The sequence below is a fragment of the Mustela lutreola genome, chromosome 12, assembly GCF_030435805.1.
Source record: "Mustela lutreola isolate mMusLut2 chromosome 12, mMusLut2.pri, whole genome shotgun sequence".
Classification (NCBI taxonomy): domain Eukaryota; kingdom Metazoa; phylum Chordata; class Mammalia; order Carnivora; family Mustelidae; genus Mustela; species Mustela lutreola.
The window spans coordinates 76806490-76878578 of record NC_081301.1 but is presented as its reverse complement, the minus strand read 5'-3'; the positions used below and the strand labels follow the sequence as shown (position 1 = coordinate 76878578).

General features: G+C 40.9%; 1 protein-coding gene and 1 long non-coding RNA gene across 3 annotated transcripts; one reads left to right on the top strand and one right to left on the bottom strand.

Annotated features, from left to right (window-relative positions):
- Nucleotides 1-20723: 20723 nt before the first annotated feature.
- Nucleotides 20724-42167, top strand: LOC131812759 (spermatogenesis-associated protein 31D3-like). 2 transcript variants are annotated; one of them, XR_009346470.1, is made up of 6 exons: nt 20724-21279; nt 22094-22172; nt 39362-39512; nt 40434-40479; nt 41019-41079; nt 41348-41540. XR_009346470.1 is itself a non-coding variant. In XM_059142628.1 (4 exons), the coding sequence occupies exons 1-4, from the start codon at nt 39321-39323 to the stop codon at nt 42165-42167; spliced, it is 1119 nt and encodes a 372-aa protein (XP_058998611.1). In that variant the 5' UTR covers nt 39167-39320. The 2 variants fall into 2 exon arrangements, 1 of the variants encoding a protein (XP_058998611.1); XM_059142628.1 differs by lacking the exons at nt 20724-21279; nt 22094-22172 and having other exon boundaries at nt 39167-39512; nt 41348-42167.
- LOC131812760 (uncharacterized) lies at nt 32830-41622 on the bottom strand. The gene is made up of 3 exons (XR_009346471.1): nt 41535-41622; nt 40162-40256; nt 32830-33266 (listed from the first exon to the last, which is right to left on the bottom strand). It is a non-coding gene; the product is annotated as an uncharacterized LOC131812760 (long non-coding RNA).
- Nucleotides 42168-72089: the final 29922 nt, after the last annotated feature.

Sequence of the window (72089 nt, the reverse complement as noted above, 5' to 3'; positions counted from 1 at the left end):
GGACCCAGGTAATATATGAATTATACATGGAATGACAGAGAATTTCATAATTTTCATAAGTGATGAAAAGGAGTAGGAAAATAGGATGGCAGACCTGAAGGACCAGGAGGATGGAGGGGTATTCTGAGCTAGTAGGTGGGGAGGGGCTCTGGACACACCTTGTTCAACTGTCCCCTCCCTCACCCTCAGAAACTCTTTGTGACCGTGCTCTGTGATGTAAGCCTGGGGACGATATATATTCAGCGTGTGCACAATATAGGCTGTCTTGTGATTTAGACGATGAAGTTCCAACACTGGAATGTTCTCTCATTTCTGAATAGCGATACTAAACCATGTCTGAGCTCTGGCTCAACATGCTTGGAGATTGATCCCAACTTCACCTTCCTGTGCGGTTTGAGATTGCTCCTTCTGTTCCTGTGCTACCTCGTGGGTATTCCATTTACAAATTGGAAAAGCAAAACTACCCAAAAGGTAAGATACCCTTGGGAAGGGGAGGAACTCAACATAGATTATTATGGTTTCCATTTATAATCCCAAATTTTATTCCTTTTTTTTTTTTTTTAGACTTTATTTAAGACAAAGGAAGAGAGCAGAAGTGGGGTAGAGGGGCAGAGGGAGAGAGAAACAGGGAGTGCAATGTGGAGCTAGATCCCAAGAACCTGGAACCCTGACCTGACCCCAAGGCAGACACTTAACCAACTGAGCCATCCAGGAGCCCTAATCCCAGGTTTTAAAAGGAGTTTGGTAGAGTGGGAGAAACACCTAAAATGGGAAGTCTTAAGAGAACAGACATTCACTCCTCTAGGAAAAGAGGCCTGGCAGGGGTAAGTGTTAAGAAAGAACTAAGGTTTCTACTGGAAACTACAGTCTATCTGGGTATGGTGGTGGTTCTTGGATAAAATCCCAAACTCAGGGATTCTGTAGTCCTGGATTGGGTTATTTTGAGAGGATGGGGTCTGTGTAAGAGAACAAAGTTTCCCAGCACTCGACCATATCAAGTCACAATCCCAAGTACAGCATCACTTGATCAAGCCTTCCTTCATGCTGAGATGATCAGAACACTGCTAAACCTCTAAGAAGACAGTGAGGTCGGAGCTATGACCTAGTTTATAGGGTCCTACCTGAGGCAGCACAGGTGTGACTGTTGGGCTTCCTTTTCTATGTCCTCATTGAACAAAGGACTTCTGATTGTGGACCTCCTAGACAAAGTCGTCCCCTGGATTTTCCAAAGAGTAAATATTGACAACATTTTATCACGTTTAAAACTGAAAAAAGCAAGGAACACATCATTCACTCCCACCCATCATCATTCACTCTCTCCACTGACCTCTCAGCAGTCCATCCAGGAGAGCTAATACCAGATTCGCTGTCTGAGTCTTCCCCACCACCTGCCTCCATCTTCTCACCTAACCCAGTGATCCCTGTGGCTGATTTCTTTCCACCCTCACCACCGGGTGATTCTGTGCCTCCAGAGCCCTTTCCTTCCTTGGATTCCAAATTCCCAATGGACCATTTCCCAGCCCAGCCCCCTGAATTTCCACCTCCTGTCCCACCCCATCATGCCCATTCAGTGGACCGTAGCATCCAAACAGAGACAGTGTCCCTAAATAGCCTTTCCCAAGATGTCAGCCCCTTTCCGGAGTTGTGGGAACAGTGTCCATATCCTACCACCTTGGAGGAGGGCCATTTACAGCAAACCCCCATCCAGTTTGGGGTCTCCAAACTCTGCATAGTGAGTCCTTCCCTGCTGCGGATGCCTCAGATAACATCTCGAATGCCTCCCCAGAGCAGGAATCCCCAGGAGTTCCCCATCCACTTTCTCCATCCATGCCTGAGAACCCGCCTCAACTCCTGCCTCAAACCCACCCCCTACCCATCCCTCATGTCCAGCCCCAGGCCCATCTGGTCCTCTAGCCTACATCAGCATCTGTGGAGTGTGTTTTCACAGACCTCACAATGAATCCAACCGTCTCACATCAAAAGAAATCCAACAACTGGAATGGAACGTGTTGTAGAAGTTACAGAAACGTGTGTGGGGTTTACCCACTATAGTCCAAGGATCTCAGGAGGACTACTGTTCTGCATCTAACCCTTGTTTCAGCCACAAGGCCACCAAGGCCCAAGTTGTAATCTCTGTCACTCCTGGGCAGTTTCCTCTGAATGAAGATCTTCGGAGAAAACTAGAGTCTCATCTTCAAAAGAGGCTCATCCTACACCAGAGGGGCATAACCCGCAGGATCTATGAGTCTCTAGCACTGACTCTTCCACAGCTACCTGAGTCTCAGCGCCATGGTGGACGCTCGGGGATCTCTAATAATAGTCTGATCAGGAGTAGGTCAAAAAGCGTGTATGTGGAGCTCTCAGAAATTCTGCTAGAGGACATTTCCTGCAAAGATGACCTGGAGAAGGATCAGGGACACTACCCAGAGAATGATATGGGATATGGTTCTGACCAAGAACATAGCCCATCCGTGAAAAACTCCATGGTGTCTGTAGAGACTACAGGACAGAGACAACTTGATAATCCCGTGAAGACTGTGCATATAATTCATGGCATTCCGTGGAGCAGACATCACTTGTTTCTAAGAAATCCCAGAATGAAATAAAACAGGGAAGTTTGCCACAATCACAGGTTGAGGAAGACTCCCTGAATAACTTCCAGGAGCTTCCCCTTGTTACACCTACGGCAGCACAGATGCTGTAAGACCGTATTAAAAGGCTTAATAAGAGGGTGACTTGGGGCCTTCCCCCTAGGGTCCTTGAATCCATAAGGCGCTTTAAATCAAAAGATTTAATGGATGCTTGACATCTCTCCGTGGACACAAAGCAGGAACAGCAAATTCAGCCCCCATCCCTGATCATCCTTTCCCTGCCACCTCAACTGCGGGCAAGGAGGAACAAAGAATTTTGAGGCCATTAGCCTCTAATATAACCCATCAGACTCCTACATCTGTCAAACGTGACTCCATAGGCAACAGATGGCCCCCAAGGCCGCCTAAAAGGCAATGTGCGCTCAGACGGCCTCTACGGCTGCCTACAAGGCAAGGTGTGCTCACATGGGAGCCAAAGGTCAAAAGTGCAAAGGCCGATACTGGAAGGGGACAGTAACCAGGCATAAAGGGGAAGAAGCCAGAACCTGGTGGTGTGCCCACAGAGTAAATATTTCTCTAGTAACATGTTGTCTGTTCTGTGTACTGTCTTGGGAGCAATGGTTTTGGGCTAATCAGTTCAGCCGTTACTGATTGCTTCCTTCATCTTCTAAAAGGTGACCAATCTCCTGGACCTCTTGGGAAATATGTATCATGTGCCCCCGAAAGCCCCCAAAGCCCATTCTCCCTCTGATGGGCTCTCTCTCCTGTCCCATGGCTTAGCCTTCCTGAAAATAACAGTAGGTCACACCTCTCCCCTCACTGAATGTTTTACACCCTTTACAGTAAGTCTTCTATATCAGAGGAGAATCAAAGACAGGTATAGTTTTCAGAAAATAATGATTAAGACACTGTTGTGTTAGCTTAATCATGACTTAGAAGTCAGTGATCAGAGGATCCCACAGGTGGATGAACTCTTAATGGGAGTGTTTTGGGGGGATGGGGTGTTGTTCTTGGGCTGGTTGGGGGTAGCGTCAAAGAATACCCTAGATGCTGCTGATAAATCTGTCCTTTAAGTCACGTTAAACTTGACATTGAGTTTTCCTACTGGAAGTGCTTCCCCTCCCTGGGTGTTTCTTCAGGCTGCTGGACTGAGGATGTTTTTTGCAGAACAAGAGCATCACTTAGCTGTTAGTCATAGGAATGTTGACAAGGCAGCTACCACCTTCCAGGATAAGACACCTTTGAAGAAATGAAAAAGTGAAAGAGGGACCTTGCTGGTAGAACAAAAGTTTATGTCTACTCATCCCCTTCTCAGGACCTGTCCCACTCCTCTCCTTCCTCAGTCTGATCCAGGCACCACCACTTTGAGGCAGACTGGAAACTGGCAGCCTACCGATGACTTATACCAAAAAGGAATGGCTCTGTTCCTTGAGTATGCAAGCAATACCTGCAGGCTGTCAGGCATGGCATCCCCTTTGGGGGAAGGTGATCTTGGTGCCTGCCTTCCATCCACACTCGATGACAATATATAAGATACGGCCTTTACAATGGCTAGGATGGTGGTTTGCCACCTTCAATATTCACGGCCTTAGTGGAGCCATGGTAGCTCTTCCCCAGAATACGTGGAACTTATGAACCAGAGGTGAGTTCTAGACTGTGTACCAGGATACAGATGTTTGGGGGCTTATCATGGAACTCCGTGGAATGCTTTTCTTTGGGGGGGGGCATGATGGCACATGTTCCCACACTTAAAACAGGGCTCTGGATGGAAGGCAACTCCATCTCAGACTGGGACTCAAAATGGGGTGAGTGTGCTAGAGAACACCTGAGGTAGTCTTCTGGACAGTCTCAGGATGCTCAGTGCTAAAACAAAAAACCAGATGTCCATGACCTCTCTCAATACCACACTTATAGCTTCCCATCCAGGTTATCATTGACCCTACACTATCTGAATGTTGGGGTCACAGAATGCAGATTTGATGTGGTGGAGGCCCCAAGGGGGACAATAGGTGGGATGGGGCCCCAGGCAGGGAACCTGAAGAGGTGGTGAGGGGGTACACGCTGATCTAATATCTATGCGGACAGACCAGCCAATAACCCATCCTTGTGGTTCCTACATAATCTCATTTTATAGTCCATTATGGTCAATCCAGTGTTCTTCCCACCACCCTGTAGAGCTTATTACTGGGAATACTTCTGGCATCAGAATACTATAGTCTGACATTCTGTTCTCTTGCCTCATGGCCCTGTCCTTCCAGCTTATATGTCTCTTAATTTTTCTACTCACATCATTCACCTTCCTCCTCTTGCCTATCCAGCAAGGCCTTGTTATTCCTTTCCTCACTGATCGCCACCAGTCCAGCATAGGAAATAGAGTCGATGGTACTGTAATAGTGTTATCTGGTGACATGTGGTAGCTGCAGTTGTGGTGAGCACAGCACAGCATAGAGTTGCATACCTGACACTAATGTGATACTGCATCAGCCATTCTTCAATTAAAAACAAAAGAAAACAGGATCCAGTACAAGTGGACCCCATCTAAACTCCTGCCCTCCATACTGTCTGGCAAAATCTTGTCTCTCTGCCTTTTTTTTTTTTTAAGACATGCCTTTCTATATGTAACTGATTACTGTTGGATTAAATCTCCCATGTCAAAACTGAGTCTACTGGTGCCACATGAAATTCAGCCCCAGCACTACCCGGAAATCATTATTCATTCCACAAATACTTATCTAAGACCTACTAATGTGAGCAAAATAAATGGAGTTAGGTCAATATTTCCTTAGTACATTCTTTCCCCAGTTTCTCAGACCTAATTTATTTTACCTTATTTTTAATTTCATTTGAGAGAGAGAGCAGAAGCACAATCAGGGGTACTGGCAGAAGTAGAGGGAGAAGCAGTTTTCTGCCAAGCAAGGAGCAGGACTCAATCCCAGGACACCATGGCCATCACCTGAACCGAAGGCAGATTCTAAACTGACCGAGACACCCAGGTGGCCCTCAGATCTATTTCAAATTTCCTTTACTTTCTTCAAACTTAGGCCATCTTCGCATCCAGCACATCCAGCACATCCAACACAGCTCACAGAGGAACAAGAAAGCAGTGATAGAGCTTCTCACAAAACAAAACAAAATGAAATCCTTCCAAAAAAATATCCCCATTCTTCTTTTCCTCTTCCTTCCTGTTATATGGAAAGAGGTTTCCTTCCCAGTCTCAAAGGAAATATATTTTCTGAAATGTCTTTATGGAGATAGAGCTAAGTTCTTGTCTTGATGGACTAATCTACCCTTGTCAGGTCTCCTTCTGACTCCTCCCTGTCCTTATGAGGCACCCAACATCTCTTTGAAAATGATTTTTACTACAGAAATGTTTAAACATGTCCAAGAGCACATAGAACAATATAACTTCCCACATATCCATTACCAAACTTGTTCTGTTATCATTGGGTGGGTGTGATACACTGTGATTAAAGTGCAAAATCCCCTTTAAAACACCTTGCCATCCATCTCTGAGACATATGCTATGTGTCCACGTCGAAGCTCTCACGTTTCTTTGGTATTTATCACCTGTGCTACACACTTATTCAAAACAGATGTATGCAGCATTTGTGATGAAAAGGCACTGGGCTTTGAGGCTTTGGCAATTAATTTTGCTCTGCCTTAAAGTCAACCCTGAGGAGCAATTGGAGTGAATTCCTCAACCACACAGAAGAAGTAATCTTAATTCAGGGCAGAATATCACTGTCCCTTAATCACTCGGTAACTGTAATATTCCAAAAGCATAGAAGAACACCGTCTATGTTTTTGAAGGCTTGACATTGTGTGTTTTCAAATATTTAGAAGAAAAATTTGTCATGTTACTTTTCAAATAAACTACTGTGTTTCCCCTATAATGGAGTAGATAAAATACTCCCCTCTTTCCCAAAATGCCATTAAAAATAAAAAATTAGATGAAAACTGCTCAATATCATTAACCATCAGGAAAATGCAAATCAAAATCAATATTTACTAAAACTTCACACCTACAATGATGGCTAAAATCAAAAAGAATACAAATGTTGGTGGGAATGAAAAATGGTACAGGTATTTTGGAAAACAGTGTGGCAGTTGATCAAAAAGTTAAACATAGGGCGCCTGGGTGGCTCAGTGGGTTAAGCCGCTGCCTTTGCCTCAGGTCATGATCTCAGGGTCCTGGGTTCGAGTCCTGTATCCGGCTCTCTGCTCTGCAGGGAGCCTGCTTCCTCCTCTCCCTCTCTCTGCCTGCCTCTCTGCCTACTTGCGATCTCTGTCTGTCAAATAAATAAAATCTTAAAAAAAAAATAAAAGTTAAACATAGAGTTAACATAAGATCCAGCAGTTCCACTTCTTGGTATATACTCCCCAGAAATGAAAACATAAGTCTACACGAAAATGTGTAAACAAATGTTTATAGCTATCTTATTAAAAGATCAAAAGATGAGAACAATTCAAATAACCATCAACTGATAAATGGCTGAATTAAATACACATATTCCTATGATATAGTATTTTTTGGAATAAAAAAGACCAATCCATGCCACAACAGGGATGAACCTTGAAAACACGTTAAATGAAAGAAGCCAGTCCCTAATGGCCACATATGACTCCATTCACATGAAATGTCCAGAATAAGAAAATCTAGAACCAGAAAGTAGTACATCTTAGAGGTGGAGGGAGGAGGGGGGAGGAGAATAATAGCAAAAGGTTGCAGATTTGTTTCTTTTAAGTCATGACAACATTTAAAATTGTAGTGATGTATATACTGAAAATCAAGGAATTATACATGTTAAATAGGTGAATTGTATGGTATGTGAGCTGTATTTCAATAAAGCTGTTAAAACAAGTAAAGGATTTAAAAATAAGTGCTTAAGGATGACAAGAAGGGGAGCATAAAGAACAAAAGCTGTCAACACATTTTTGGAAAATGGAAATCTGGTGGAGGAGTGGAAACTGACTCGCAGAGCAAACAAAGTGCTGGCAAATCGTTCACAGTGCAAAACCTAGAAGACACGCAACCTGGTGGCACTAGAGAAAAAAAGAGAATTTGGATTCCATGTTAGTAAAGATGTTGAATTATTGTTCTTTGTTGTTTGTTTTATATTGCATATAATTTCTAAAATCATTTTTTCTTGAGTGGGGGTGCCCTTTGCCAGTTTTGTAAAACCTTTTTGAAATGTTAGCATGTTTCAAATGTGTAGAGAGGATCCCAGGTTTCTAGCATTGGACAGAACTTGAGACAACTGTTTTAAAGTTAGCATTGCACACACCTGATGGTCTGAAAACATACTGTGTGTGATTTCTATTTTATATTTGTTAAGGTGTGTTTCGTGTCCTTGAATATGGTCCATCTTAGTGAACGTTCCATGTGAGCTTTAGAAGTATGTGTATTCTGTGGTTGGATAAGGTATTCTATAAATGTCAATTAGAGCAAGTTGATTGAGGATGTTGTTTGGGGCAACTATATCTTTACTGGTTTTTTGCCTTCTGAATCTGCCCATTTCTGATAAGGGCTGTTGAAATTTCCAAGAATAACAGTGGATTCATCCATTTTTTCTTGCAATTATAGTGGTTTTTGCCTCACAGATTTTGACCCTATGTTTTACATGTGTACCTGTTAAGGAGTGTTCTGTCTTCTTGGAGAATTGACCCCTTTGTTGTTATGTAATGCTCTTCTTTACCTATGATAATTTTCCTGTTGTGAAGTTTGCTTTGTCCAAAATAATAGAGTTACTTCTATTTTCTTTTCATTAGTGTTAGCATGGTACATTTTTCTCTATCTCTCTTTTTTTAATCTATCTGTATCTTTATATTTAAAGTGAGTATTTCATAGGTCTTCAATTGGGTCTTGTTTTTTTATGTGCTGTGACAGTCTCTTTTAATTGGTGAATTTAGACCACTTCCATTTAGTGATTTTTAAATATAGTTAGATTAATATCTCTACCTTGTCCGTTCTATTTGTTATTCATTATGCCTATCCTTCCCCTCTTTTTCTGTTTTCTTTTCTGGTTTTAAGAAAAGCATTATATATAATTCTATTTTCTTACTTTGTTAGTCTATCAATTATTCTGTTTAAAAATATTTTAGTGTTTGTTCTAGAGTTCATAATATATATTTACAAGTACTCTAAATTCCCTTTCATGTAACGTTATATCACTTCATAGATAGTGCAGGAGTGTCCAATTCCTCCTCCCTTGTACCACTGATGTCATTCATTTCACTTATCCATGTACTATAATCACTGAACACATTATCATTATTGTTATTATTAGGTCAACTGAGAATAAGATGAATGAATGTTTTATTTGACCCTCATTCATTCCTTCTCTTCCTTTACTTTATGTATATCTGAGTTATTTTCCTTCTCACCAAAGAACTACTTTTAACATTTACGTAGGGCAGGACTGTTGCTGATGAATTCCCTGTTTTTATTTGTCTAAGTTATTATTTCTATTTTACTTTTGCAGGATAATATCACTAGATATGAAATTTTGGATTGGTGGTTTTTTCTTTCAACAGTAAACATTCTAATCTCTTACTTTCATGGCTTATGATAATAGGTCATAATTCTTATTTTTTTCCTCTAAGGTAGGGTTTCTATTTCCCTCTGGATTCCTTCGAAATTTTACCTTTTGTTTTCCTATCACTTGAATATGATATGTCCAGGTATAGACTTTTAAAATATTTCCCTACTTGATGTACTCTGAACTTCCACAATGTATCGCTAACCTTTTATTAATTTTGGAAACTCCTTGGCCATTATTACTTCAAGCATTTTTTTCTGTTCTTTCTTCTTCTGGTATTCTAATTATATATCTGTTGTACATTTTGAAACACAGTTCTTGGATATTCTAGATTTTAGCACTAAGAAAATTCTTTTTCTCTTTGTATTTCAGTTTGGAATGTTTCTACTGACATATATGCAAACTCACATATTCTTTCCTTGCTTGTATGGACCTACCGATGAGTCAATCAAAGTCATTTTTAATTTGCCATACTGCTTTTGTTTTCTAACATTTCCTTTTGATTCTTTCATAGAATTCCCTTTCTTGGCTTCCTCTGTTTTTGTATGTTTTCTACCTTTTCCACTAGAGACCTTAACATAATAATCATGGTTATTTTAGATTCCATGTATGAGAACTGTGAAATTTGTCATATCTGAATGTGCGCCTGATGCTTGGTTTGTCTGACAAGTTTGCTTTTTCTTGCCTTTAGCATGCCTTGTAAGGTTTCTTTGAAAGCCAAACATGATGTATTGGGTAATCAGAACTGAAATAAAGAGACCTTTAATGTGAAGTCTTATGTTAGTCGGGTTAGGTGTTGGGGTATGTTTAATATTTACTGTAACTATGTATATCAGGGGCTGCAATTTCCTTTAGTGTCCTTGTTTTTGTCTGTCCTAGTGTCTTTAGGTTTCCCTAAATTTCCCTAAATAGAAACTATACCTTGCAGCTCTGTTTAGCTATGATCCTGTTCCTATACCAGAGCCATTAATACTGTAGCAAGGTGTCAAGGGAGGGGATATGATTAATCATTCATCTTTTAATGGGCTTATGTCCCTGGATTATGGTGTTCACTAGTGTTTAAAGGTTTTTGGTTTTTTTTTTTTTTTTTTTTTTTTGTTCCACTTTATCAATAAGAAAGGAAGCCTAGAGGGGGCTGCTATTGTTGGGTAATTTACCTTCTTCCATGGGGCATAACGCTCTGGTAGGATTTTCCCAGTGAGTAGGTTTGTGTTACGGAAAACCCTCTGGGAATATTTCACGATGTTTTCAAAATGGGTTACCTTTCTCTTTCTCTCCAACCCTACATTCCTCTGCCAGAAACTTGAGCTTTGCTTTTTTTTTTTTTTTTTTTTTTGTAGCTCTACTGTGAGAACTAGTTTGGGTTCCTGGTAATATCACCTATAAATAAATGGGGGTCCTCCAGTAGATTGTGACCCCAGGAGTTTCTCACTCTCATGCTAGCCCATATGCATCCTTCAGGAATTTGTCCAAGTGTCTGTTTAAGTGTTCATACCAGGAGAGCAGTGTTGAGCCTCCAGTGCTTCTGTTTCAGGTAAGTGAATCTTAGGTATGATTTTCTGCACTGACACTCTCAGAAGATTTGAGGTAATGGTTTGCCACTATGGTTCCAAGAAATGTCATTGATTTTTAGTCTGTTCAGCATTTTGCTTCTTTCACAGACTGAAGTGATGACTCACAGGCTTTTTAAAATGTTAGATTTGGAACCAGAAGTTGCCCTTCAGAGAATGACTCTTTATTTTCCTGTTCCTCTTCCCGCATTTCTAAATGAGTTTGGTAGGGTCAGAGAAACACCTAAAATGAGAAGTCTAAGGAAAGAACAGAAATAAACTCCTCTAGGAAAGGAGATCTGACAGGGTGAAGGATTAAGCACGCACTAAGGATTCCACTTGAAACACATGGTCTATTAGGGTATGGTTGTGGCTCTTGGGTAAAATCCCAAACACAATGATTCTGCAGTTCTGGATTGGGTTATTTGGAGAGTATGAGGTCTGTGTAAGAAAACAAATTTTCCCGGGTCTTGATCATAAGTCACATTCCCATGACAAGCAAGCCTGCCTTCACGTTGGGATGATCAGAACAGTGCTGAGCGTCTTAGAAGAGACTTGGGTCTGCGGTATAAGCCTACAATACAGGGTCTACCTCAGGGAGCACAGATGTGACTGTCAGGCTTCAGTTTGTATGTCCTCATTGAACAAAGAACTTCTGAGTGAGAATATCAAGTGTGGACCCCCCAGACAAAATCCTCCTTGTTTTTCAAAATAAAACCTTAAAAATTGAGAAAAGCAAGGAACACAAAGTTCTATAAATTAAAATACAGTCCTTGTGTTCTTGGATAAAGAATGTTTCCATTTCTGAGAGAAGAGTGAATGATGAGTCCCCACTCCTCATTCTTTTCTTTTCGTTCTAGTGTCAGGGCAGAGCCAAGAGGAGGAAAGGTGGGACTCTGAAAGGTAAGATTCTGCCTATTCCACCTGAGCTCTCCAAGGCTGACCCTTCCTGTCCTTTCCATGAGGGCTCAGTCCATGATCTCTGAGGATGCCAGCTCCTAGATACATTCCCTTTCAGAAAACAGAGGCCTCAGAGGAGAGGATCATGGAAACACAGTCAGAATGCAAAACCCTTCTCAGTTTCCATGCTCTGACCATTACTGAGCAAGAAGTAATGATGGATCTGGGCAATGGGTGCTGTCCAATATGTAGCCTTGTGAGACATTAAGAGTCAGAACTTCTGAGACTTTGTGAAAGACCTGTGATGTCATGGATACTTGAATTCTTCTTTGAGGTAATCATTGACCGATGTCCCACATAGGGCGGTCTTCAGTATCACATAGAATAGATAATACACACAAAAGCCCATTGTGAATGATAAAATAATGTAAGTCTTATGATCATTAATCATGTGACCTTATATCCTAATACATGGTACTCTCCAAGTCCAGTCTACCAAGGATATCTTTAAAGGACACTCTATTCAGCCTTCTATTAGATCTCTCTCTTCTATCTTCATTATTTTCCTGGTTTCCCCGGGTGGAGAACTTGCCAGAGAGAAGTTTGGGAGGCAAGAAAGGTGCTTCCTCTTCTGTAAAGGTGAGTAAACATTACCTTCTTTCCTGTACCGCTCTTTTAAGCAGAGTCTATGTATTTCTAGAGCCTTAGGGAAGCCTCAAATTGACATAGGATGAAAAATTCTAAGAGTTAGAATTTGAAGTCTTGGGGATGTTGGTGGGTGGGGGGCTACCTTTGCCAGACCAGCCATGGTCACCTATGTTTGTTCTGGTCCTGGCTGCAACTTTGTATGTCCTATCTCCCATAGCCCCCTAGGCTGGCATCATGATACCATCCACTTTCATCAACTATTATGTCCAGACCCCTTCTGTGAGGAGTCTAACAGCACAACTGCTAAGGTGAATCAGTTGCTGTTCCAGAGGCCCTGGAATATGCTACTCCCTCTGTGATCCCCTTGGTTTCTATAACTTCTGTGACTCACTCATCATTCACTTTGTCTCCTGACTTCTCTGCAGTTGCTCCAGGAGACCTAATACCAGCCTCATTGCCTGAGCCTTCCCCCCAATACCCTCTATCTTCTCACCTAACCCAGTGACCCCCTTAGCTGACTTTTTCTTACCCTCACCCTTAGGTACTCCCTGCCACTAGAGCCAAACGCCTAGGATTCTTAATTCCTAGGGAACCATTCCATACCTCTACCCCCTGCCTTTCCTCCTTTCCTACCATATGATGTTCAGACAACAAGAGGCCACTTTACCTCTGAATACCATCTCCACTCTTGACCCTACCATTTCACAAGATAACAACCTCTTACCACATCTGTCTCATATAAGGAAACCCACTGATTCATTTGCTTGTTATCAGGCATCTGTTTCACCACTGCCAGACTGCCCTTTAACTGTGACTCAATCTAAATCAATTTCCATCTCATTTAAACATATTCCTGAGAATTCATCTCCAGATGGTCCTCGTGGGATATCTCCTTGTGTCCCAACAATCAGAGGTAGTGAGTGTTCAAACCCATCGAGTTCCAAATTCACTTTTTGGCAGGCCTATGGCAAGAACATGTTCCTCCCCGCATTATCACAATCCGATGTTCACCAAGAGCAAGTCTACCTCCACCAACCAGAAACCTGTTTCAGGAGAGAGACTGCTACTAAACACAAGGAGGCCAGTGGAATTTCTTTCCCTGGTCTTAACTTCCAGGCCCTATTGGAGAGACAAATGGAGAAGAGGATGGCTTTCCAGATTTTAGAGAAGAAAGTAAAAGAGGAGGGGCCATTTTCCAAACAATTGTGGTCAGAGTACCAATGGACATCTTTAGGGAACGTTTTGCATCTGCTTGATGTACAGGTTACCATAGCCTCCAAAAATGGCTGGAACACTGAAGCAAAACCAGAGCAGCTCTCTATTTATCAACAGCTCCTCTATGTCAAGGCTTTGGCAGAAAACTTGCATCAGATTTATAGCCAGCTCTTCTGGCGTCTTCCTTCTTTGCACAGTGAGTCCTTAGTAGTCACTCTCCTGATTTCTAGTAGTATTTCCCCACTAGAGTCTCACTTTGTCTTATTCAAAGGAATTCATAATACCTCTGCTATCAAAATACAAGCATCTCCACCACTTCCTCATTCCCAACCATTTCCTCTCCCCATTGTACACCCCCAATCCTTGCGTCAAACCCTGTCCCCATCCCAACCTCTACCTTTCACTAAGGTGAACACCCATGCCCATTTTCAGTCCTACCTCCCGATCATACCACCTTCTTCATCCCTAATTAGAGACCGTGGAGTGTCTTTCCATAGATCCAAGAATGAATCAGACTCTCCTATCTTGACTGAAAATCAACACCTGGGATGGCATGTGTTGCAGAAGCAATAGGAAAGGTTGTGGGCTTTAGTTCCTGTGTTTCAGAAATCTGAAGAAACCATTTGTCCTCGAGCTCCCAACCTTCCACTGGTTAGCCGGACTTCCCATGCCTATGTACCCATCTCCATCCTTCCTGGCCATTTTCATATCTTCTGTGAACCCCAGGAGACACTGGAGTTACATAGCCCAAGGAAGGTAATCCCACGCTGGTGCCTCCATGACTGCAGAAATCTAGACTCCCTAGCAGTGATGGAGCCTCAGCATACATTATTAGAACTCTCCTAGCAAAAAGGCAGGCATGTTCACTTATAATTCTCTGAGTTTCAGGGCCATAGTAACCAGGATCTAGCAAAGACTGAATTGAGTCTCCCCGGAAGTTTCCACGAGAGGGTCCAAACAGTGTTCTAGCTAAGAAAAGATATGAGGAGGAATCTTGGGTATATCCTAGAGAAGAGTCTAGAAGACAGCCCACAGAGGATCTTAGAATGCCACCTAGTGAAGGGTCTGAGGGCTGCCTTGGAGACAACAAGGAACTGTGTGTGTCATTCAAGGAATCACTCGGGGAATGAAATATTGAATGTCTCAAGGAAGGACACAGACCAGAATCAAATGAAAAGTATTCTTAGTTTACATATGAGCAAGAAGTTTTGGCAGATCACTGCGGGTAGGATTCCTATAGGTGTGTGTTATTCATGGCTTGCTGATGACAATACATTGCCTTTCTCTGGGAGTTCCCATACTGCTCCAGAAAACACAGATGCTAAAGACAATGGTGGGTAGGGTTTACTGCCAGAGCACCACTCTAGAGCATTCTTTTCTTGGTCCCAGTACTCGACAGGTGCTAGAGGCCCATATTATTAGATTTCGCATGAGTGAGAGGTGGGGTCTACCCCTCAGGGTTCTTGAATCCATAAAATTCTATAAGTTGAGAGAATCCAAAACATGGCCTCTTCCCCAATTTGACTTTCCCTCCTCAGCCATGCATATTTCTGGGGTGGATTCCAAAGCTGAGATTTTTAAACACCTTGAGGGAAGCTCTAAACCTATTTTCAGAAACAGGGTGAGAACAACAAGTCAGTCCCCACTGCGGATCATCCTCTCCTCACTATGTCATCTGTGGGCAATGATGGACGGGGGACCTGAAGGCATCACACTCTGACACTGACCATAAGACTGCAGAGGGTATCCAGATAGCTGAGTCGGGCAGCCAGACTTTTCAGCCCTTTACACACAGCATCAGAGCTCAAGTGCGACCCAGTGAGACTGTACCAGACAACACATGTGGCCCAGAGGTACCTGCAAGTCAAGCTGGTGCTGGACTTGAGCCAACCCATGAGAATGTGAGTTCCAGTAACAGAGTAGAAATGGAACAGGGCAAAGATATGGAGGAGAAGAATTTACAACATTTTTCCATGCCCATCCTGTCCAGGGATATATTCGACACCAAGGGGCTCTATACCCTTCAATCCCAATCTTGGGAAATCTTGATGACCAATGAGTTGGAAAGCTCCAAAATGATAAATGTCAACATGAATGAAGTAGAAACTGCCATGACCATGGAGCACCCCTCACCCAAAATACTGGTTCCCTAAGATTCTAAACTATCAGACCTGAAAAGACAGATCCTGAGTGAGTTAAAGTTTAAACTGGAGATTGAGGAGCATAACCATGCTCAAGGATTTCCCACTGACATGCGCCTTCCCTCAGATAGCTTGAATTCCAAGGCTTCACTGACTTGGTCCCAGAGTGTGTGCAGCGGGGACATGGAAGCATCCCAGATGCTGCACATCCAACTGAATGTTAGCACAGAGGAGCAGCAGGAATCCTGGGACTCAAAACTGGCCTTCTGTAAGGGCCAACCTACAAATTTCTCACAAAGAAGAAGTGCAAAGAAAGTGAGACCTTAGGATCCCAAAGCAAGAAAATGCAAAAGTGAGAACTCAGGAGTAGGGACATCTGTAGGCAGAGAGGAGAGTCTCCATGCTGAGGACAGAAAATGAGAGAGTGCTTCCCCAACTCTGTCACAGAATGAACAGTTTCCTCTTGAAAGTTACTTCAGAAAAAAGATGAGACAATTTTCTCAGTGGATCAATTCCAAGAAAAAAATCATAGGGCATCAGGAAAGTCCCCAGCAATAAGCCAAGCTCATGTCCACCTTACTGCAGCACCAAGAACCATTTGAAAATGTGGCTACTTTTGGGAGTGATCGGCCTCCTGAAGATCACAAGCTCACTTGGGAAGGTCCTAGAAGAGAAGCTGGAACATATACGTATCTGAGGCCCCAGAGTTAAGCCAGCAGCAGGAGGAACTACAGGCCCAGGTAGGGCACGACAAGAGACCTCCCTCCAACTATTGGGCTCTTTCTGACCCACAACAAGAGAAATGGGCAAGTATCAAGTCCTGCAGCCAAGAATCTGTCTGTGCTGACCAGAACTGTCCTACAAAAATTAGGCAGAACAGAAAGAGGGTCAGACAGCCCCAGAAACCTGAGGCTTTTGAGAATCAGCTATTAGGCCAGAGTCAATGTCCTTCTGGAGTCTCTGCCTTCTGGAAAGTCTGTGCCTCATCCAATCCCCACCTTTATGCATCAAGTTTGCCAGGTCCTTTGGGCCACCAGGGGTGACCCTGACAAAAAATACTGTGTTTAGCAATTTGACTCTTCTACTCAGGCAGAAAATGCTTCTCCAGCACTTCTTGGGAGAAAAATTTCTCTAAAGAAATCATTCAGTCCTTGTTGAGAAAACTTCACAATGTTCATGACAATATATCCTCTGATGAGAACAACCTTGAGCACAACCAAGAATATTAATCCTCCTCAATAAATGTTTTTTTCTAATAGAGAGTGGTGTTCTCTGAGTACTGCACTGGCTGGGGCTTGCAATCAGGGAAAGGAAGCAGTGCGTTCAACTCTTAGTAGTTAATGCTTTTGGCTTCTACAAGTACACCAGTCCCTTGTAGAAAGCCAGACAGTGGCCTTCTCAGTTTTATCCTGGAGTCCCTTATTTGATCCTGCTTTGATATCCTGTATTTAAAACCTGTACTTTTTTTTTTTTTTTTAAATAAGAAATATAACGTGCTTACTCTGAAACCTTCAGGCCTTTACAAATAATGAGAAAAACCCTTAAAGATTAGAACTTGATTTAAACTCTCTTTCACCTTCTCCCAAACTATTTGTCAGGTAGGATACTATGTCAGCTAGGCCTCACCTCCTGGAGGTTACTCAGGCCCAATGATACGATTTCAACAGATGAATATACGGGATAATCTTTGAGCATGAAGACAGTGCCCTCAGGGATGTTGCCAGGGACATTGTCCTCCTATATGATGCACCTTCCCAGACATGCAACATTTTACCCCAAGGTTACAGTAATTGAGGTGTACATTAATTATCTATTGCTGTTTAATGGATATTCCAAAATTTAGTGGGTTAAAAAAATACATACTTATTATCTTATGGCTATTGTGGGTCAGAAATTTGGGTGAGGCCTACCTGGATCCTGGATTCTCTGCTTCAAGGCTGCAATTAAGGTGTCAGCTGAGGCTACTACATTCTCATCTGGAGGCTTGACTGGGGAAGGACCAACTCCTGTACTCATTCACATAGTTGCTGGCAGGATACAGTTCCTGAAAGTCTATTGGAATGAGATCTTTAGTACCTTGCGGGCTCTTGGCTGGGGCTGGCTGGTTCCTTATCAAGTGGGCTTCTCCAGCATGGCAGCTTACTTCATCAAAGCAAGGAGAGAGTTTGCAAACAAGATAGAAGTTACAATGTTTTGGAAACCAGTAATGGAAATGATATCCTATAACCTTTCCTTTGTTCTATCACTCAGAGGCAAATCACTAAGTCCAGCCTATGCTTAAGGGGGAGGTGTAATTACACAAGTGTGTGAACATCAGAAGTAGGGATGATTGGAGTCTTCTCAGAAGTCTTCCTAATGCAAGGGTTTCTTTTTGGACACTTTCCTCAGTTTGCTGGTGCAAAAGTCTCCAAACATGCCAAGTTGGATCTTTGTCCTCATTCATGTCCAAGTCATCAAGGTCAAAATTGCTTAATGGCTAAATGAAGTGGCACCTGGGAAGTAACCATCAAAGAGACTGGAGCATCCAAAGAAGGAAGGAAAGATGACATAGAGAGGTAAAGGTAGTTTGGGTTTATCCTGAATGGTTAAGTAAAATAAACCCTGAGAACCACCTGACTTACCAGTATTCAAACTGGGGGCAGGGGCAGGCAGGGAAGCTGGTGTAATATGACTCATCCAGCTCTACCGCAGTCTCTCTATTTTGACCTAGCTCCAGACCACAGGTGTGTAGAAGTAACCTTCAGCTTCTGTAGACCTGGCTAACGTTATACAGGAAGGAACCTATAGGTCGCAAGGTTTAATTTCTGTTCTTGTTAATATATTTAATATAGTGCTATCATTTCAAATTTAATTCTCATAGTTTGAACATCAGAGAGAATGTGTCACTCAACTGTTGGAAACGGCAGTACTAGGGATCTTAGAGCACATACTCCCATTTTGGGATATTTCCCACATACCTATGCCTTGAAGGCTCCGATGCCTGGGAAGTCTGCCACACTCAGGCACCCCTGTTCTTTCTGTGATCCCGGGAATCCTGAGACCCACTGCCCCAGCGAGGATTCTGCCTGCTTTGGCACCTAGGAGTCCCTCAGGCAAGGGCATCCCTCACAGGAGCTGCCTTCTAAAAGTTCTGATTCTGTGCTCTGCTACTCTATCACTAGCCTGTAGCCAGCTGATGGAGGCTCCCTCCCCTCCCCCCATGGCTTATCTTCCCATATATCGCCTCGGATTCCCTCCTTTCCATCTCCTACCTGGCAGAACACGGTCACTTTTCTATCTGATGAGTTGCAGGTATTCTTTTCTTTGAACTCCCCTTGATTTCACAGGTGTTCAGAATGATTTTATAGCTATCTAGCTGAATTCCTGCCACCAGACAAAATTAAGGTCTCTCACTGCTCTGCTTTCTTGGGCTGCAATCTCAATGCAGATTTCTTAATCCCCTCTCATAGAAGGGCAACCTGAAGGACAGAGAACATAATATATATTTAGAGGGCTAGCATGAAAGAGGGAGACAGTGATGGAGAGCCCCCTTATACTGTGAGGAATTATTTAGATGTAAAAGACAGGAAATATAACTTACCTGACTTAAAAAGGAGAATCTATTGACTTAGGTACTTGAAAAAGTCTGGGAATAAAGCTGGCCTAAAGTACAAGGTTTCATGCTGGGGCTCAATTGATGCCTTCAAGATTCACTTTCTATCTATTTCTTGGCATTCTGGACTGACTTTCTGTCCATATTTTGTAGCTTTAAGTGTATCTTCCAAACTTTAAGTGTAGCTACAAGTGGTTGTGTCTCTCAGTAGTCCCTTCAGAAAATCCCACTGTGCCTTACTGGCTCCAGTTTTGTCACATGCCTATCCCTGACCAATCACTGTTGTCAAAAGCATAATATCATCTTTTGGCCAATACTGATTTATAGATGCATTCTCAAAAGAGGAGTGTTAGGGAAAGACAACTCTACCTGCCCATAGACTAAGACTGAGAATGGGGTTAGTTCCCTAGAGATCAATAAAGGGACTGTTTCCAGAAGGTGAGTGAATGCTAGGTATCAAAAATAAAACAGATGTCTACTCCAGACCTCTTTCTCTGCCCCATTTATGCTTTCTTGTCCAGAGTTATGCCATGACTAAAGCTTGGGTTTGCAGGAAATGCTGATTCCGGAAGGTGGGATGGGCTGGGGTCAAGGAGAAGAACCTGAAGGAGGAGGAATCAGTCAGAGTCCCCAACACCCATGTGGATAGACCGTCCAATAATCTGGTCTCTCACTGTTCACCCCTTCTCATCCTTGAACCCTTTACTTCCATTCCAGTTTAGTTATGGCCATGTCCTAGAACTTATCACCAGGAACACTTCTGCCATCTGAAAAGACAGTCTGACATTCCACCAAGTTCATCCTTTCAGCTTATGCCCTCAGTACGCCAATTCTTCAACTTAGGAACTACAAGGCACTGTACACATCTCCCTATCCATCTAGACTGGTTTGTCTCATTTCCTCACTCTCCAAGGAAAACTTCATTGTTCGTCACTTAATTCCAAACCTAAAGAGCTCTATTTTTTCTTTAAATTTTTATTCATTTTAAAAAATTTTCAGTGTTACAAAATTCTTTGTTTATGCACCACACCCAGTGCTCCATGCAATACGTGCCCTCCATAATACCCACCACCAGCCTCACCCAACCTCCCACCGCCTTCCCCTCCAAAACCCTCTGTTAGTTCCTCAGAGTCCACAGTGTCTCATGGTTTGTCTCCCCCTCCAATTCCCCCAGCTCCCTGCTCCTCTCCATCTAAGAGCTCTACTTTTGACAGCTTTTCATTCGCCTTTCATCTGTCATGCCAGGCAAAAGGCAGTTGTGTCTTTTTTAGACCTGTATTCTAATAAAGGGGTGATTCATGTAGGATAAAATCAACACAAGTAATTGTGTTGATGCCACCATAAATGTTGTATAGTATTAGCTTCAACAATCCGTGAAAACAACCCATTAGTTCCTTCAGTGTTTAATGTGCACTAGGCATTCTTCGAAGCATTAGGGGCACACCAGTGAAGGAAACAAAGCTCCCTGTCCTGGCCGACCTCATATGATTGTTCTTTAGTCAATTCTCTTACCTAAGCGTTCAAAATGATTTCACTTTTCTAGAATTTCTCGTCACCTCATTCGTTGAGCGGATGTGCAGGACCACGGCAGGGAAATAAAAGGTCACCAGAACTTTTCATCATCAAAAGACTTCAAAAGAGTAACAATATCAACACGTGAACATCTATCCTTCTTTTCTCTTTCCTTCCTATTATACTGAAAGGTTTTCCTCGGGGATCTGTCCTTGCTTCCCAACTTACAGCACTTTTTTTTCACTGCTTGAATATTTGGCTTTATCGTCTACTTTTCTCAAAAACTGAGAACATATTTACCTCAATACAGTCTGGCACGCCAGCAGAGTTCAGAAACTCCCAGACAGAAGAGCCAGTAACAGAAGGGATTTCTAAGGAGAGGTTCAGACCAGCCTGCTCTGGGGGCGGAGCCACGCACAGGGCAAGTCGCACCCGGGGGTGTGGCTACGTACAGGCTACATACGCCACACCCTGCGGCGGTTTGCGTCCTGAAGGGGACTGCATCCAGGGGCGGGCTTCGTCTCGGGAAAGCCACACCCAGAGGCGGTATTACCCCAGGGTGAGCCACGCTCAGGGGCGGAACACGTCCAGGTAGGCTCAGGGCAATGTGGAGGTCCAGCCACACTTGGGGTGGTGACTATATCCAGGGCAAACCGTGCCAAGCGCGGGATAACGTTCAGGGCAAAGCATACGCGGGGGCGGACCATGTCCAGAGTGAGCCCATCTAGGTGCGGGGTTGAGGAGGCTGTGGTGTTTGGCTTTTTCATGGCGGCGGTGCTGTACCGTCTGACTGTTAAGCATTTCACCTCAGTCTTCTGGATCCTGTCTCCATCACTTCTGAAAATCGAGTTTTGATTTGCCCCAAAGTCAGATTTTGACGGAGAACTTCTGGGTGTCCGAACGACCTACCCTTCTGCCCAGAAGGACCCTTCCCACAGTTGGCCTTTTCCATCCTGGCTGTTGGCTCTAGAGGCCGCTCAATGCCTAACGGTCTCCGAGAACGTGCCTCAGCGAGCCACGCAAGCGCCCTTTGCGGAGGTCACTGGATGGAACTTCCTGAGGTGATCCTAGTAATGAATAGAGCGGCCATATGGACCCCTGTTAAGACTTCACCATGTACCAGCTGCCTGCCCTTGTACAAGAAGCCTGGCTCAGATCTCATCTATTATTTGCAGAGATAATATCTGACAGGGGTGGCCCTGGGACGTGGAATGAAGTGAAACATTTAGAGTCGTGTTAAGGGTTGATGTTACTGAAGGGTTTGGGGCGCCTGTGGTGACCTCGTGGACTTCCGGCCCCCGGAGAGCCTAGTGCCTTGCAAGTGCCTGCACTGGTCGGGACAGTGAGACGTCAAGATGTGAGTTCAGACACTCAATTAACAGTCATCATTTCTGATTCGCGGCAGAACCCGGAACTGGAAGGATGTTCGCAGTTCGCCAGTTTTCAAACAAGCCAACAAGAGCTTCAACCACGGGGACCTAGCGGTGAATTCAGTAGGTATGGTTTGTGGGAACCTCAGGTATAGGTCATCGAGGCATTATGGACAGGCTAGAGGCAGAGCCATTTGTCACGCCTTGCCTGAACCAGGATAGCAGGACGCGCACCTCTCCAGCAGGCGGGACTACGTGTCTTTGATTAGAAACACTCAGGTAATTGCCTTACATTGCGGGCATTGATGCATTCATGCCACTTTGTGTCCTGGTTCTGTGTTAGGAAGTGTCACCATGATTATCATTGTAAGAGGTGGAAGAGAATCCCAATTGTGACTAATTCTACTATTAGAAAGTATTAAATGTGAATTTGAAAGATAGGTGAAGCTAAAATAAACCTCGTAGATTCCCACCTTCAAAACAATTACTGTTAACTTTCTGGTGCATCTTCTTTGAGATTTTATTATGTCTACTTTAAAAAAAAATTAATATATTTATTTGACAGAGATCACAAGCAGGCAGAGAGAGAGAGGAATGGAAGCAGGCTCCCCGCCAAGCAGAGAGCTGGATGTGGGGCTCCGTCCCAGGACCCTGGGATCATGACCCAAGGGGAAGGCAGAAGCGTTAACCCACTGAGCCATCCAGGTGCCCCACTATGTCTACTTTTAATACTGCTTAAATAATATATATTTTAACTGAAAAACACTATCATAAGCATTTTTAAGTCATTATAAACTTTCATAACGTTTTTATGATAACATTCTTTTAAGTGGTAGAATATTCAACTGCTTTTTGTTGACATTTTGTTAGTTTCTAACTTCTGAAATTTTACTATTTTGGCTTCCCATGTTTGGTCATAATTGTACTTATTTATAAACCTTCCTGTTCCAAACAGCGTCAAGCTTTTCCTATGTCCGAGTAACCCTGGATTCTGCCCTAGGCCAAATGCTTTTTTCTTTCTCCTGCTTCCTTAGATGAGTTGTGTCCTCATGTGGTTAGCTGATTCAGCAGTAGACTGTCCTCTGAGTGTCAAGCCAGTGAAACCAAATGCTTGCTGAACCTCCTTTATCAGATCTTACAGACTGAACCTGTTGTCTTCCTTTATCTCTAACCTTCCCTTCCCCATACAGTTCCAGTTTCAGTAGCACCTGAAAATCCAAGCAAGAAACACAAGAGCCACTTTATATTCTTCTCTATTGTAGCTAGGCAGTTACTTCGTGGAGAAGCTGGAAAAATATGTTGCGCAGAGAAATCCTAGAACTCTCACAGTATAGTACGTTCCCCAAAGAGATTATAAGATCCTTCAGGTCATGAGCTATATTTTGGTAATTAATTTTAGTTATATTAGTAATAGATGTTCACATTCTCCTGAGTCAAAACTCTCCTTAAATACCCCATTAAATACCCCATTCCAAAACAAAGTGTCTCATTCCACATCAATCAATTAATTAATTTCTGTGCTACTTATATCAATACAGACTATTGGTTTCTAGTTGATTCAATTCAGTCTGCTACTGTTCACTTATTTTGGTGCCCAAATTGTCAGTTTTAGCTGATTACCTCAGTCTGAGTGTTGTATTCTTTTGATTTATCTCAAGCATTTTTTACTTTCTGACACAAAAGATGTTTCAAGCTGATTGTATACTTTTCCTTGCATAATCCTTCAGTTCTTGATTTCTTTAATGGAAAATGGTATTCAGAAGCCAACGTCAGTTTGCTAGATGTGTTCATTATTATTAGGATGTTGCTGTTTGTTGACTGTCTCAATAAATAGAGTTAAGGAATATGTATATATATGCAGACACACACACTTTCACACATTTAAATACTAATTTATTTTTCTCATCTCTACATGTGTTGAAAGTTGTGAGTTCACACCAATACTTCTAGTTATAATCTAACACCACAGGGTTCATCCTAGTTTTCTCCCTTTCCAGTTTTGCAACTTCTTTCTCCAGCTATATTGGCTGGAGCTTTATTAAATTTTAAAAAATCTTTTCAGAGAACTATTATTTGGTTTAGTTGATTTTTCTCCACTGTTTTTGTTATGTGTTTTCTATTTCGTGGATTTCTTCTCTGGCTTTTATTATTTCTTTCTTTTTCTTTTTTTTAACCTACTTTGGGTTTAATTTGCACTTCTTTTTTGTAGTTGCTTAAGATAGAACCGAAGGTCACTGGTTTGAGACTTCTCTTATAAAGACATCTAGTGCTATGAATTTTTCTCTTAATACTGCTTTAAGTACATCTTGGAAATTTCAGTGTGTTATGTTTTGTTTTCATTCTGTTCAAAGTATTTTTAATTTCCCTTTTGATTTATTCTTTGGTCCATGGGTTATTTAGAAGTTTTTATTTAATTTCCAAATATTTGGTGGATTTTTCACAGATTTTTCTGATACTGATTTAAAAAAATTCCCTGTGGTAGAAGTACATACTTTTTCCAATTTGAAGAGTTTAAATTTATTTGGTAATGTGTGTGTGTGTGTGTGTGTGTGTGTGTGTGTGTGATTTATTTATGTCTCAATACAGAACGTGTTTTGTCTTGGTTAATCTTGTACATTTTTCTCTTGTGTGGAGTATTGTATGAACGTTAATTATGTCAAATTGATTGACAGTGTGTTCAAGTATTCTATGTCCAAACTGATTTTTTGTTTGTCTTTTCAGTCACTTACTTAGAGAAGGCTATTGAAATCTTTGACTGTAATTGTGGATTTATCTATTTCTCCTTGAAGTGGTGTTTCTTTCTTTATATATTTTGAAACCTTGTTATTAAGTATGTCAGTTTTCAGACTATTCTTTGTTGTGTGTGGGTGAAGTCTGTTTTTTAGCTTAGTGCTCAGGTAGTGGTTTGTCAGAGATTTTCTTAAATGACTGGGGAGAAAAGAAAAAAAGAGGAAAGAAAAGACTCTAGATCTTTGCAGATTGGCTGTGTGCTGGAGCACTCCCTTCTTGTTTTTGCTGAGCCTAAAGATTAGCTACTGGTGAAAGAGTAGTGTTCTCTCAGGTCTTTTCAGTACATTGTCCTATCGTGTACATGTCTGTGGCTTCTAGATTCTCTGGTATATGGGAGAACTTTTCAAAGCCTCCTGGAGTCCTAGTCTACTGTTTTGCATCACTCTTCTCTTCCCAGCTTTGTTTTGATTAGGATCATTTATCTTTTTGTTTTTTTTTTTAAACAAATTTAGAGTGTTTCTTAATATTTGAAGTGTGTTAGTTTTGATTTTTTTTTTTTTTAAAGAGAGGTGGAAGAAGGGGCAGAGGGAGAGGGAGAGAGAGAATCTTAAGCAGGCTCCCAGCCCAGTGCAGAGCCTGATGCAGGGTTTGATCCTGCAGTCCTGAGACCATGACCCTATCTGAAATTAAGAGTTGGACACCCAACTGACTGAGCCCCAGGCACCCCAAGTTTCTGTCTTTTAGTGAATGTTTAAACTGGTGGTAGGTGGAATAGTGGCCCCCAAGAGATGATCATGTCCTAATCCCTGGAACCTATGAATATGTTACCTTATATGATATAAGGTAATTAAGTTTTCAGATGGAATTAAGATTGTTTATCAGCTGTCTTAAAATGGGTATATCTTGGAATGCCATGTGGGTCCAGTGTGAGTCCTTAATATCTGAGAACTTTTCCCAGCAGAAATCAGGTTGATTTGAAGACAGGAGGAGAGGCAAGAGAAATTCAAAATTTGAGAGTCTTTGATCCTCTATTGCCTGCTTTGGAAATGGGGGAAGGCAACCATGAGCTAAAGCTTTCAAGTAATTATTAGAAGCAATAGCAGCCCTCAGCTGATAGAAAAGAAATAGTCTTTTTTTTTTGTTTGTTTTTTTCTGCAATTGTAGGAGTCTTAATTCTTCAAACAACTTGAATTAGCAAGGAAACAGTTTCAGAGAGTCTCCAGGAAGGAATACATCTTGCAGATCTCGGTTTTAGCCTGATGAGACTTGTACCAGACTTCTGTTGTTCATAACTGTAAGAGAATTAATTTGTATTGTTTCAAGACACTAAGTTTGTGGTAATTTGTTATGGCAGCAATAGAAAACTAATGTAGGCTGTTTATGTATAATGTGATTATTGATTTAGTTGGGTTTGAATCTTTTTTTTTTTTTTTTGCTATTCATTTGTTCTTTGTTCTTTGTGTCATTTGTAACTCTTTCATATATTTCATTCCTTATTTGTATTGAATATATTGTTTATCATTTATTATTCGATCTTATTAGCTCTGTGTTTTTTTGTGGTAAATTTATGGTTCATCGTACGTATCTTTAACATATAATAGTCTATCTTAAATAATATGCCACTTCATATAGTGTCTGTCTTTTTTTTTATTGTTTCTCTTTTACTTGTTTTATTCTGTTGACTATATTTGTTTAAATGTATGTCTCTCTATATTTGCCAGAAATACTTGGATACAAGTGGGTAGAAATCTAACCCAAAGTAGCTTAAATTAAAAAAAAATTAATACTGATATGAATATTTGCTAATTCCTGAACCAAAAATGTGGTCATAGGGATAGAGGTATTGATGGGCCAGACGAGGTTGTGGACCCACCTCTATGATCAGAATGGCATTGGGTTGATTGCTCCATGAGATAACATGAAGTGAGAATATAGTATTTGAAAGATCAAGTGAATTGGATGAAAAAGTATGCTTGACAGAAGAGAAGCACTAGGCTTATCATTTTTCAATATATTCCCAAAATAGAATGCAAGCTACTTTAGGTCAGTTTTATTTTAAATTATTTCTTTTAATTATTTTTAAAAATGTAAGTAATGTGTGATTAAATTATCTAAATTAAAAAATTAAAACAGTATTTAAAAAAAATAAAAAAAAATTAAAACAGTATCCATAAGCTTAAAGACTCCTACAGATCACCCATTCCTAGGAGGTAAGCACTATCACTGTCATTAGGCTGGTATACATTCTGTGCTATGCATAGACCTAAAATATGAATAGTTGTTTATTTCACTTAAAAAGGTGTCATATTATGGACATTGCTCAGGAGCATTTTTTTTTAATTCAACAGATATCTTGTCAATCTACATATAATAGTGCATGTAGATTTACCTCATTCCTTTTAACTGCTGCATAGTATTTCTTTAAATGGATATTCAACGGTTTATTTTTTTTGTATTGCTGCACATTTGTTTCCTATTTTTCATTATTATAAACAATGCTCCCTTGTGAATGTTTTCAAGTTATTCTCTAGAGTATATACCTAGAAATGTAATTTCTGGGTCAAACTCTTTAGTTTTCAAATTGTATTTGTTTGCTTAAAATTTTTAATGGATAAACTTTTGAATAGGAAGTAATGCACATGGTAAAAAAATATTAAAAAGTTTTGTAATGAAAAATAGTCTCTTTTAGTTTGGGAGAGTTCCTCAGCTGATGCTTGATGGCCATAAATTCTTAATATTAGAAACTATTAATTTTATAGCATATCTTTCAGTTTGGATTTGTTTGATGTTCCCATATATTTAGTTTTAGACTTTAAGCCTTTGGTAGGAGTAGCACACAAGTAAGGCTGATTTCTTATTTTGTCCTAACAACTTATCAATATTTATCAATATCAATCCTACTACTGATAATGCTCAGTTTAATCACTGATTAAGGTGTTGTGTGCCAGGCTTTTATACTTTTTTTCTTTGTAATTACTATTTTGTGGTGGGTTCTTTGAAACTATGTATATGTCTTTTTATTCATCAAACTTTTCATTCTTTATTCATTTCTATTCATATGGGCTCATGGTTTTCTATCTTATTTAGAGGATTATAGTCTGTTATTATCAATATTTATTTTGATGTTCCTATCGTCACAGGATTAGATAGTGGAAACCCCTAAGATTAACTTCTGGGTACTTTTGACATATCTCTATCATTCTTTGAACATTTTTTTATTTTCTTATTTAGCACCATATGTCAAGACCATCTGGTATTTTCCCGGCACCAGTCCTAGAATCAGCCTTTTCTCTAAGAAATCCTGGTTCTGTTTGCTGGAGTACAGTATTTAGAAGCCAATATATGGGTGCTAAGAGTGCTAAGTGTGTTCATTGTTACTGGAGTATTATTACCCCCATGCCTTCTCGGTGTATATACACACACACACACACACACACACATATAATATACATCTATATTTATCCTATATCTATATACATTAAAAACTATGAGTTTACACTAATATCTCCACTTCCAGTCAAACCCAAACTTCAGGGTTAATTTTAGTTTTTTCCCTTCCATATCTGTAATCCCCTTCTCCAATAGTGAGAAATCTGTCTGCCATTATTATTATTATTATTTTAATTACAGGGTAATTGACATTAAACAAGGCTCCTATTATTCTTACAATAGGAAACACTAGTGATATTTGGTAGACCAATATTAATTTTTCCTGTCTCTGACTTGGGTTGTTCCAAGGGCAGTAATCATGCAACATGAAAGCATATATGATTGAGTTTTATTTGATAGTTTAATCTACATATATCCTTTTGAAAAATGTCAAATGCAGTTAAAACTCTAATTTCATATTTGTAGGTATTTATACTACTGTGTTATCATTGTCAGGAGAAGCAAAATCTTAATTTGACATCTCAGGAGGTAATCATAGTTACACTTCAAATGAGGGAAATGAATTATTTGATATGAAACTGTCTTTTTTTTTTTTTTTAAGATTTCATTTATTTATTTGACAGAGAGAGAGATCACAAGCAGAGAGGTAGGCCGAGAGAGAGAGGGAGAGGCAGACTCCCCGAGGAGCAGAGAGCCCCATGCGGGGCTTGATCCCAGGACCCTGAGATCATGACCTGAGCTGAAGACAGAGGCTTAACCCATTGAGCCACCCAGGTGCCCCGGAAACTATTTATTTGACAGACTGAGATCACAAGTAGGCAGTAAGGCAGGCAGAGAGAGAGAGAGAGAGAGGGAGGAAGCAGACTCCATGTAGAGCAGAAAGCCTGATTCGGGGCTCGATCCCAAGACCCTGGAATCATGACCTGAGCCGAAGGCAGAGGCTTTAACCCACTGAGCCACCCAGACGCCCCCCTGTTTATATCTTTAAATACGATGCATTGTGCTGATCAGACGCCCCCCTGTTTATATCTTTAAATACAATGCATTGTGCTGATCAGGCTAGACTTCTCTGCACTCCAGTGTTGAGTATTGAAAGGTTACTTCTCTATTTACATTAGATATCAAAAAGGAAGCTTAAACTTAACATATACAAAATAAAACCCTTGTTTTTGTTACATAACATTCTGGTATATATATATTTTTTCTTTTGAGATTTTTGTTATTTGTCAGAGAGAGGGATAGAGCATATTAGGGGGAATGGCAGACAGAGGGAGAAGCAGGCTCCCCATTGAGCAAGGAGCCCAATGCAGGACTTGATCCTAGGACCCCCGAATCATGACCTGAGCAGAGGCAGATGCTTAGCAGACTGAGCTGGCTAGGTGTCCCTCTTTGTTTCTTCTTAATCAAACCTTATCCTCTCACATTTTTTTTTCCCTTATCTCAGTGAATAGCTACATCCTTTTTCAGGTTCCTCAGGTCAAAAGTTTAGAGTCAGCTTTGATTTCTGTCTCACTTTTATACCTCATAATTGGCCCATCATTAAATCCTTTACAGTATATCCAGAATCTGCCCAATTCTATTTCCTTCTCCTCTATCATAATGGTTTAAGCCATCATCATCTCTGCTGTGAATTCTTATAGTAGCCTCCCAGTTGTCTCCCTACTTCGATGCTTACTTTGCATTCTCTTCTCTACCTTGAAGCCAGGATGATTTTTACAAAACATGTATCATTTTACATCTCTGCTCAAAACTTCCCAAAGCTTCTCTTTTTGATGCAGAAAAAAGCCCAGTGACCTGAGTTCCTTTCATATGTTCTAACTTCCTCTACATTTGTGGCCTCATCCCCAATATTCTTTCCTTCTCTCATTCTGTTCTAGCTATGCTATTCTATTCATTGCTATTCTAACTATGCTACATCTTGCTGTTCTTATAACATTCTTATAGCATTTGCTTACCTCAGGGCCTTTGCAATTATTAGTATCTCAGGCTGGAATCCGCTTTACTCTGACATTTGCTTAGCTTAAATCCTTCAGCTTTCTTTTTTTCCTTACTGTGTTTCTTCTCAGATATTGACTTATCATAAACAGCTTTCCTGACTGTCCTAAGTAAAATAGCATCTACCTCTTAATGCTCCCTATTTCCTTAATCCTGTTTAATTTTTTTTTTCCATAGCACTTGTCAACTTATAGCATGTCTATGTCTGCTTATACCCCCACTAGGCTATTATGTCCGTAAACTCAAAGACTTTGTTTTTCTCACTAGGTGTCCCCAGTGTTTCGAACAGTACCTAGAATGTAATTGGTGTTCGGTTAATATTTGTGGAACAAATAAATAAATAAATAAAAGCAACTTCTGAGAGAATCTATTTTGTTCAGATTCTAATAGTAGTAGTCAAGTCATTTTCAGATGCTTCCTTCTCCTCTTCTCTGACTGCATCCCTGATGTGAGCAGAGGCAAATTTGTATGTGCAGCTGGGTATGGAATGGGTAGAAAAGTGGAAGGTGGGGAAATGGAGAAAAAGAAGGCCATATCGTTCTCCACTCTTCCAGCCTGAAAGTACTAGCAATTTGGCAGAGGGAACTTTGAATTTTAAATGAAGTTGGTGTTTATTAATCAATAATAACCTGGACTGGGCATTTTAATTACCTAGTTGGGTTATTCTTGGCACTACAGAAGAGTGTTTAAGGAAATCATGGGACCTTTCTTTGCCCAACTTTTCCTTCAAAGGGCAAGAGAAAAATGAGTCTGTAGATTGGTTACAAAGAGGCTGTGAGGGGAAAAGATGAAGGGCTTCCCCCCACCACCCCCCATATTCTGTGGAGTTCTGCTTATTAAACACAATGGTTACCCTTCTTTTGTGGTTTTTATCATAATGTTTGTTTACATGTTTGCTTCCTTTACTGGACTATGAGCTCAAGAAGAAAGGGCCAGCAGTTCATTAATCCTGTTTCTCTAAGACCTGCCCTGGTGCCTGATACATAGCAACCATTAATTGTTGAATAATCTCCCTGCCTCCATCTCAATTCAAGGATTATTTGAATAACGAAAATACCTTGAGTGTCAAAAATGGAGTATTTGGTGATACACAGGAGGCTTATTGTTTAGATAATTAAGATTATAGCATATTCTAAGATTTGGATCCATTTACCATGAAGAAAATTCCCATTCTGAGGGAAAACACTTTACTTTTGAAATATATCACAGGGTTGGCTTTATTCTTCCCTTTTTGCCCAAGGTCTTAACTATCTAATCTGTTTCTCCTGTTTCAGCACGGCACCAGTGAGGCTTTTAGGAAGCCCAGTGTTGGGAATAAATGCTAAAATAATCCTCTTCTCTCCACATCTGGTATGGCTGTGATTCCTCTTTAAAGGAAGAGCCTGGATCCTTATTATTTAAAAGTCTAAAAGTCAACATCTTGTGTATTCTTGTGGTAAATGCAAAATATTAAGCAATATTCTGAAAGACTGAGGAGAGGGTCTGTGTTTCAGTATAAAAACTACAGCATTATTATCACTGTGATATAGAGATGAAAAGTTATAAAACATTTTGGCTCAAAGAGATGCCACATGAATTTAATAATTTTCATGTGGATAATTTTCCAAACAAACTGTAGCCATGACTTAATCCCTCCTAGAAAGACAGGAGTGTATCTTCAAACAAACTGCCTAAGCTCTTTGTTCACAGTTTGCTTTTTGATTCAGCAAGATGGATTATGAGGGGTAACAACCAAAAGCTGTGACAGCTTTGGCTAAATCCCACCTGGCGTTCAATCCCTTTCTCCTTTAAAAAGCTCTCCAAGTTCATAATTCTACAAAAGGATTAATCAAAGTCATTGGAGGGGTGCCTTGGCTTGGAGGTGGTGGGGGGGAGGGATTTAATATGCCAATTAAAAATCCATTGTTATAGAAAAATTCTTGGGTTGTTTTATTTGTATAGTGAAAGCAACCCAAGTATGAATCTTATTTGAACAGTAGTGTACTTGGGCTGACAATGAAGTGAACTAAAAACATTTAGGGCCTATTCCACTGCTTTTAGTGAATCTTTACTGGTCAGTGACAGCCCAGTGAACCTTCTTTGGGCACAGTGAAGCTGCCAATTTCTTAGCCTCTAGATATCGTTTCATCCATAGCACTGCTCCATGATCACATTATATATCCAACACACATATGAATGTGAAACCTCCTCCATCATATTCATCAGCTTATCTCCTTTCTACCTTCATCCCCCCCACCCCCCTCCCAGCTAGAACTCTCAGTAAGGAAGGAAAGAAAAACTGTAATAGTCTTTTAGTGTATGTGAGAGCTCCAGACAGAGGAGTTGCAAAGTACAGGACTAAATGGTTACTTAGTATTTCTTTCAGGTCTGTGATATTATGCAAAATACCTCATGGTTAGAATAGGCAAGTTTTTAATTGAGGCCAGCGAATGTCTACTTTGGGATATCAATATATTGGTTCATTTTCATCACTCATGACATTTGTAGCAGATAATTTGTCATTAATAACTTAAATATTAATGTTTAAGAATAAATTACTTAAAAATGGGAGTTAAATTAAAGCTGCCCTTATGTGTAGTAAAATTGTTTTTCCTTTACTTGCATCGAAGCAGCAGAAGAGAGGATAGAATTAACATGGAGAATTGCTGACTCTGTCCATGGGAGTGTGACAGTCCTGGGAGGACATGTTAGGAAACAGATAGAGGCTCAAAGGCCCTAAAAAGTAGATGCAAGAGATGACAAAATTAGATGGCCTTATACTCTTTCATACTCTGTCATCATTCCCTGGATGGAGAGTAATTTGCTACCTCATCCTTCCTTCTTAAAGTAGTTTTTGAGACTTGATTTCTAATATTTAACTACTTATCATGCATTTAATTATATATGTTAACAAGAGAGGAAAACCCATAAATAAGAAACCATACATCAAATCTTGCTTTCAGAATGAACTGTGGATTTCAGCTACTTGATCAGACTTTATACCTGAGTTGTTATTAAGTGCCAATATTGTTTGTATCTGATGTCTTCTCCCTTTATTAACAGCATACCTAGGATGGAAGTGAACAGGAGTGCAGGGGCATAGGGGTTGTCAACCTGTGAGAGAAGGAAATAAAAATTTAAAATTTGGTGTTTGGTCCCTGGACCGTTCAAGAACGGCAGTCTGTTAAAATATTGATGTGTGCATATGGTGTCATCTGTTCAGGATGTTCTAGTAATAGCCAATCTTTGAGACTCTGAGCTTCAAGTTTAAGAGAAACATGAGATGAGAATGTGGTATTAAAGTAGTCTTTTTCCTCTTTAGAACTTTGATGCCTGTTTGTCTTTTGATTATTCAGTTTAATTATTCCCTTAATATTTTGCTGTGTTTTTGTGTTTTGCACATTTTGCACCATTATCTCAGGGCTGCTGGACCTGAAATTCAAGTACAAGTTGTTGAAATTTTTACATTTTTAACAACACCTTAGCAATATATTGGAATATGGTATAATTTTCCTTATTTTCTTTTTTATGTTATTGCGTTTATTGATGTAAGTTAGGCATTGTGGTTTATATATACATTTTTCTTTCTTTCTTTCTTTTTTAAGGTTTATTTACTTATTTATTTGACAGACAGATCACAAGTAGATCGAGAGGCAGGTAGAGAGAGAGGAAAGGAAGCAGGCTCCCTAAGGTCCTAGGACCCTGGGATCATGACTTGAGCCTATGGTAGAAGCTTTAACCCACTGAGCCACCCAGGCACCCTATATACATTTTTCCATCTATAACATGTTTAAATGCATTTTGAAGTATACAAATGAAAAGTATTTGTTGTTTCTATTATATAATTGTATATTAACTTTTTGTCTGTACATACATAATATTTCTTTTTTTTTTAAAGATTATTTATTTATTTGACAGAGAGAGAGAGACAGTGGGAGTGAGAACACATGCAGGGGGAGTGGGAGAGGGAGAAGCAGGCTTCCTGCCAAGAAGGGAGCACGATGTGGGGCTCAGTTACAGGACCCTGGGATCATGACCTGAGCTGAAGGCAGATGCCTAACGACTGAGCCACCCAAATGCCCTTATTCCTTTTTTATTATTATTAAATTCAATTAGCCAACATATAGTACATCATTAGTTTTTGATGTGTTCAATGATTCCTTAGTTGTGTATAATACCCAGTGCTCATCAGATCATTTGCCCTCCTTAATGCTATAACATTATTTTCAATGTGTATGTAGTCACAGATATTTTTCCAGTGGCATTTGGAATTAAATTTTAATTTTCATTCTATTTTTCTTTGAATTTGATCAGTATACTTGATTAAGAAATCAGCTTCCTTTTTTTTTTTTTTTTTTTCCTGCATGAAATGAATGATTTTTGCTTTTACCTTTTAGGTAACAAACATACATTTAGGGTAGCTAAGGTTTGAGGATGGGAAAAACAGCAGGGAGTTCCCAGGTTGAATGTGTTAAATCCCTGAAGTAGCAAACACTGAAGCCTATGTAGAGACAGTTGTTTGGCACTAGCCTGGTACAAGCAGGTTTTTTTTTTTTTTTTTTTAAGATTTTATTTATTTATTTGTCAGGGAGATAGAGAGAGTACAGGCAGGCAGAGTGGCAGGTAGAGGCAGAGGGAGAAGCAGGCTCCCTGTGGAGCAAGAAGCCCGATGTGGGACCCGATCCCGCGACCTGAGCCGAAGGCAGCCGCTTAACAGACTGAGCCACCCAGGCATCCCGGAAGGTTTTAACACGCAAATCCTGTTTTGTTGCTCTTGTTTTCCTGGTACCCAAACAAAACCAAGATAATCAATTTCACCCCGCCCACAACTGCTCAAAATGGGCCCTTAATTTAATAAAGAAAATAAAGACATTTTGCTTATTTGTTTTTTGAGAATCTGAGTTCTGTGCAAACACTCAGGCTAAGAGCAGGGGGAGGATAACAATATTTGTTAAGTGATGAGCATATGTCTAACATTTTACTAAATAATATCAAGTACAAAAGAAAATATTAACATTTCTATGAATAGTGATCTCCAGATAGGGTACACGTAGAAGGCAGTTGATAAATGTGGCATGTTTTCTATAGGATTGCCATTGTGCAACATTTGTGGTTATGGACCTCTTAAAAATCTATTAAAAGAATAATACATAGTCACACAAAATTTGTATGCAATTTCAGGGGGTGGGACCAAGAATCTCTAAAATAGAGAAGGACAATAATTTTAGGTCATCACTTCTTCATTATTTACTCAGAGAAGTCCTAGTTGAGGACATTTATTACTTTTTGTGTTTTCTCACAGCACCATTTATCTCACCTTAGATGTTCATGGCTATAAATCAACATTTATTAGTGTGATTATTTGCTTAATATATGTATCCTTAACTTGATTCTAAACTCCATGGGAACAAAAAAAAAATCCATACTTACTGTGTCTTTTTTTCTTTAAATTAATTAATTAATTAATTAGACCAAGATCAAAAGTAGGCAGAGAGGCAGGCTTGGGGGATGGGGGTGGAAGGAGGCTCCCTGCTGAGCAGACACCCGATAGGGGGCTTGATTCCAGGACCCTGAGATCATGACCCAAGCTAAGGCAGAAGCTTTAACCCACTGAGCCACCCACGTGCCCCCATACTTACTGTTTCATTCCCCATGGTGAGCACAGGTCTTGGGACATAGTAATCACATAAATATTTGTTGAATAACTCAACAAATGAATGTGGATGACATTAAATATAGAATTTGGAGAATACATCTAGGGTTATATGTGCTAGAATTGTTGAAACAAGTTTCATGGAGGAGGCAGCACCAGTTCAAACCATATTTATTGAGCACTTTTCATGGATAGGGCTTTGGGCTATGCATGGCATGGGAGTGATAGAGTTTGTTTTTGGAAGTTAGGAAGTTATGATAGTCGCAGAGGTCACTTGGGAAATAGCTTAAGGAGTAAGTATAATTGATGAGAAAACTAGCACATCTAGTACATGATGGATAATTGCAGAAAACATGGTGGGACCAAGTTATGAATTGTTTTTAGCGAGATGTCAGACAGGTTGGCTTCTTCATAAGCAGACCTTGTGATGAGGTTTTGTATGCAAGTGATTTCTTAAGGAAGGTGCTACCTGATGAAACAAGAAAGGGAGTAAAGGGAAGGGGAAAAAAGCAAGGGGAAAAATCTAAACACACACACAGTGTGTGTTTGTGTGTGTGTGTGTGTGTGTGTGTGTGTTTATTTAGGTAAAGTGTTTGTCTTAGACTGGTCTGCTAGGGAGCTCTGAAGTGTAAATTACACTTCAGAATATGCCCAGATCCAGCCAAGGGAGCTAGGCAGTCGTACTCCTACATTTCTTAGGCATTGACTTAGAGCTGCCCCAGGGGATATAAATCCCCAGGCCCCTTCTGTTTTCTCTGCAGGAACAAGGATGCAATAGCACTAGTCACACAAGGGCAGTCATCAGAAGAGTAGCATGTATTGATGGGCATTAGGAACAAATCACACCGAAGCCATGGGATGGTGCATAGAAAGGTCAAAGGAATGGGAGGGAATCTCAGGAGAGCACCTGCAGCGTCTGCTCTGGGAGTCTTAGTTTGACTTAATAGGCAATAGAGATGCATTGAAGTGGTTCCCAAACCTGGCTGCACATTAGAAACACCCAAGGAACCTTTAAAGAAAAATTAATATTTGGGCTCCATCCCAGATAAATTAAATCAGAACCTCTTTAGGTAGGATTTGGGCATCAGTGCTTTTTGAAAGCTCCTCCCTGGGATCAAAGGATGGACTTGAGTATAGGCTCCTGAGAAAGCATGTGGCAGGATGTAAGCAGTGTTTTAGGGAGGTAAATGGGCAGGGATTTATAGGCTGGATTGAAGGGAGAAAAAACTGGAGTTGAGAGTGTTGACAAAAGGTCATGCTGTGGACTATAATTGTGGCAGTGAAAATGGAAGTAAAGGAACAAATTTAAGAGATATCTTAAGGAAATATCCAGGAAATGTAATAACATTGAATGTGAGGGCTTGAAGGGACAGAGGAGTCAAAGGTGGCTTGAAGACTTCCTGGGTAGGAGTCTTCTTTTGAAGCAATATTCACTGAAGTACTGTGATGCTCAGACTGTATGGAAAATTTTATCAGTCAAGTCCTTTGACATTTTCAGCTGGAAGAGGGAAGATGGTTATTATTAATGAGGAAGGTTGTCAGGGGACCTACATTATTCTTTGGTCACAGCTTAGAAATTGTGCTGACTGACTCAGGCTAAAAATGATTGTTAAATCATAGCGTCCTTAAAATAATAAAACTCAATATATCTTATGTGACCTGGGAAATCTGTTCCCATGGAACTTGCAGCTTGGGTATTTGGAAGATGGTGTTCATAACCTTCTATCATATTGTGCTAGTGTCAGTATTCTCATTGACAGTATTGGCATTTGTTAATTCTGCTATTATTATTGCTAAATATGTACATTTATAGACATCTGTCTTATCTTCTTAGTCATGAATTCTAAACCTTGACATAACACATTATTAGACATATCATTAACATTTTATGCTTTTAAAAAATGTGGTGAGATGCCTCTTCTGTTTGTGGAGTAATGTGAACAACTTTTCTCTCTTGACACAATAATTATGCAAGCAATTGAAGTTTAAATATCTTGCCTTAATTGTGTGATATTTCTTTATAGGTATACAACAACAAAAAAGTCACAGCTACTAGTGCCACTCTTTTTGTATAATATTTTATTAACATATCACATGAGGAATCCAAGAAGATAGAAAAATAAGGACTATTATCCCCACTTTACATTTGTAATAGTTGAGGCCAGTTTAGTGACTTGACCGTGGTTGCTTAATACAGAAAGTGGTGGGAAGGAAGCATGAAATCAGCACTTTTGTTTCCCAACTCAAATCTCTATTCTTTATGCACTTCTCCCTCACTCTAGAACCCTGGAAAATGATTTTCCTTAGTTCTGCTTTTCCTAAGTAGTGATCATATATTTGATTGTCTTACTTCCCAAATCTGAGCTGGGAACTTTAATTTGGAGCCACAGCAGTGGCAACAATAACAGATCTTTCTCTGATACTGTCTCTTAGTTGCCAGAGATTGTGCTTGGCATTTTATAAGCATTTTCTCTAATCTTCTTACTAATCCTAAGTAGTAGGATAGTAATATAGTAGATAAGTAATAACCTAAGTTTATAAATGAGAAAACGGATTGTTTTGTCAAAGGGTGTGTGTGTGTATGTGTGTGTGTGTGTGTGTTAGCTTGTCCCCAAACCTTTTATGCAGTTTAGCTTCACTAACTTTAGGAATACGAGTGCTGCACAGTTACCCCCAAGACCATTTGAAGGTTTAATTATTTACAGTCATTTTACACTGACTTTGGTTTGGGGATTATTGAATAATGCATTATTGAGTTTAATGGAGTCAGCCTCTCTGACGGAAGATACTAAAGGCCGAATGAAACAAAAACTGAAACGTGCTGTGCAACATGTACGGAACTGAGTGAGTGTGAAAGAACGTTAAGGTCTCTATCTGGGTTCATGGAAGCCAAACACATTTTCTTTTAAAGGTTTTATTTATTTGACAGAGAGCACACAATCAGGGGAGCTGCAGGCAGAGGGAGTGGGGGAATCAGGCTCCACATGGAGCAAGGAGCCAGATGTGGAGCTTGATCCCAGAACCCTCAGATCATGGCCTGAGCTGAGGGTGATTACTTAGCCGACTGAGACACCCAGGTGTCCCAGGAAAACACATTGTATATGAAAGCTGGATCTGAGGACCTATGTGATCCTGAGTGTAAATGTCAGGGTACAAGCAAAAACTCCAGGTAGCCTTGCAGACTTTCAAGGCACAGACCTGGTAAGACGAAAGCCAAGTTCTCAAACAGTGAAGAGGGACCCAGGTAATATATGAATTATACATGGAATGACAGAGAATTTCATAAGTTTCATAAGTGATGAAAAGGAGTAGGAAAATAGGATGGCAGACCTGAAGGACCAGGAGGATGGAGGGGTATTCTGAGCTAGTAGGTGGGGAGGGGCTCTGGACACACCTTGTTCAACTGTCCCCTCCCTCACCCTCAGAAACACTTTGTGACCGTGCTCTGTGATGTAAGCCTGGGGACGATATATATTCAGCGTGTGCACAATATAGGCTGTCTTGTGATTCAGACGATGAAGTTCCAACACTGGAATGTTCTCTCATTTCTGAATAGCGATACTAAACCATGTCTGAGCTCTGGCTCAACATGCTTGGAGATTGATCCCAACTTCACCTTCCTGTGCAGTTTGGGATTGCTCCTTCTGTTCCTGTGCTACCTGGTGGGGATTCCATTTCCAAATTGGAAAAGCAAAACTACCCAAAAGGTAAGAAACCCTTGGGGAGGGGAGGAACTCAACATAGATTATTACGGTTTCCATTTCTAATCCAAAATTTTATTCCTTTTTTTTTTTTTTAGACTTTATTTAAGACAAAGGAAGAGAGCAGAAGTGGGGTAGAGGGGCAGAGGGAGAGAGAAACAGGGAGTGCAATGTGGAGCTAGATCCCAAGACCCTGGAACCCTGACCTGACCCCAAGGCAGACACTTAACCAACTGAGCCATCCAGGAGCTCTAATCCCAGGTTTTAAAAGGAGTTTGGTAGAGTGGGAGAAACACCTAAAATGGGAAGTCTTAAGAGAACAGACATTCACTCCTCTAGGAAAAGAGGCCTGGCAGGGGTAAGTGTTAAGAAAGAACTAAGGTTTCTACTGGAAACTACAGTCTATCTGGGTATGGTGGTGGTTCTTGGATAAAATCCCAAACTCAGGGATTCTGTAGTCCTGGATTGGGTTATTTTGAGAGGATGGGGTCTGTGTAAGAGAACAAAGTTTCCCAGCACTCGACCATATCAAGTCACATTCCCAAGTCCAGCATCACTTGATCAAGCCTTCCTTCATGCTGAGATGATCAGAACACTGCTAAACCTCTGAGAAGACAGTGAGGTCGGAGTTATGACCTAGTTTACAGGGTCCTACCTGAGGCAGCACAGGTGTGACTGTTGGGCTTCCTTTTCTATGTCCTCATTGAACAAAGGACTTCTGATTGTGGACCTCCTAGACAGAGTCATCCCCTGGATTTTCCAAAGAGTAAATATTGACAACATTTTATCACCTTTAAAACTGAAAAAAGCAAGGAACACAAAGTTCTACTAAAGTCCTAGAATTCTTGCATAAACGATGTTTCCATTTCTGAGAGAAGAGTAAGACATGGGTCCCAACCCCCCTCATTCTTTTCATTTTTCTTCTAGCATCAGGGCAGAGCCAAGAGGAGGAGGAAAGGAGGGACACTGGAAGGTAAGGTTCTGCCTATTCCACCTGAGCTCTCTCCAAGGCTGATGCTTGCTGTCCTCTCCATGAGGGCCCGGTCCATGAACTCTGAGGATGCGAGCTGCTGGATACATTCCCTCAGAGGAGAGGCTCATGGAATTGTAGCCAGAGTGCAAAACCCTTCTCAGATCCTGCTCTGACCATTATTGAGCACTGATGGATCTGGACGAGTGCTTCCCACTAGGTGGCCGTGTGAGATGACAAGAGTCAGAACTTCTGTCTCCTGACTTTGTGAAAGCTCTCTGACATCATGGACCTTCAGGAGTCTTCCCTGACCTCTCTGCTTCACAGAGGTGGTCTGATCATCACATGGATAATTTACATGAAAGTACTTTATACAGGAAGCTAGATTACTAACCAGCTTCACATCACTGGCCATTTGCCCTCATCTATTGATTGTTGGGGCTTTCAGAGTCCAACATCCCAAGGCTGTCCTATAAGGGGACTCCTGGATTAATACCTATGTTTCTGCTTTCACTATATAACTCAGTCTCCTGTTTCCCCAGATGGCAGATGGTACCAACGGGTAGTGGAGGAGACCCGGAAGCTGATCTCGATTTTAAGAAGGTGACCAGTTTCCCCCCTTGATCCTATTGCCTCTTAGAGCAGGTTTTATGCAATTGCAGGATTCACTGCAGTCTGTCATAGCCATGGGGTGGGGGTGCCATAGGAACAGATATTGGGGTGAAGGCTACTGAATACACTGTCAGTTCATAAAAGTGGGGCATTGTGAAGGGATAGCAGGCTTCAGGTGGCCCCTCCCTTGTCAGGTCTGCATGGCCACCTCCCCTTGTTCTGGTCCTGGCTGCAGTTTTTTACCTCCTGTCTCCTACAGCCCCCTCGGCTGGCATCATGATACCATCCACTTTCGTCAACTGTTATGTCCAGAACCCTCCTGTGAGATAAGTAACAGCACATCTGCTGAGATCAATCGGCTGCTGTTCCTGCAGGCACTGGAAGATTCTACTTCCTTGCCTTCTACAGCTCCTGTGACTTCTTCATCATTCACTCTCTCCACTGACCTCTCAGCAGTCCCTCCAGGAGAGCTAATACCAGCTTCGCTGTCTGAGTCTTCCCCACCACCTGCCTCCATCTTCTCACCTAACCCAGTGATCCCTGTGGCTGATTTCTTTCCACCCTCACCACCGGGTGATTCTGTGCCTCCAGAGCCCTTTCCTTCCTTGGATTCCAAATTCCCAATGGACCATTTCCCAGCCCAGCCCCCTGAATTTCCACCTCCTGTCCCACCCCATCATGCCCATTCAGTGGACTGTAGCATCCAAACAGAGACAGTGTCCCTAAATAGCCTTTCCCAAGATGTCAGCCCCTTTCCGGAGTTGTGGGAACAGTGTCCATATCCTACCACCTTGGAGGAGGGCCATTTACAGCAAACCCCCATCCAGTTTGGGGTCTCCAAACTCTGCATAGTGAGTCCTTCCCTGCTGCGGATGCCTCAGATAACATCTCGAATGCCTCCCCAGAGCAGGAATCCCCAGGAGTTCCCCATCCACTTCCTCCATCCATGCCTGAGAACCCGCCTCAACTCCTGCCTCAAACCCAGCCCCTACCCATCCCTCATGTCCAGCCCCAGGCCCATCTGGTCCTCTAGCCTACATCAGCATCTGTGGAGTGTGTTTTCACAGACCTCACAATGAATCCAACCGTCTCACATCAAAAGAAATCCAACAACTGGAATGGAACGTGTTGCAGAAGTTACAGAAACGTGTGTGGGGTTTACCCACTATAGTCCAAGGATCCCAGGAGGACTACTGTTCTGCATCTAACCCTTGTTTGAGCCACAAGGCCACCAAGGCCCAAGTTGTAATCTCTGTCACTCCTGGGCAGTTTCCTCTGAATGAAGAGCTTCAGAGAAAACTAGAGTCTCATCTTCAAAAGAGGCTCATCCTACACCAGAGGGGCCTAACCCGCAGGATCTATGAGTCTCTAGCACTGACTCTTCCACAGCTACCTGAGTCTCAGCGCCATGGTGGACGCTCGAGGAACTCTAATAAGAGTCTGATCAGAAGGAGTAGGTCAAAAAGCGTGTATGTGGAGCTCCCAGAAATTCTGCTAGAGGACATTTCCTGCAAAGATGACCTGGAGAAGGATCAGGGACACAACCCAGAGAATGATATGGGATATGGTTCTGACCAAGAACATAGCCCATCCGTGAAAAACTCCATGGTGTCTGTAGAGACTATAGGACAGAGACAACTTGATAATCCCATGAAGACTGTGCATATAATTCATGGCATTCCGTGGAGCAGACATCACTTGTTTCTAAGAAATCCCAGAATGAAATAAAACAGGGAAGTTTGCCACCATCACAGGTTGAGGATGACTCCCTGAATAACTTCCAGGAGCTTCCCCTTGTTACACCTACGGCAGCACAGACGCTGGAAGACCATATTAAAAGGCTTAATAAGAGGGTGACTTGGGGCCTTCCCCCTAGGGTCCTTGAATCCATACAGCACTTTAAATCAAAAGAGTTTAATGGAAGCTTGACATCTCTCTGTGGACAGAAAGCAGGAACAGCAAATTCAGCCCCCATCCCCGATCATCCTTTCCCTGCCACCTCGACTGCGGGCAAGGAGGAACAAAGAATTTTGAGGCCATTAGCCTCTAATATAACCCATCAGACTCCTACATCTGTCAAACGTGACTCCATAGGCAACAGATGGCCCCCAAGGCCGCCTAAAAGGCAAGGTGCACTCAGACGGCCTACAAGGCAAGGTGTGCTCACATGGGAGCCAAAGGTCAAAAGTGCAAATGCCGATACTGGAAGGGGACAGTAACCAGGCATAAAGGGGAAGAAGCCAGAACCTGGTGGTGTGCCCACAGAGTAAATATTTCTCTAGTAACATGTTGTCTGTTCTGTGTACTGTCTTGGGAGCAATGGTTTTGGGCAAATCAGTTCAGCCATCACTGATTGCTTCCTTCATCTTCTAAAAGGTGACCAATCTCCTGGACCTCTTGGGAAATAGGTATCATGTGCCCCCGAAAGCCCCAAAAGCCCATTCTCCCTCTGATGGGCTCTCTCTCCTGTCCCATGGCTTAGCCTTCCTGAAAATATACAGTAGCTCACACCTCTCCCCTCACTGAATGTTTTACACCCTTTACAGTAAGTCTTCTATATCAGAGGAGAATCAAAGACAGGTATAGTTTTCAGAAAATAATGATGAAGACCCTGTTGTTTCTTCACTGTTATTGTGTTAGCTTAATCATTACTTAGAAGTCAGTGATCAGAGGATCCCACAGGTGGATGAACTCGAATGGGAGTGTTTTCAGGGGATGGGGTGTTGTTCTTGGGCTGGTTGGGGTAGTGTCATAGAATACCCTAGATGCTGCTGATGAATCTGTCCTTTAAGTCACTTTAAACTTGACATTGACTTTCCTACTGGAAGTGCTTCCCATACCTGGGTGTTTCTTCCTGCTGCTAGACTGAGGATCTTTTTTGCAGAACCAAAGCATCACTTATCTGTTAGTTGTAGTAATGTTGACAAGGCAGCAACCACCTTCCAGTATAAGACACCTTTGATGAAATGAAAAGGTGGAAGAGAAACCTTGCTGGAGGAACAGAAGTTTATGTCTAATCATCCCCTTCTCAGGACCCTTTCCCGCTCCCCTCCTTCCTCAGTCTGATCCAGGCACCACCACTTTGAGGCAGACTGGAATCTGGCACAGCGTACCGATGCCTTATACCAAAAAGGCATGGCTCTGTTCCTTGAGTATGCAAGCAATACCTGCAGGCTGTCAGGCATGGCATCCCCTTTGGGGGAAGGTGATTTTGGTGCCTGACTTCAATCCACACTCGATGACAATATATAAGATACGGCCTTTACTATGGCTAGGATGGCGGTTTGCCACCTTCAATATTCACGGCCTTAGTGGAGCCATGGTAGCTCTTCCCCAGAACACGTGCAACTTATGAACCAGAGGTGAGTTCTAGACTGTGTACCAGGATACAGATGTTTGGGGGCTTATCATGGAACTCCATGGGTTGCTTTTTTTTTGGGGGGGGGCATGACAGCACAGATTCCCACACTTAAAACAGGGCTCTGGACGGAGGGCAACTCCACCTCAGACTGGGACTCAAAATGGGATGAGTGTGCTAGAGAACACCTGAGGTAGTCTTCTGGACAGTCTCAGGACTGCTCAGTGGTAAAACAAAAAACCAGTTGTCTGAGGATTTTGAAGGGACGGTGTGGGAGGTTTGGGGGGACCAGGTGGTGGGTATTAGAGAGGGCATGGATTGCATGAAGCACTGGGTGTAGTGCAAAAATAATGAATACTGTTATACTGAAAATACAAAGTAAGAAAAAAAACAAACAGTTGTCCATGACCTCTCTTACTACCACACTTGTACACTTGTAGCTTCTTGTCCAGGTTATCGTTGACCCTACACTATCTGAATGTTGGGGTCAGAGAAAGAATGCAGATTTGAATTTGTGGAGGCCCTGAGTGGGACAATAGGTGGGAAGGGGCCCCGGGAAGGGAGCCTGAAGAGGTGAGGAGGGGGTACAGGAGGCTCTAACATCTATGCGGTCAGACCAGCCAGTAATCCAGCCTGCTGGTTCCTACATAATCTCATTTTAGAGTCCATTATGGCCAATCCAGTGCACTTCTTGCCACGCTGTAGAGCTCATTACCGGGAATACTTATGGCATCAGAATCCTATAGTTTGACATTCTGTCCCTCTGCCTCATGCCCCTGTCCTTCCAGGTTGTATGTCCCTGTTAATTTTTCTACTCACATCATTCACCTTCCACTTCTTGCCTATCCAGCAAGGGCTTGTTCTTCCTTTCCTCACTCTCCAAGGTACAACTGATGGCTTGTCGGGTAACCAACATATAAAAAGCACCAGCCCAGCATAGGAAATAGAGTCCATGGTACTGGAGCAGCGTTATCTGTTGACATGTGGTAGCTGCAGTTGTGGTGAGCACAGCACAGCATAGAGTTGCATACCTGACACTAATGTGATATTGCATCAGCCATTCTTCAGATAAAACAAATATGCTCTAGTACAAATGGACGACCCCATCTAATCCCCTTTAGTCCTTCTTATCTGGCAAAATCTTGTTTCTCTGCCTTTTTAGAAATGGCTTTCTGTATGTAACTGATTATTGTTTGATTAAATCTCCCATATCAAAACTGAGTCTACTCACAACTGAGTCTACTGTGTCTACATGAAATTCAGCCCCAGCACTACCTGGAAATCATTCACTCACTCCACAAATACTTATCCAAGACTTACTAACTTGAACAAAATACATGGAGTTAGGCCACTATTTCCTCAGTACATTCTCTCCTCAGTGTACCCAGATCTAATTTAATTTATTTCAAATTTTATTTGACAGCAGAAACACAATCAGAGTGAATGACAGTGGTAGAGGGAGAAGCAGGCTTCCTACCAAGCAGGGAGCAGGACTCAATCCCAGGGCACCAGGGTCCTCACCTGAACCAAAGGCAGATTCTTAACTAAATGAGGCATCCAGGTAGACCTCAGATCTATTTCAAATTTCCTTTACTTTCCTCAAAGTTAGGCCATCTCACTTGCCCAGCAGATGTGCTGTACCACAGCTCACAGAGGAGCAAGAAAGCAGTGATCGAGCCTCTCACAAAACAAAAAACAAAACAAAACAAACCCAAATCCTTCCAAAAAAAAATCTCCCCATTCTCCTTTATCCTCTTCCTTCCTGTTATACAGAAAGAGGTTTCCTTCCCAATCTCAAAGGAAATATACTTTCTGAAATGTCTTCATTGAGAGAGAGCTAACCTCTGGTCTTGATAGACTGATCCAATGTTGCCAGGTCTCCTTCTGACCCCTCCTCACACTCCTTATGAGGCACCCAACATCTTTGTTTGTTTTTTAATGGTTTTACTACATCTTATTTATTTATTTATTTATTTATTTTTTAACTATAGAAACATGTCCAAGAGCACATACAACAATATAACTACACACATATCCGCCACCCAACTTGCACTGTTATCATTGGGCCGATGTGATACACTGTGACTAAAGCGCAAAAGCCCTTTCATTTATTTATTTATTTATTTAATAAATTATTTATTTTCAGAAAAACAGTATTCATTATTTTTTCACCACACCCAGTGCTCCATGCAATCTGTGCCCTCCATAATACCCACCACCCGGTACCCCAACCTCCCATCCCCTGCCACTTCAAACCCCTCAGATTGTTTTTTGGAGTCCATAGTCTCTCATGGTTCACCTCCCCTTCCAATTTCTCCCAACTTCATTCTCCTCTCTAACACCCCTTGTCCTCCATGCTATTTGTTATGCTCCACAAATAAGTGAGACCATATGATAATTGACTCTCTCTGCTTGACTTATTTCACTCAGGATAATCTCTTCCAGTCCCGTCCATGTTGCTACAAAAGTTGGGTATTCGTCTTTTCTGATGGAGGCATAATACTCCATAGTTTATGTGGACCACATCTTCCTTATCCATTTGTCCCTGAAGGGCATCTTGGTTCTTTCATAGTTTGGTGACCGTGGCCATTGCTGCTAGAAACATTGGGGTACAGATGGCCCTTCTTTTCACAACATCTGTATCTTTGGGGTAAATACCCAGGAGTGCAATGGCAGAGTCATAGGGAAGTTCTATTTTTAATTTCTTGAGGAATCTCCACACTGTTCTCCAAAGAGGCTGCACCAACTTGCATTCCCACCAACAGTGGAAGAGGGTTCCCCTTTCTCCACATATTCTCCAACACATGTTGTTTCCTGTTTTGTTAATTTTGGCCATTCTAACTGGTGTAAGGTGATATCTCAATGTGGTTTTAATTTGAATCTCCCTGAGGGCTAGTAATGATGAACATTTTTTCATGTGTCTGATAGCCATTTGTATGTCTTGATTGGAGAAGTGTCTGTTCATATCTTCTGCCCATTTTTTGATATGCTTGCCTGTTTCGTTTGTGTTGAGTTTGAGGAGTTCATTATAGATCCTGGATATCAACCTTTTGTCTATACTGTCATTTGCAAATATCTTCTCCATTCTGTGGGTTGCCTCTTTGTTTTTTTGACTGTTTACTTTGCTGTGCAGAAGCTTTTGATTTTGATGAAGTCCCAAAAGTTTATTTTCGCTTTTGTTTCCTTTCCCTTTGGAGACATATCTTGAATGAAGTTGCTGTGGCTGATATCGAAGAGATTATTACCTATGTTTCCTCTAGGATTCTGATGGATTCCTGTTTCACGTTGAGGTCTTTTATCCATTTTGAGTTTATCTTTTTGTACAGTGTAAGAGAATGGTTGAGTTTCATTCTTCTACTTATAGCTGTCCAGTTTTCCCAGCACCATTTATTGAAGAGACTGTCTTTTTTCCACTGTGTATTTTTTCCTGTTTTGTCAAAGATTAATTGGCCATAGAGTTGAGGGTCCATATCTGGGCTCTCTACTCTGTTCCACTGGTCTATGTGTCCGTTTTTATGCCAGTACCATGCTGTTTTGGTGATCACAGCTTTGTAATAAAGCTTGAAATCAGGTAACATGATGCCCCCAGCTTTATTTTTGTTTTTTAACATTTCCTTAGTGATTCAGGGTCTCTTCTGATTCCATACAAAGTTTTGGATTATTTGCTCCAGCTCTTTGAAGAATACTGATGGAATTTTGATTGGAATGGCATTAAAAGTATAGATTGCTCTAGGCAGTATAGACATTTTAAGAATGTCTATTCTTCCGATCCAAGAGCATGGAATGGTTTTCCATCTTTGTGTCTTCTTCAATTTCTTTCATGAGTGTTCTGTAATTCCTCAAGTACAGATCCTTTACTTCTTTGGTTAGGTTTATTCCCGGGTATTTTATGGTTCTTGGTGCTATAGTAAATGGAATAGATTCTCCAATTTCCCTTTCTGTATTTTCATTGTTAGTGTATAAGAAAGCCACTGATTTCTCTACATTGACTTTGTATCCTGTGACGTTGCTGGATTGCTGTATGAGTTCTAGTAGTTTGGGGGTGGAGTCTTTTGGGTTTTCAATATAAAGAATCATGTCATCTGCAGAGAGAGAGTTTGACTTCTTCATTATCAATTTGGATACCTTTTATTTCTCTTTGTTGTCTGATTGCTTTTGCTAGGACTTCTAATACTATGTTGAACAAGAGTGGTCAAAGTGGGCATCCTTTTCTTGTTCCTGATCTCAATGGGAAGGCTGCAAGCTTTTTCCCATTGAGGATGATATTTGCTTGGGTCTTTCATAGATAGATTTGATGAGGTTCAGGAATGTTCCCTCTATCCCTATACTTTGAAACGTTTTAATCAGGAACGAGTGCTGGATTTTGTCAAATGCTTTTTCTGCATCAGTTGAGAGGACCTGGAGCTCATTCACAAGGAAAAGTTCAGAAGGAACTCAAACACCTGGAAGCTAAAGACCACCTTGCTTAAGAATGCTTGGATCAATCAGGAGATCAAAGAAGAACTTAAACAATTCATGGAAACCAATGAGAATGAAGACACTTTGGTCCAAAACCTATGGGATACAGCATAGGTGGTCCTAGGGGGAAATACATAGCCATCCAAGCCTCCCTCAAAAAAATTGAAAAATCCAGAACACACCAACTGTCTCTACACCTTAAGTAACTGGAGAATCAACAGCAAATCATATCAACTCCACAAATAAGAAGGGAAATCATCAAGATTAGAGCTGAGATCAATGAGGTAGAAACCAGAGATACAGTAGATCGTATCAATGAAACTAGAAGCTGGTTTTTTGAAAGAATTAATAAGATCGATAAACCGTTGGCCACACTAATCCAAAAGAAAAGAGAGAAAGCCCAAATTCATAGAATTATGAATGAAAAGGGAGAGATCACAACTAACACCAAGGAAGTAGAAACAATCATCAGAAGTTATTATCAACAGTTATATGTCAATAAGTTTAGCTACCTAGATGAAATGGATGCATTTCTGGAAAACTATAATATACCAAAATTGAACCGGTAGAAATCAACAACCTGAATAGATGGATATCTAATAACGAGATTGAAGCAGTGATCAAAAACCTCCCAAAAATTCTACCAAACTTTCAAAGAAGAAATAACACCTATTTTCCTGAAGCTGTTTCAAAAAACTGAAGCAGAAGGAAAACTTCCAGACTCTTTCTATGAAGCCAGCATTACCCTGATCCCCAAACCAGGCAAAGACCACACCAAAAAGAATTTCAGATCAATATCACTGATGAATATGGATGCTATGATTCTCAACAAGATCCTAGCCAACAGGATCCAATAGCACATTAAAAAGATTATCCACCATGATCAGGTGGGATTCATCCCTGAGCTACAAGGATGGTTCAACATTCGTAAATCAATCAATGTGATACAACAAATTAATATGGGAAGAGAGAAGAACCACATGGTCCTCTCAATTGATGCAAAAGCCCTTTAAAACACCTTGCCAGTCATCTCTGAGACATATGCTATGCGTCCACGTTGAAGCCCTCAAATTTCTTTGATATTTATCACCTGTGCTACACACTTATACACAACAGGTGTATGCACCATTGGTGTCAAAAAGGCACTGTGCTTGGGGCGCCTGGGTGGCTCAGTGGGTTAAAGCCTCTGCCTTCGGCTCAGGTCGTGATCCCAGGGTCCTGGGATCGAGCCCCACATTGGGCTCTCTGCTCTGCAGGGAGCCTGCTTCCTCCTCTCTCTCTGCCTACCTGTGATCTCTGTCTGTCAAATAAATAAATAAAATCTTTAAAAAAAAAAAAGGCACTGGGCTTTAGAGGCTTTGGCAATCAGTTCTGCTCTGCCTTATAGTCAATGCTGGCTTATAGCATTTTAATGAGGAACGGATGCTGGATTTTGTCAAATGCTTTTTCTGAATCAATTAAGAGGACCATGTAGTTCTTCTCTCATTTCTTATTGATTTGTTCTATCACATTGATTTATTTGTGAATGTTGAACCATCCTTGTAGCCCAGGAATGAATCCCACCTGAACATGGTGGATAATCTTTTTAATGTGCTGTTGGATCCTGTTGGCTAGGGTCTTGTTGAGAATCTTAGCATCCATATTCATCAGTGATATTGGTCTGAAATTCTCCTTTTTGGTGTGGTCTTTGCCTCGTTTGGGAAGCAGGGTAATGCTGGTTTCATAGAAAGAGTCTGGAATTTTCATTCTGCTTCAAATTTTTGAAACAGCTTCAGGAGAATAGGTGTTATTTCTTCTTTGAAAGTTTGGTAGAATCCCCCAGGGAATCCATCAGGTCCTCAGTTCTTGTTTTTTGGGAGGCTTTTGATCACTGCTTCAATCTTGTTACTAGATATCGGTCTATTCAGGTTGTCAATTTCTTCCTGGTTCAATTTTGGTAGTTTATAGTTTTACAGGAATGCATCCATTTCATTTAGGTTGTTAGCTTATTGACATATAACTGTTGATAATAACTTCTGATGATTGTTTCTACTTCCTTGGTGTTAGTTGTAATCTCTCCCTTTTCATTCATAATTTTATGAATTTGGGATTTCTCTCTTTTCTTTTGGATTAGTGTGGCCAATGGTTTATCGATCTTATTCTTTCAAAAAATCAGCTTCTAGTTTCATTGATACGTTCTACTGTATCTCTGGTTTCTACCTCATTGACCTCAGCGCTAATTTTGATTATTTCCCTTCTTATTTGTGGAGTTGGTGTGATTTGTTGTTGATTCTCCGGTTATTTAAGGTGTAGAGACAGCTGGTGTGTTCTGGATTTTTCAATTTATTGAGGGAGGCTTAGATGGCTATGTATTTCCCCCTTAGGACCGCCTTTGCTGTATCCCATAGGTTTTGGACCAAAGTGTCTTCATTCTCATTGGTTTCCATGAATTGTTTAAGTTCTTCTTTGATCTCCTGGTTGATCCAAGCATTCTTAAGCAAGGTGGTCTTTAGCTTCCAGGTGTTTGAGTTCCTTCTGAACTTTTCCTTGTGATTGAGCTCCAGTTTCAAAGTACTGTGATCTGAGAATATGCAAGGAATAATCTCAGTCTTTTGGTATCGGTTGAGTCCTGATTTGTGACCCAGTATGTGGTCTATTCTTGAGAAAGTTCCATGTGCTCTTGAGAAGAATGAGTATTCTGTTGTTTTAGGGTGGAATGTTGTGTACATATCTATGAGGTCCATCTGGTCCAATGTGTCATTCCCTCCTCTTATTCATTGATTTTCTGCTTTGATGATCTGACTATTTCTGAGAGAGGTGTGTTAAGATCTCCTACTATTAATGTATTCATATCAATATGACTATCCTGATTAACAGTTTTCTTATGTAATTGGCTGCTCCCATATTGGGGGCATAGATATTTATAATTGTTAGATTATCTTGGTGGATAGTCCCTTTAAGGATGATGTAGTGTCCTTCTGTATTTTTTACTAAAGTCTTTAGTTTAAAATCTAATTTATCTGATATGAAAATCGCTACCCAGGCCTTCTTTTGAGGCCCATTGGCATGAAAGATGCTTCTCCATCCATTCACTTTCAGTCTGGGTGTATACTTAGTTTCAAAATGGGTCTCTTATAGACAACATATGGATGGGTCCTGTCGTTTTATCTAATCTGCAACCCTAAATGGCATTTAGGCCATTCACATTAAAAGTGATTATTGATAGATACATTTTTTCTCATCGTGTTACCTCTGAAATCTTTCTTTCTGTAGATTGTCTCTATATTTCTATTCCATGATATTCTTAGGATTTTTCATCTTTTATAGAACCCCCCCCTTAATATTTCCTGCAGTGTCAACTTGGTGGTCGCATACTCTTTTAAGCCTTGTCGGTCCTGGAAACTCTTTATCTCTCCATCCATTTTGAATGTCAGTGTTCTGGGTAAAGTATTCTTGGCTGCATGTTCTTCTCATTTAGTGCCCTGAATATATCTTGCCAGCCCTTTCTGGCTTGACAGGTTTCTGTGGACAGGTCTGATGTTATTCTGATGGGCTTTCCTCTGTACATAAGGAGCTTCCTTGTTCTAGCTGCCTTCAAGAGGACCTGCCTACAATTATAATTCTTTATTCTTGCTATTAGGTGTCTCGAGAATTTTGAGAATCTATAATCTTGGGGGTGACCGTTCTGCCTCTAGTACATGAATGCTGGTTCCATTCGCAAGATTGGGAAAATTTTCATGGGAAACTTGTTCATATATATCTATATATATCTATATATATCTATATAGATATCTATATAGATATATATCTATATAGATATATAGATATATATATATCTATATAGATATATATGTTCTGAAAAGCAAAAATAAAATTGGGGCATCACGTTACCTGATTTCAAGCTTTTCTACAAAGCTGTGATCACCAAAACAGCATGGTGTTGGCATAAAAACAGACACATAGGCCAGTGGAACAGAGTAGAGAGCCCAGATATGAATCCTCAACTCTATGGTCAAATAATCTTCGACAAAGCAGGAAAAAATACACAGTGGAAAAAAGACAGTCTCTTCAATAAATGGTGCTGGGAAAACTGGACAGCTGTATTTAGAAGAATGAAACTCGACCATTCTCTTACACCGTACACAAAAATAAACTCAAAATGGATAAAAGACCTCAACGTGAGATAGGAATCCATCAGAATCCTAGAGGAGAACATAGGTAGTAATCTCATTGATATCAGCCACAGCAACTTCTTTCAAGATATGTCTCCAAAGGCAAAGGAAACAAAAGCAAAAATGAACTTTTGGGACTTCATCAAAATCAAAAGCTTCTGCACAGCCAAGGAAACAGTCAACAAAACAAAGAGGCAACCCACGGAATGGGAGAAGATATTTGCAAATGACAGTATAGACAAAAGGTTGATATCCAGGTTCTATAAAGAACTCCTCAAACTCAACACACACAGAACAGATAATCATATTAAAAAATGGGCAGAAGATATGAACAGACACTTATCCAATCAAGACATACAAATGGCTATCATGTTCATCATCACTAGCCATCAAGGAGATTCAAATTAAACCACATTGAGATACTACCTTACACCAGTTAGAATGGCCAAAATTAGCAGGACAGGAAACAATGTGTGTTGGAGAGGATGTGGAGAAAGGGGGACCCTCTTCCACTGTTGGTGGGAATGCAAGTTGGTGCAGCCTCTTTGGTGAACAGTGTGAAGATTCCTCAAGAAATTAAAAATGGAACGTCCCTATGACCCTGCAATTGCACTCCTGGGTATTTATCCCAAAGATACAGATGTTGTGAAAAGAAGGGCCATCTGTACCCCAATATTTATAGCAGCAATGACCATGGTCGCCAAACTGTGGAGAGAACCAAGATTCCCTTCAACAGACGAATGGATAAGGAAGATGTGGCCCATATACACTATGGATTATTCTGCCTCCATCAGAAAGGATGAATACCCAACTTTTGTAGCAACATGGATGGGGCTGGAAGAGATTATGCTGAGTGAAATAAGTCAAGGAGAGAAAGCCAATTATCATATGGTTTCACTTATTTGTGGAGCATAAGAAATAGCATGGAGGACAAGGGGAGTTATGAGAAGGGAGTTGAGGGAAATTAGAAGGGGAGGCATACCATGAGAGACTATGGACTCTGAAAAACAATCTGAGGGGGTTGAAGGGGCGGGGGGTGGGAGGTTGGGGGAACCAGGTGGTGGGTATTAGAGAGGGCACGGATTGCATGGAGCACTGGGTCTGTTGCAAAAACAATGAATACTGTTACGCTGAAAATAAAAAAAAAATGGTCAAAAGATGGAAACAATTCAAACATTTGTCAACTGAGAAATAGGTAAGTAAATTATAACATATCCCTATGATATAATATTTTTTGGAATAAGAAAGTCAATCCATGCCACAACAGGGATGAACCTTGAAAACATGTTAAATGAAAGAAGCCAGTCAGTAATAACCACATATGACTCCATTCCCACGAAATATCCAGAATAGGGAAATGTAGAAGCAGAAAGGAGTTCATCTTACAGCTGGAGGGAAGAGGGGAGAGGAAAATAATAGCAAAAGGTTGCAGATGTGTTTCTGTTAAGTTATGACAACGTTTTAAAATTGACTGTGGTAAATCATATTACAGAAAATCAAGGAATTATACATGTTAAATGGGTGAATTTTATGATATGTGAGCTGTATTTCAATAAAGCTGTTAAAACAAAGGATTTATAAATAAATGCTTAAAGATGACAAGAAGGGGAACATAAAGGCCAAAGGATGTGAACACATTTTTGGAAGATGGAAATCCGGTGGAGGACTGGTAACTGACTAGCAGAGCATACAAAGTGCTGGCAAATCAATTCACACTGCGAAACCTAGGAGAGGAGCAGCAACCTGGTGGCACTAGAGAAAGAGGAAATTAGTTGTTCTTGTTAGTAAGCAATGTTGATGTTGAATTTTTGTTCTTTGTTGTTTGTTTTATATTGCATATAATTTCTAATTTTTTTTTGAGTGGGGGTGCTTTTTGCCAAAGTTGTAAAACCTTGTTGAAATGTTAGCATGTTTCAAATGTGCAGAGATGATTCCATGTTTCTCACATTGGACAGAACCTGGGACAACTGTTTTAAAGTTGGCATTGCACACATCTGGGGTTGGAGTATGGTGGAGGCACTAGCTTCTGGAATCAAAGCCAGAATTCTCAAAGGTTGGGTTAAATTTATTTTTAAAATGTATTTGTAAATAAAGTTGTGGAAAAGTTGCAAAGATGGTAAAGCCATAGATGATAAAGCTATATACCCTTTATCCAGATGTACCTATTAAGATTTTGACCTGTTTACAATCTCTCTCTCCTTTTCTCCTTCCCCTTCTCTACATAAGAAGACACATATATGCATATGAAAACTATGCATACATTCTTGAATATTTGAGAATACATTTCATGCATCATGCACTTTCTCCCTGAATATTTCATAGTGTATTTCTTATTAAAAAGAATATTCTCTGACAGCAGTTATCTCCTTCAGTAAATTTCATGTTGATGTAAAACTTTTAACTAATCTCCCACTCAAATTCCATTTTTATCAATTCATCAAGTAATGTCCTGTGTGTGTGTGTGTGTGTGTGTGTGTGTTTGTGTAAACCTGCTTACAGGATTTAGTCTAGAATCACCTAGATTCTATGTATATGGATGTATATGGAATACATTCTTTGAAATACACTTTTGGTTTCTGGGTACCTTTTAATGTGGTTGCAGATGTGGTATCCTTAAAATAAATCACCTAAAATATGAAGAAAAAAATCCAGTTGCTGTGAATCTTTAGTTTCCTTTAATTGGGTTCAGTTTCTCAGCCTTTTTTAGAACAAGGCCAGGTTTGAAAAATGATTTTGCTGTGCCATATTTATAATGCCTTCATACCTGGAAATTTTTTTGGATGGGAATTATCTTGCTCAGACTTTAAAGGATGTTTTTATAGTTGTGAGTCCTAGGGGCCTATTTAAAAACAATTCCAGAAATTCAAAGATATGTGGAGGGATTTATCTTAACAGACATACATCCTACAGTCAAGGGAGGGTATGTGAAGTGGGGCGGGTTAGAAGTGTACTTTCCTTTGGGAGAGACAATGGTGAAGCTGTGGACTCAGGTTAAGAGAGGAAAAGAAGGCTGTCATTACTGGCAAACCCTCCTCATATGGGAGGGAAAGGATTGGGTGTCTAGGGCCAAGACACCCATTCCCTCAGGGAGGGAATGTAGGCAAGTCAAGTAAGGAAACAATACAGGGCTTAATTTCAACAGTTTATAATCTAAACAATGAAGCTGTAATGGTTTCAACTATTAAATGATTAGGTAACATGGGGGGAAGAAATAAATACATATAACCATCAACAAAAATGACATTATCATGTATAATTGGTAGAGATGACAATAAGGCATTTTGGTGAAAAGGTAAGGTAGAAGGTATGTGGGAAAAACATGTTTCATGGAAGAAATAAACAAGGTTGTCATTCAAAAATCCAAAAGGTATTGCTAGGTATAGTTACAGTTGTGCTCATTAGACCTTATGATAGAGGAGCTCACTTCCTAAACCTAAATCAAGGTGAGTTTGGTCTGCTGTGATGAAGCACACTTGCTCTGTAAAATAAAGGAACCTTTAAAAATGTTGGGGGGAGAAGGGGGACTGGACAGAGAGGAAAGAGGGAGCAGCAGGGAGAGACACTATACACGTGGAAGAGAATCTATAGGGTGTGAATAGCCCAAGAGGGATTTGGTGAAATTATAGAATTACTAAAAATTTTTTTTAAATTGTTTGCCTCAGTTCCATGGATATGTCATGCCCTTGTCTCCCTCTTTGTCATGCTTTCTGTTCCTTGGTACAGGCTATTCTGCTTTCTCATGCTTTTTGGTGAACCTTTTGAATACTTTTAAGGAGCTGTGGGGGTGGGGCTGCGGCTGAGTCTATTTCTGACTTCATTCAGGGAAAAATGCTTGAGGGAGAGCTGCAGCTGAAGGCAGAGTAGATCTTGAGAATGTAAATCTCGGGGTACACCAAACCTTCAGAGATGAATTGAGGTCCAAAGTGAGATCAACAAGTAGAGAGAAGGGTCTCAGGTAATATCAGGATAACAGGGGACCGAGAACATTTCACCAAGGTAAATATATGATATGTGACTAGGTGGAGCAGGAAGGTAGGCTGGAGGCATCTAACATACCAGGAAGGATGGACACATTTGCTGGGCTGCATAGTGGGAAAAGGGTTGCATGTGAGTTTCTCTATCCTGTGTTGTCCCCTCCCCAGCACTCAGGAACCTTTGGTGTCTATACTAAAGCCCTGTGATGTGGGCCTGGAACTCTAGTCTAGCACATGCATATTCCATGCCCAGCTGCCTGAGGCAGGAGTGCACTTGCAATGATGTGAATCATCTATATCTGAGAAGCCGTACTACACCATGGCTGAACTCCAATTACACTTACTCAGTTTTCCCATCCTTGCCTTCCTGGGTTGGGTGGGGTTCCTCCTCCTGGTGCTGTGCTACCAAAAGAGGAAACCGTTTTTACCAGTATTTGGAAACAGAAATTCAATCAGGTAAATAAAGACCCTCAGAGATACTAAATCTTTCTTTTCAAACAGATGAATTCAAAACAACTTCCAAATGATACTTTTGCTGAATCTTACAAATACTAAGTAGTTTTTTTTATTCTATTCTATTCTATTTTATTTTATGAGTCTCTATGCTCAGTGTAGAGCCCAAGACAGGGCTTGAACTCATGACCCTGAGATCATAACCTGAGCTGAGACCAAAAGCCAGATGCTTAACCGATTGAGCCACCGATGTGCCCCTTCAATTGTATTTTAATTTTCATTTGGTTTAAAATAGTTTTTTTTTTCTTTTGAGTCTCCTTTCTTGGCCTGTGTATTAGCAGTGTGTCATTTAATCTAATCTAAACATGTTGGGATTTCCAGCTATCTTTCTGTAGTTGATTCCTAGTTTAAGTCTATTATGGTCTGAAAACATACTGTGTGTGATTTCTATTTTATATTTGTTAAGGTGTGTTTTGTGTCCTTGAATATGGTCCATCTTAGTGAACGTTCCATGTGAGCTTGAGAAGTATGTGTATTCTGTGGTTGGATGAGGTATTCTATAAATGTCAATTAGAGCAAGTTGATTGAGGATTATGTTTGGGGAAACTATATCTTTACTGGTTTTCTGCCTGCTGAATCTTCCCATTTCTGATAAGGGCTGTTGAAATCTCCAGCAATAACAGTGGATTCATCCATTTTTTCTTGCAATTGTACCAGTTTTTGCCTCACTTATTTTGACACTATGTTGTTACATGTGTACCTGTTAAAGAGTGTTCTGTCTTCTTGGAGAATTGACCTCTTTGTTGTTGTGTAATGCTCTTTACCCCTGGTAATTTTCCTTGTTGTGAAGTTTGTTTTGTCCAAAAGTAATAGAGTGACTCTTGTTTTTTTGTTTTTTTTTTTTTTTTCATTAGTGTTAGCATGGTACATTTTTCTCTGTCCCTTTGCTTTTAATCTATCTGTATCTTTGTATTTAATGTGGGTATTTTATAGACAACATATAACTATGTCTTGTTTTTTGTTTTGTTCTGTTTTGTTTTAATCTGCTCTGACAGTCTACTCTTTTTTTTTTTTTAAGATTTTATTTATTTATTTGACAGAGAGAGATCACAAGCATGCAGAGAGGCAGGCAGAGAGAAAGGAGGAAGCAGGCTCCCTGCTGAGCAGAGAGCCGGATGCGGGCCTTGATCCCAGGACCCTGTTATCATGACCTGAGCCGAAGGCAGAGGCTTAACCCACTGAGCCACCCAGGCACCCAGTCTACTCTTTTAATTGGTGAATTTAGACCACTTCCATTGAGTGATTTTTAAATATAGTTGGATTAAAATCTCTCCCTTGTCCATACTATGTGCTATTCATTATACCTATACTTCCCCTCTTTCCCTGTTTTTTTTTTTTTTTTCTTTCTGGTTTTAAACAAGCATTATATATAATTCTACTTTCTCACTTTTGTTAGTCTATCAATTATTGTGTTTAAAAATATTTTAGTGGTTGTCCTAGAGTTTGTAATATACATTTACAACTACTCTAAGCCCACTTTCATATAATGTTATATCACTTCATAGATAGTACAGGAGTGTCCAATTCCTCCTGTCCCTTGTAACATTGATGCCATTCATTTCACTTATCCATATACTATGATCACCCAACACATTATCATTATTATTATTAGGTCAAATGAGAATAAGATGAATGAAAGTTTTATTTGAGCCTCATTCATTCCTTCTCTTCTTTCCGTTATGTAGGTCTGACTTATTTCCCTTCTTGCCAAAGAACTTCTTTTAACATTTATGCAGGGCAGGTCTGTTGGTGATGAGTTCCCTGTTTTTATTTGTCTAAATTTTTATTTCTCTTTTACTTTTGCAGAATAATATCAATAGATATAAAATTTTGGTTGTTGTTTCTTTCAACACTAAACATTTCACTCCAATCTCTTACTTTCATGGTTTATGATAATAAGTCATGATTTTTATGTTTTTTTCCTCTAGAGGTAGTGTTTCTATTTCCTTCTGGATTCTTTCAAAGTTTATCTTTTGTTTTCCTACAGTTTGAATATGATATGTCCAGGTATAGACTTTTTTAGTATTTCCCTGCTTGGTGTACTCTGAACTTTCACAATGTATCATTAATCTGTTTGTAATCTTGGAAAGTATTTGGCCATTATTACTTCAAACATTTTTTTCTGTTCTGCCTTCTTCTGGTATTCCAATTACATATATATTACACAGTTTGAAACTCAGTTCTTGGATATTCTAGATTTTAGGATTAAGAAAATTCTTTTTCTCTTTGTATTTCAGTTTGGCAAGTTTCTAATGACATTTATGCAGACTCACATATCTTTCGTTAACTGTATGCAACCTACAGATGATTCAGTCAAAGGCATTTTTCATTTGTCATACTGCTTTTGTTTTCTAACATTTCCTTTGATTCTTTTGTAGAATTTCCTTCTCTCAGCTTACATGCATCATCTGCTTTCCTATGTCATTTACCTATTCCATTAGAGCCTTTAACATAATAATCATGTTTACTTTAGCTTCTGCATATGAGAATTCTGAAATGTGTAATTTCTGAACCTGACGCTTGGTTTGTCTTAACAGTTTGCTTTTTCCTGCCTTTTAGCATGTCTTGTAATTTTTCTTTGAAAGCCAAACATGATGTATTGGGTAATCAGAACTGAAATAAAGAGACCATTAATGTGAAGTCTTATGTTAATCTGGTTAGGTGTTGGGGTGTGTTTAATATTTACTGTAGCTATACATATCAGAGGTTGCCATTTCCTCTAGTATCCTTGTTTTTGTCCCCGTACTATTTTTAGGTTTCCCTAAATCTCCCTAAATAAAACCCATACCTTGCAGCTCTTTTTAGCTGTGATCCTGTTCCTACACTGGAGCCGTCAATACTGTAGTAAGGTGTGAGGGGAGGGGATATGATTAATCATTTGTCTTTTAATGATGGCCTTATGTTCCTGGATTGTGATGTTCACTAGTGTTTCAGAGATTTTTATTTTGTTTTGTTCCACTCATTGGATGAGAGAGGAAATCTAGAGGCAGCTGCCATAGTTGGGTAATTTACCTTCTCCCATGGGACATAATGCTCTGGTAGGCTTTTCCCCTCTGAGTAGGCTTTTGTTATGGAAAACACTCTGGGAATATTTCAAAATATTTTCAAAATGGTTACCTATCTCCCTAACCCTACTCTTCCTGGCCAGAAAATGCCAGAGAGCATTGGGGGGGGGGGGCGTAGCTATTTATTATGAGAACCAGGTTGGGTTCCTGGTAATAAAACCCATATAAGTTGGGGGGGGTCCCATCAGATTGTGAGTCCAGGAATTTCTCACTCTCATGCTAGGCCATAGGCATCCTCCAGCAATTTGTCGAAGTGTCTGTTTAAGTGTTCCTACCGGGAGAGCAGTGTTGAGCCTCCAGTGCCCTCTGTTTCAGGTAAGCTAATCTTAGGTATGATTTTTCTGCATTGATACTCTCTGGAGATTTGAGGTATTTGTTTGTCACTATTATTCCAAGAAAAGTCATTGATTTTTAGTCTGTTCAGTTTTTTAGTCTTTTCAATCCAGAGGTTGCCCTTCAGAGAATGGATTCTTTGTTTTCCTGTTCCTTTTCCCAGATTTATAAATGCTTTTGATAGGGTTAGAGAAATACCTAAAATGGGAAGTCTTAAGAGAACAGATATTTGTTCTTCCAGGAAAAGAGGCCTTGCAGGGGTAAGGGTTAAGGAAGGACTAAGGTTTCTACTTGAAACTCACAGTCTATCTGGGTATGGTGGTAGGTCTTGGGTAAAATCCCAAATACAGGGATTCTATAGTCCTGAATTAGGTTATTTTGAGAGTATGAGGTCTGTGTAAGAGAATAGTTTCCCAGAAGCTGATCATGAGTCACATTCCCATGTCCAGCATCACTTGATCAAGCCTGGACTGATCAGGAGAAGAGTGCTTAGCCTCTGATAAGACAGTGAATTTGGAGCTATGACCTAGGATACAGGGTCCTACCTGAGGCAGCATATATGTGACTGTTGGACTTCATTTTCTATGTCCTCATTGAACAGTGGAATTCTGACTGAGAATATCAAGTGTGGACCTCCCAGACAAAATCCTCCTCTGAGTTTTTCAAAGAAGTAAATATTGACAATACTTTACCACCTTAAAAACTGAAAAAAGCAAGGAACACGAAGTTCTATTAATTAAAGTCCTACTATACTTGGATAAAGAATGTCTCCATTTCTGAAAGAAGATTTAGACATGGTCCCAAGCCCCCTCATTCTTTTATTTTTGTTCTAACATCAAGGCAGAGCCAAGAGGAGGAGGAAAGGTGGGGCTCTGAAAGGTAAGTGTCTGCCTATTCCACCTGAGGTCTCTAAGGTGACCCTTTCTGTTTTCTCCATAAGGGCTCAGGTCCATGATCTCTGAGGAAGCCAGCTGCTAGATATGTTCCCTCTCAGAAAAATAGAGGCCTCAGAAGAGAGGCTCATGGCAAGGTAGTCAGAGTACAAAACCCTTCTCAGATTCCCTGCTCTGACCATTACTGAGCATGAAGCAGTGATGGATCTGGACAATAGGTGTTGCCCATTAGGTGGCCATGTGAGGTGTCAAGAGTCAGAATCTCTGTCTCCTGACTTTGTGAAAGACCTGTGACATCATGGATACTCAATTTCCTCTTTGAGATGACCATTGACTTATGATCCACATAGGATGTTTTTCAGAATGACATAGCATAGATAATATGTAGAAAAGCCCATTGTGAATGATAGAAAAATATAGGTCTTATTATTATAAGCATTGATCGTGTGACCTTATATCCTAATTCTTGGAGCTCTCCAAGTCCAATCTACCTACGGTATCATGTAAAGGACATTCTACTTAGCTTTTTATGAGCTCTTTTGCTTCTATCTTCATCATTCTCCTGGTTTCCTGGGTTGGAGAACTTGCCAGAGTCAAGTAGAGGAGGCAAGAAAAGTGCTTTCTCTTCTAGAAAGGTAACTAAACATTACCTTTTTTCCTGTACCCCACTTTTAAGCAGAGTCTTTGAACTTCTAGAGCCTCAGGAAAGCCTGGAATTGACATGGGATGGAAAATCCTCAGAGTTAGAATTTGAAAGTCCTGGGGATGTGAATGGGGAACCTACCTTTGCCAGGGTCACTTATGTTCATTCTGGTCCCGGCTGCAGCTTTGTACCTCCTGTCTCCCACAGCCTTCTAGGCGGCATCATGATACCATTCACTTTTGTCAACAGTTATGTTGAGACCCCCTCTGTGATGTGTGTAATACCCCAACTGCTGAGATGGATCAGCTGCTGTTCCCTGAGGCTCTGGAAGATACTACTCCCTCTGTTATCCCCTTGGCTTCCACCCCTCCTGTGACTGATTCGTCATTCACTTTATCCCCTGACTTCTCAGCAGTCTGTCCAGGAGACCTAATACCAGCCCCTTTGCCTGAGCCTTCTTTACCACCCCCCACCATCTTCTCACCTAACCCCTTTAGCTGATTTTTTCTTACCCTCATCCCCTGGTCACACTCTGCTACTAGAGTCAAAAGCCTTGGATTCTCAGTTTCCAGTGAGACATTCCATATCCCATCCCCTTGCCATTCCCCCTTCCAAACTACATGACATTTAGAAAGGGGATACTGTTCTCCAACCAGAGGCTACTTAACTTCTAAATACCATCTCTGCTCTAACCCCACCATTTCACAAGATATCAACCTCTTACCAAATCTGTCTCAGACAAGGAATCCTACTGATTCATTTGCTTGTCATCATGCTCCACCAACTGTTTCACCACTGCCAGACTGCCCTTTAACTGCGACTCAATCCAAATTGATTTCCATCTCATTGAACCCTGTTCCTGAGAAGTCATCTCTAGATAGCCCTGGTGGGCTATCCACTGATGTCCCAATAATCAGACGTAGTGATTCTTCAAGTCTGTCAAGTTCAGATTTCTCCTCCTGGCAGGCTCATGCCAAGAACATGTTCCTCCCCACATTATCACACTCCAGTTCTCAGCAAAAGCAAGTCTACCTCCATCAACCAGAAACCTATCTCTGGAGAGACTCTGCTACTAAGCACAAGGAGGCCAGTGGAATTTCTTTCCCTGGCCTTAACTCTCAGCCCCTCTTGGAGAGACAATGGCTTTCTGATTTTAGAGAAGAAAGCAGAAGGGGCCATTTCCCAAACAAATGTGGTCAGAATACCAATGGACATCTTTGGGGAATTTGTTGCAGCCATTTGATGTACAGTTCACTACAGCCCACAAAACTGGCTGGAACACTGAAGGCAAACCAGAGCAGCTCTCTATCAACAGTTCCTCTATATCAAGGCTTTGGCAGGAAACTTGCATCAGAAATATACCCAGTACTTCTGAGGTATTCTTTCTTTTCACAATGAGTCCTTCATAGCCACTGTCCTATTTTCTAGTAGTATTTCCCCACTAGATTCTCACACTGTCTTATTCAATGGAATTCATAATATCTCTGCTATCAAAATGCAAGCATCTCCACCACTTCCTTATTCCCAATCCCTTGCTCTCCCTGGTGGACATCCCCAGCCCTTGCCTCAAACCCTGCCCCAATCCCAGCTCCCATATTTCACTCAGGTGAAAATCCAGGTCTATTTTCAGTCCTGCCTCCCATCTTTTTCTTCATCCCAGATTAGGGACTATGCAGTGTCTTTCCATATATCCAAGAATGAGTCAGACCCTCATATCTTGACAGAAAATCAACACCTGAAATGGCACGTATTGCAGAAGTAACAGGAATTTTGTAGGGTTTAGTCCCTGTGTTCCAGAAATCTCAAGAAACCACTTGTCTTCAAACTCCCAACCTTCCATTTGTTATCTGGTCATCCTATGCTTATGTACCAGTCTCCATCATTCCTGGCCATTTTCATATCACCTGTGAACCCCAGGAGACATTGGAGTTACATAGTCCAAGGAAGGTAATCCCACGGTGGTGTCTCCATGACTGTAGAAGTCTAGAGCCCCTAGCATTGATGGAGTCTCAGCATAAATGAACAGAAATCTCTCAGCAAAAAGGCAGACATGTTCACTCATAATTCTCTGAGCTTGAGGGCCATAGTAGCAGGGATCTAGCAAAGACTGAGTTGCATCTCCCTGAAAGGTTCCATGAGAGGGTCCAAACAAAGTTCCAGCTAGGAAGGATATGAGGAGTAATCTTGGATATATCCTGGGGAAGAGTCCAGAAAACAGCCCACAAAGGGTCTCAGAAAGGTCTGAGGGCTGCCTTGGTGACAAGTAACTGTGTGTGTAATTCAAGGAATCACTCAGGGAATGAATTATTAAATGTCTCAAGGAAGGGCACAGACTAGAATCAAATGAAGAGCATTCTTAGATTACATATAAGCAAGAAGTTTTGCAGATCACTGGGGGTAGGATTCTTATAGGTGTGTGTTATTCGTGGGTGGCTGATGACAATACACTGCCTTTCTCTGGGAGTCCCCAGATTGCTACAGAAAACACAGATTCTAAAAATAATGGTGGGTAGGATTTACTGCCAGAGCACCACTCTAGAGCATTCTTTTCTTGATCCCAGTACACGACAGGTGCTAGAGGCCCATATGATAAGATTTTATATAAGGCAAATGTGGGGTCTACCCCTCAGGGTTCTTGAGTCCATAAAATTCTATATGAGAGAAGAGAATTCAAGAGAAGTCAAAACATGAGAGAAGTCAAAACATGGTCTCTTCCCCAATTTAACTTTCCCTCCTCAGCCATGCATATTTCTGGGGTGGATTCCAAAGCTGAGTTTCTTTAAACTTCGTGAGGAAAGCTCTAAATCTTTTTTGGGAAACAGGGTGAGAACAACAAAGTCAGTCCCCACTGTGGATCATCCTCTCCTCACTATGTCATCTGTGGGCAATGAAGGATGGGGGGCCTGAAGCCCTGACACTGACCATAAAACTGCAGAGTGCATCCAGATAGCTGAGTGGGGCACCCAGACTTCCTTGCACACAGCATAATAGCTCAAGTGTGACCCAGTGAGACTGTACAAGACAACACATGTGGCCCAGAGGTGCTCACAAGGAAAGCTGGGGCTGGACATGAGCCAATGAATGAGAATGTGAGTTCCAGTAACAAAGTAGAAATGTAGCAGGGCAAAGTGATGGTAGAGAAGAATTTAGAACATTTTGTCATGCCCAACTTGTCCAGGGATATATTCGACACTGAGGAGCTCTGTACCTTCAACCCCAATCTTGGGACACCTTGAAAAACAATGAACTGGGAAGCTACAAAATGATAAATGTCAACATGAGTAAAGTAGATCCTGGTCACAGAAGTAGATTCCCTGATCACAGAACACCCCTCACCAAAAATACTGGTTCCCCAAGATTCTAAACTATCAGACCTGAAAGGACAGATCCTGAGTAAGTTAATTTTTAGACTACAGAGTGAGGAGTATAACCAGGCTCAAGGATGTCCAACTGACATGCCCCTTCCTTCATATAGCTTGACTTCCAAGGTTTCACTGACTCAATCCCAAAGTGTGTGCAGTGGGGACATGGAAGCATCCCAAGTGCTGCACATCCAACTGAAGGACAGCAGAATTAGCACAGAGCATCATCAGGAATCCTGGGACTCAAAGCTGTCTGTCTGTAAGGTACAGCCTATGAACTTCCCACAAAGAAGAAGTGAGACCTCAGCATCCCAAAGCAAGAAAATGCAGAAGTGAGGACTTAGGAGTAGGGACATCTGTAGGCAGAGAGAAGAGTCACTGCATTGAGGACAGAAAATGAGAGAGTGCTTCCCCAACTCTGTCACAGAATGAACAGTTTCCTCTTGAAGTTACTTTAGAAAAAAGATGAGGCAATTTTTTTTCAGTGGATCAATTCCAAGAAAAATTCACAGGGCATCAAGAAAGTCCCCAGCAAAAATCCATGTTCATGTCCACCTTAGCGCAGCACCAAGACCCAATTGAAAATGTGGCTACTTCTGGGAGTGATCAGCTTTCTGAAGCTCACAAGCTCACTTGGGAAAGTCCTAGAAGAGAAGCTGGCACATATATATGGATCTGAGGCCTCAGAGTTAAGCCAGCAGCAGGAGGATGTACAGGCCCAAATAGGGCCTGACAAGTGACATCCCTCCAACTGTCAGACTCTCTCTGACCCACAGCAAGAGAAATGGGTAAGTATCAACTCCTGCAGCCAAGAAGCTGTCTGTGCTGACCAGAACCATCTTACAAATGTCAGAAAGAACAGAGACAGGGTCAGACATCCCCAGAAAGCTGAGGCCTTCAAAGATCAGCTGTTATGACAGTCATCCCACTTCTTCTATGACCTCTGGGGAGTCTGTGCCTCATCCAAGCCCCACTTGTGTGCATCAAGTATGCCAGGTCCTTTGGGCCACCAGGAGTGACCCTAACAAAAGTACTGTGTTTAGTGATTTGACTCTTCTACTCAAGCAGAAAATGTTTCTCCAGAACTTCCAGGGAGAAAAATTTTCCTAAAGAAATCATTCAGTTCTTGTTGAGAAAGCCTCACAGTTTTCATGACAGTATATTCTCTGATGATAACAACCTTCAGTACAACCAAGAATATTAATCCTCCTCAATAAATATTTCTTCTAATAGAGAGTGGTTTTACTCCGTGTGCGCACTGAGACTAGGGCTGGGGCTTGCACTCAGGTAAAGGAAGCAGTGCATTCAACTCCTAATTATTAACTCTTTTGGCTTCCTCAAGTACACCAGTTCCTTGTAAGAAGCCAGACAGTAGTCTTCTCAGTTTTATCCGGGGGTTGTTTATTTGATCCTGCTCTGATGCCCTATATTTAAAACATTTATATATATATTTTTTTTCATAAAAAGTACAAAGAGCTTACTCTGAAAACCTTCAGACCTTTACAAATAGTGAGAAAAACCTTTACAGTGTAGAAGTTGACTCAAATTCTTTTCATCTGCTCCCAAATTATTTGTTGGGTGGGATGATTTACTGTCATCTAAGCCTCACCTCCTGGAGGATACTCAGGCTTATTACAGCCCAATGATACCATTTCAACATATGAGCATATGGGATAGTCTTTGAGCATGAAGAGAGTACTTCCAGGGATGTTGCCAGGGAAACTGTCATCCTGTATGGTGCTGCCTTCCCAGACATGCAACATTTTATACCAAGGTTACAGTAATGGAGGGGTGCATTAATTATCTATTGCTGTGTAATGGATATTCCAAAATTTAGTGGCTTAAAAAATACATACTTATTATGTCATGGCTTTTGTGGGTCATAAATTCAGGCAAGGCCTACCTGGATTCTCTGCTTCAAGGCTGTAATTAAGATGTCAGCTGAGGCTACATTCTCATCTGAAGGCTTGACTGGGGAAGGACCAACTCCTGTACTCATACTCATTGACACATTTGTTGGCAGGATGCAGTTCCTCAAAGTCTGTTGGAATGAGATCATTAGTACCTTGCTGGCTCTTGGCTAGAGCTTGATGTCATATGGGCTTCTCCAGCATGGCAGCTTACTTCATCAAAGCAAGGAGAGAGTCTGCAAACAAGACAGAAGTTATGATCTTTTGTAAACTAATGGAAATGATATCCCATTACCTTTCCTTTTTTCTATTAGTCAGAGGCAAATCACTAAATCCAGCTTATGCTCAAGGGGAGGAGTAATTACATGAGAGTGTGAACATCCGGAAGTGGGGATGATTGGAATCTTCTTAGAAGTCTTCCTAATGCAAGGGTTTCTTCTTGGACACCCTATTAAGTTTGATGAAGCAAAAGTAGCCAAAGGTGCCATATGGATCTTTGTCCTCATTCATATCCAAGTCATCAAGGTCAAAACTGTTTAATGGCTAAATGGAGTGGCAGCTGGCAAGTAAACAACACAGAGCCTATAGCATGCAAAGAAGGAAGAAAAGGTGGTGCAGAGAGGTAAAGTTAGTATGGGTTTATCCTGAATGGTAAAATAAAATAAGCCCTCAGAACCATTTGACTTACCAGTATTCAGACTTATAGGGGAGGAAAAGCTAGGTGTCATATGGCTCATCCTGGCTCTATCAGTCTCTCCACTTTGCCCTAGGTCACAGACCATAGGTCTAAATAAATAACCTTCAGTTTCTGTAGACCTAGCCACACTTAGAGAGGAAGGAAACCCTACAGTTTCAAGGTTTAAGTTCTGTTCTTATTAATATATTTAATATAGTACATCCATCATTTCAAATTAAATTCTCATAGCTTGAACATCAGAGAGCGTGGGTCACCCAATTGACAGAAAAGCAAGTACTAGGGATCTCAAAGTATGTAACTCCGATTTTGAGATATTTTCCTTGTTTTTATGGCTTGAAGACTTCTAACCAAGGGAGATGTGAAGGCTCAAATGGGTTGAGTTAATGGCCTTGGGTCACATAACAAGTCATATCTAATGTCTATTGTTTCCATTCAGAGAAACATTGGATGATGTACTGAGACAGACTTTGCACACTCAGAATGTATAGGAAGTCATCTGTCCAAATTACATGGTAATACCATCCACAAGTGATCTCCTACTTTTGTTCTGCTTCTAGGATTGTTTTCCTTTCTTTCATATTCCTGCTTCAATGAGAAAGCATCATGATCATAAAAAGTAAGAACTATATTAGCTGAAAAATGATTGGAGAGATGAGGATCAATTTCTCTGGAAAAAGATGTGCTTTGTGCCCACACTCAGGATCCCAGTGTTATGAAATTTCAGGAGACTGTCATTTATACATTAGTGATATAGTCTGGTGCCCAGAGAATTGTCCCTGACATATAATGCAATGGGAATGGGTTACCTGAATTTTTCAACCTCAAGCTTGATCTCTAAACCTAATGTCAGGATGGACAAAAATGCATGGATTGGTACCTTGTTGTTGACTGGGCATGGGGACCCCAGATCCCAGCTTCAGGCATTGTGAATTTCTCTGGAGCCTGGTGGTGCCCAAGGCAATCAGGTTCCTTGGGGCAGCCATCAGAAGGATTAACACAGATTTGTGCCCCAATCGGCAGTTGCAGTGAAGGAGCCCAGGCTATCTGAAGGGGCTCTTCTCTTGAGGCTTTTTGCCTAGAACTTCCACTGGCCCTGGATCAGAGCCTAAACTAGGCTATTTTACTGGGGTCACAAGGCCACATTTGGTTTTTATTAGGAAGGCCAAGTGGCAGGTTCAGAGACTTGTAGAGGCTGCCTCCTTATTTCTCCCAGGGGACTCACAGTCTTTTCTTTCCTTCATTGGTGGGGATGGGGAAGCAGGGAAAGAACTGATTTTTTTTTTCTTAAGATTTATTTGACATAGAGAGATAGAGAAAGCACACAGAAGCAGGGAAGCAGCAGAGGGAGAGGGAGAAGAAGGCCTTCGGAGCAGGGAACCTGACGTGGGGTTCAATCCAGGACCTTAGGATCATGACCTGAGCTCAAGGCAGATGCCTAACTGGCTGAGCTACCCAGGCACCCCAGAACTGATTCTTATAGAAGTGTAGGAGTGCTTCCTTGTGAAGAGGAGGTTTGGTAGGCAATGACAAGAGTGGGTAATTTTCCTCTGTAGGGATTCTTTCCCAGCTTTAAGCAGCCTTCATTTGAGGTAGGATAATTTACCAAGCTATTGACAGCTTCTTCTATTCCCTGCCAGAGGGGACTCCAGAAGGAATAAAAGTTAACGTTCCCTTTTGTCTTAGAGGAAGTTCTGACCTTCTGTTCTCATGGGTTATTAATGGTTTTCATGTTTTCTGACCCCAAAGAGAAATTGTGAGGCTCCTGTTGTATAGTCCTGTCCAGACTCTTACATGAGAGGAAAATTTTTACTAGGTGTTCCCAGGAGAGAGGAGACAGGGGTTGACATAGGTGCTGGGTTGAAAGGAGAGTTACCTAAAGGTACCAGGGGTTCTAGTGACTTGATACTAATGGTGTAAAGATGAGTTTCTAAGTGTGTTCTGTGTGAAAGTCTCTAGGAGATAGCACAATTTTTCTTTCTCTCTCTCTTTTATTTTATTTTTTTTGTGTGTGTGAGCTTTTTCTAAATTTTTTATTGTTATATTCGTGACTATACATCATTAGTTTTTGATATAGTATTCCAAGATTCATTGTTTACATATAACATTGCTGTTATATGTAATATTGTTGCTCTGCTGCTCCACGCAATACAAGCCCTCCTTAATACCCACCATGAGTCTCACCCATTCCTCCACCTCCCTCCCCCCTAAAACCCTCAGTCTCTTTCTCAGAGTCCCTAGTCTTTCATGGTTCGCCTTCCCCTCCTTTCCCCGCCCCTCACTTTTCCTTTCCTTCTCCTAATGTCCTCCATGTTATTTCTTATGTTCCAAAAGTAAGTGAAACCATACGATAACTGACTTTCTCTGTTTGACTTATTTCACTCAGCATAATCTTCTCCAGTCCCATCCATGTTGATGCAAAAGTTGGGTATTCATCTTTTCTGATGGCTGAGTGATACTCCATTGTATATATGGACCACATCTTCTTTATCCATTTGTCTGTGGAAGGGCATCTTGGCTCTTTTTACAGTTTGGCTATTGTTGACATTGCCACTATGAACATTGGAGTGCATATGACCCATCCTTTCACTACATCTGTATCTTTAGGGTAAATACTCAGTAATAGCACAATTTTTCTAAGGAATGAAATGATGTTTGCTGATATGAATGATCATCAAGCTGCATTACCTTGGGAGCTGCAACAAAATATTGCATTGCCCACAGCTGGGAGCTGCAACAAAATATTACATTGCCCACAGTTGGCATAGAGGTTATACAATGGGCCTTCAGTGGGCATTTCAAAGGGGGCCTTTCAGTGGGCCAAAGGAGCTTGCACAATCAATATCCCAGGGGCAACCATGATGGACTCAAGGGCAGAGTCTCCTTCTTACATATTTGCCTGATAGCAAAAGCCTCTCCTCCATCCCCATTGCCAGTAATGACTAATATTGGATACCTTCCTTTAACATGGAGTCTCTGAGCCAGATTTATTTTAATTTAGAAAAATTAGGTACTGCTTGCTGTACTTTAACTTTGCAAAACATGCTTTTATGTATACTATCCTATTCAATATTTATAATCCTTCAAAGTCAATTACTTTTCAATTTTTTACTTAAATTCAAATAATTAACATATAATGTATTATTGGTTTCAGATGTAGAGTTCGGTGATTCATCAGTCTTATATAATACACAGAGCTCATTATATCCCGTGCCCTCCTTAATGTCCCTCATGCAGTTACCCCATCCTCTTACCTCCCTCTCCCTCCAGCCACTGTCAGTTTGTTTCCTGTGATTAAGAGTCTCTTATGGTTTGTCTACCTCTCAGATTTCATTGTTTTATTTTTTCCTCTCTTCCCCTATGATCCTCTGTTTTGATTTTTAAATTCCATATATGAGTGATATCATATGATAACTGTCTTTATATGATTGATTTATTTCACTTAGCATAATACCCTCTAGTTCCATCCATGTCATTACAAATTGCAAGATTTAATTTTTTTTGATGGCTGAGTAATATTCCAGCATGTGTGTGTGTGTGTGTGTGTGTGTGTGTGTGCACATGCCTGCACGCACGTGTGTGTCTGTCTGTACCACATCTTCTTTATACATTCATCTGTCAATGGACATCTGGGCTCCTTACGTAGT

Bases quoted from the DNA above. Each gene is read 5' to 3' on its own strand.
- LOC131812759 (XM_059142628.1), top strand. From the start codon at position 39,321: ATGAAGTTCCAACACTGGAATGTTCTCTCATTTCTGAATAGCGATACT. The intron at 39,513-40,433 runs GTAAGAAACCCT...TTTTTCTTCTAG, and splicing joins AAAGCAAAACTACCCAAAAG to CATCAGGGCAGAGCCAAGAG. The intron at 40,480-41,018 runs GTAAGGTTCTGC...CTGTTTCCCCAG, and splicing joins GAAAGGAGGGACACTGGAAG to ATGGCAGATGGTACCAACGG.